Genomic DNA, 72,089 nt, shown 5'->3' with positions numbered 1-72,089 from the left:
AGCAAGAACAAATGGGCTTTTAAGTGACAGATCTTGAAACTGAAGTAACAAAAGTGTGTGAGAAGGTGACAGTGAACACATCAAAAGCAAAACAATGAACAAAAGCAAACAGAACACAAGTATTATGAGAAGTGACAGAACAATGAAACTAAACAGAGAACAAAAGCAAAACAAAATGGAACAAAGTGAAAGTGAGAAGGTGACAGTGAAAGTGATAAAATGTGAAACAATGAACAAGTAAACTAAAACAGCAAAGAAACTACTAGGTGATGACAGTGGCTGGAAAAGTGACAGTGACACAAAGAATGACAAAGAGATAAACCAAGGCCTAAGCCAAGGGCAATGGCAGGGGAGCAAAACTACATATACAAACAGAGAAACAACACAACTAGGTTATGAATCCACCTTGTGACCTAGCCAGATAGTGTAATTCTATGTTAAATCCCTGTCCCTAATGGAGCTAGGTGAAGGTTCAAGCCTGCCTATGTTCCAGGGCATACATAAATGGAATGGAAGGAGAAGAAGCTTGCTCAACTGTTTACCTAGCATTGACTGTCTTTTGACAGCACAATCACACACCCACAGTTGAGCACTAAATTCCTCCATTTCTCAATCAGCTCAATTTACAAGAATTATAACCTAACATTCCACCACTAACAGTGACTTAAGGCATCATCTCAGCCTAGCTATACACATACACATGTGAGCTCACATAACAGCAACAAAACAAAACAATTACTAAACAGAGCATTGAACTGAACATAAACAAACACAGAAACATAAAACAAAAACATGAACTGAATTGAAACTGAATAAGAGCAACTGAATTGAAACTGAATAAGAGTAAGAATATGAAGTAGTAAAGATAGTTGAAAATTAAACACTAACCCTTGAGACACTGGCTATTCCAGTGCTCTTGGGTGACACACTGGCTAATCCAGGCATAAGCCTTTACATCACACCCACAGTCCCCTTTTTATACCCAATTACATAATTAGGGTTTACACCCTTTTCACCCAAAAATTCCCAAAACAGTAGACATTAGGGTTCTACCTAATGTGACAGAAAATCACAGTTAGGTTCAATTACCTACCCTATATCACCCACTTTATCTTCTCCATGCTCTATCTCAACCTAATTAGGATTTATGTAAAAACCCCCAAATTGACAGAACTAGGGTTTGGTAAATTCTTACCCAAATTGATGCGATTACACGCTACTGACTTCGACCCATTCTTCTCCTTAGTCTCCTGCTCCTTTCCATGCCTCTGATTTCTTCTCTAGCCCTAGCTATTGTACCAATTTCTTTCCTAGGGTTTTCTGAGAAAGAAAAGAAAAGAAATTGGTAGGATAGATGGCTAGAAGATGGGGGGAATGATTATAGTGGAGTTGGTGGTGGTGTACGGTGTGAAGGAGTGGCGTTTGGTGGTATGGCAATGGTGGTGGCGGACATGGTGTGTGTACAAAGAGGAGGTGGAGAGAAAGAGAAGAAGAAGGAGGAAATGAAAGAGAAGTCGATAGATTTTAGGGTATAGGGTTAGGTCTTTTCGGTGTGAGGCGGAACAGAAGAATCTGATGATCAGCGTGTGAAAGACGTTGGATACGAAGATGGTTGGTAGATCTAACGGTGGTATGAGAGATGAATCACTTCGACCGTTGGATTGTGAAATACAACAAAGTCAACGGTGCTAGATGATGTTAGGTACTGTAGTGTAAAGCGGGAGTATCTAATTTTGATGCACAGGCATAGGAGCGACCGTTGGATTCAAATACAATCTAATCTGAAGGCTTGGAATTTAAGCGCTATGGTGTTTGGCAGAGACTTCAGATTTTGATGCTCTATGAATGAGCGACCGTAGGATGATGAGTTGGATCCAATCTGACGGCTGAGAATGGAGGCGGTTTTGGTTATAGAAAATGGGTTTGGGTAAGGGTTTTGGGCCTTGGGTATGCCAATCCCATATCTTCTTTAAGAGCAATTCTTCCTTCTTGAGCCCATTTCTAGTCTTTTGGGCTTATGCGCACCATTCTTCGCGGCTTCCTTGCGTAATTTCTTCCGGATTTTCACTACTTTTCTGCTCTTTTCCGCTCCGCAAGTCATCCAAACTTTATTTGGTACCTAAAAATGCAAAATTAGTTAATAAAAATATTTATTCTTGAAAATAAGGAAAATACAGAATATGGGATAAAATGTAGAATTAATGCACAAAAGATGAGTTAAATGCCAAGAAAAATATATAGAAATATGCACATTTAGCATTCATCAAATACCCCCAAACCTGAATTTTACTTGTCCTCAAGTAAAACAAAACTAAGGAAATCCTACCTATACCACTGTCGCTGGTCTCTCGAATGCATTTAGCGTATGCACTAAGCCTTTTAAACCACTAAGTGTCCCTAGTGGACGAGTGAAGTCTCGTGAAGGTTTGCTTAGAACGTACCTACAAAGTTCTAGGTCAAAATATAAGCTCAGATTCCATCAAATGTGACATGTGCAAGACAGTTTAAGCTCACAGCAAAATGGAGATGTCAATCTAGCTATCAAAGGCACAATCCTAGCACTGATAACAAAAAAAGACATGTGATAAGAGTGTAAAGTGTATCTACACATTTTTCTAAAATGACCTGAAGTTATGACTACTAATCACCAAGAGATAATTTCTCAGGCTAAGAACCAAGGTCGAAATCTAGCTAGCTGTCCGGACTTTACGAGAATTGTGAATGAGTTGGAGGTATTTCACAATTACTCGCGTTGTACATCAATGGCATACACCCTTCCTTGCTTATTACAATAAAACACAAAAGATGACGCTTTACATGACTCTTATTTACATTGACTACTCTCTTTTATTTTTGGAACAAGAGAGAATGGAATTGATAAATACTTGATTTTTTTGTATTTTTCTGATATATATATTTTTTTATTTTTATTTTTTTAAGAAGAACAAGCAAACACTTTTGATACATATACAAAAGGAAACAAAAGATTACATGACACTTTGCAAGAGGTAGCCCTTTTTGATGCACCCAGTTAAATTCGATGGTTGTCTTTCTTAATGTAACCTCCACCTTCTATCCCAACCAACCAAAGAACAAGCTAGTCAAGTTTCGTTCAGTATTCTAAAGTTATTGGCAATCTAACTTCCTATCAAACACCTTGAAGATCGAGGCTATACATGTATTGGTAGATCGTGCGCGTGCAAGTTTCTTATCACTATGTGAATTGTGCTAGAATCAGGGTGCCTAAATATCTAGACTAAGACTCCTAATAATTACATATTTGCACAAGAGTCAACATTTCAAGGTAAATGAGCTCCATTTTTATGTTTTTATCATTTTTCTAATTTTTTTGGAATTTTTCAATTTTTTCAAAAAGATGGAGTTTTGTTTTCAATTATGGCATATTATCGTGGTATCTACTCTATACCCCCAAACCTAAACTAAACATTGTCCTCAATGTTTAAAAATATGGAAAGAATTAAAATGCAACATATGGAAAGGGACATGTTGAGTAGAGTAAAAGGAGAGAGAATACCCGATTTCGGCGAAAGCAGAATTAAAACTCCGTTATCCAAGGCAAAACTCCAACATATTCGGAGTCCAATGGATGAGCACAAAATATATACAAAAGGAAATTTAACTAACACATTATCTACAAGAAAATTTGGTTTTTAATGGGATTGGACTTTTTGGGAAAAATTTGGTTTTGTCGGGGGACATTTGGAAACTTTTTTTTTTTTTTTTTTTTTTAAAAGAAAATAAAATTTGGTTTTTGAATGGGAGCAAGCCCACTGTTGGTTTTGTGTTTGCTTTGGCTCAGCTGGTTTGAAAACATTTGGTGAAACTGAGTCCAAAATCTCGGCCTAGAATTTGGGTACTCGGCCCACTAACGAGTTAACCTAGCGTGATCGGTTACAAGCTCAGCTGGGTTTAAAAACCCAGAATACAAAATACAGTCCAAATTAAACAAGCTCACAAAATTAAAAACAAGCCCACAAATTAAACAAACAAGCCCACAAAAATTAATTACAACCCAACAGAAAATAAAAAGCCCAAAATTGGCTTTAATATTACAAGCCACAATTAAAATTGGAAGCCCACAATTCGGGTTCTCTTAAATGGGTTACCTTTTAAGCACAGCCCAGCTGCTCTGATATTGTTGCAAAAACCCAGTTGGGCTTTGGTTCTTTTCCTTGGTGGCGTCCCAGCAGAGGAAAAACTAGTTCAGAACAGCAGGTCCAACAGCAAATGAAGTGAAGCAGATGCAGATGCAAATGCTATACAGTGAAATGCAAAAATAGCTAATAAAACTACTAGAGAAACAAACCCGAGTCCCCGGCAACGGCGCCAAAAACTTGGTGTGCCCGGGAAAGCGTATAAAATTGAAGCGAAATGAAACGGGCCTACAGTAATACGCAAGTGCACGGTCGTCAGTTGTAGCTCGTGCAAGTACGGGTCGATCCACAGAGACTGGGTGTGTTTGGAGTTTCTAGCTATTTTGGGCTCTAAAATTGCTATTGTTGGGCTTTGGGTACCAATGGATTTTGGTAACCAATGGGTTATGATTGTGCTTTGGGCCTTTGAATACTCTTGGAATGAATTGGGGTGTTGTCTTAATGAAATGAACTGAGCTTGGGCTCAGTTGGTTTTGTAGTGCACTAGGCTTTGGTTTTGAATTTGGGCTTGGGCTTAGTGTAGTGAACTGAGCCCTGGATCTCTAAACTTGATTCTGGACCTTTGCAAGTGCTCTGGGCTTTGAGTGTCAATGGGCTTTGAGTACCCTTGACAGTGAACTGGGACTTTGGTGGACTGAATTGGACTGGGCTTGTGATGTGATTTGAGCCTTGGGTTGAGCTGGGCTTTCACAGTGAACTTTCACAGTAAAAGTGAACTGGTCCTTAGCTTGAGCTAGGCTTCTGAGCTATGAACTAGGCTTTAGCCAAGCAAGTGAAAAAATGGGCTTTTAAGTGACAGATCTTGAAACTGAAGTAACAAAAGTGTGTGAGAAGGTGACAGTGAACACATCAAAAGCAAAACAATGAACAAAAGCAAACAGAACACAAGTATTATGAGAATGTGACAGAACAATGAAACTAAACAGAGAACAAAAGCAAAACAAAATGGAACAAAGTGAAAGTGAGAAGGTGACAGTGAAAGTGATAAAATGTGAAACAATGAACAAGTAAACTAAAACAGCAAAGAAACTACTAGGTGATGACAGTGGCTGGAAAAGTGACAGTGACACAAAGAATGACAAAGAGATAAACCAAGGCCTAAGCCAAGGGCAATGGCAGGGGAGCAAAACTACATATACAAAACAGAGAAACAACACAACTAGGTTATGAATCCACCTTGTGACCTAGCCAGATATTGTAATTCTATGTTAAATCCCTGTCCCTAATGGAGCTAGGTGAAGGTTCAAGCCTGCCTATGTTCCAGGGCATACATAAATGGAATGGAATGGAAGCTTGCTCAACTGTTTACTCCTAGCATTGACTGTCTTTTGACAGCACAATCAATCACAAGCACAGTTGAGCACTAAATTCCTCCATTTCTCAATCAGCTCAATTTACAAGAATTATAACCTAACATTCCACCACTAACAGTGACTTAAGGCATCATCTCAGCCTAGCTATACACATACACATGTGAGCTCACATAACAGCAACAAAACAAAACAATTACTAAACAGAGCATTGAACTGAACATAAACAAACACAGAAGACATAAAACAAAAACATGAACTGAATTGAAACTGAATAAGAGCAACTGAATTGAAACTGAATAAGAGTAATGGAATAAACATAAAGATAGTTGAAAATTAAACACTAACCCTTGAGACACTGGCTATTCCAGTGCTCTTGGGTGACACACTGGCTAATCCAGGCATAAGCCTTTACATCACACCCACAGTCCCCTTTTTATACCCAATTACATAATTAGGGTTTACACCCTTTTCACCCAAAAATTCCCAAAACAGTAGACATTAGGGTTCTACCTAATGTGACAGAAAATCACAGTTAGGTTCAATTACCTACCCTATATCACCCACTTTATCTTCTCCATGCTCTATCTCAACCTAATTAGGATTTATGTAAAAACCCCCAAATTGACAGAACTAGGGTTTGGTAAATTCTTACCCAAATTGATGCGATTACACGCTACTGACTTCGACCCATTCTTCTCCTTAGTCTCCTGCTCCTCTCCATGCCTCTGATTTCTTCTCTAGCCCTAGCTATTGTACCAATTTCTTTCCTAGGGTTTTCTGAGAAAGAAAAGAAAAGAAATTGGTAGGATAGATGGCTAGAAGATGGGGGGAATGATTATAGTGGAGTTGGTGGTGGTGTACGGTGTGAAGGAGTGGCGTTTGGTGGTACGGCAATGGTGGTGGCGGACATGGTGTCTGTACAAAGAGGAGGTGGAGAGAAAGAGAAGAAGAAGGAGGAAATGAAAGAGAAGTCGATAGATTTTAGGGTATAGGGTTAGGTCTTTTCGGTGTGAGGCGGAACAGAAGAATCTGATGATCAGCGTGTGAAAGACGTTGGATACGAAGATGGTTGGTAGATCTAACGGTGGTATGAGATATGAATCACTTCGACCGTTGGATTGTGAAATACAACAAAGTCAACTGTGCTAGATGATGTTAGGTACTGTAGTGTAAAGCGGGAGTATCTAATTTTGATGCACAGGCATAGGAGCGACCGTTGGATTCAAATACAATCTAATCTGAAGGCTTGAAATTTAAGCGCTGTGGTGTTTGGCAGAGACTTCAGATTTTGATGCTCTATGAATGAGCGACCGTAGGATGATGAGTTGGATCCAATCTGACGGTTGAGAATGGAGGCGGTTTTGGTTATAGAAAATGGGTTTGGGTAAGGGTTTTGGGCCTTGGGTATGCCAAGCCCATATGTTATTTAAGAGCAATTCTTCCTTCTTGAGCCCATTTCTAGTCTTTTGGGCTTATGCGCACCATTCTTCGCGGCTTCCTTGCGTAATTTCTTCCGGATTTTCACTACTTTTCTGCTCTTTTCCGCTCCGCAAGTCATCCAAACTTTATTTGGTACCTAAAAATGCAAAATTAGTTAATAAAAATATTTATTCTTGAAAATAAGGAAAATACAGAATATGGGATAAAATGTAGAATTAATGCACAAAAGATGAGTTAAATGCCAAGAAAAATATATAGAAATATGCACTTTTTAGCACTCATCAGGGAATTTCACCACCAACACCCTGATCACCAAGGGCAATGTTATCATCACCGGCATCACTGCAACCCGCGGGATTATCTTCGGCACCAGCATCATGGCAACCTGCGTGATTAATTTCACCACCAATACCGCTGCCACCAGCGGTAGTATTCCCTTCAACAAATTCTTCATCATCATGACCTGGAGGGGATGTATCAGTACGCTCTTCCCTGTCATACATATCTTCATCCCCTCCAAGCTCAGTCACAGGACTGTTAACTTCTTCATGAACCTCCGCTTCCTCGATTGTTGCGGTGGTGGAATGCTTGGGATTTATCCTCCTCTTCTTCGTTGCCTAAAAAGACATGGCATGTAAGAATAAAAATCCCTGGCTTTGAAAAGAATTAAAACTGCCTCAACTAAAGAAGGACAAGGCATATGGAAATCTTACCTTGACAACCGCAGCATTCTTCGTCTGAAGATCAACAACGGAACTCTCTTCGTCATCTCCATCAACAACATCGAGGGCATATTGGAAATTCATGCCCTCAAAATTCAAATGGCAAGGACGGAAATTCCCATAACGAGCAGGAGGAGCCTCACGTGTCTGGCTATCTGTGGTAGGACACCATCCTTGCGGTCCTGGAACCCGCCCCCAAGCCCAGGGACCAACAACCTCAATAACAGTCGCGTGCCATTCATAGTCATGATCACGCTTGATCCGCTCACGAGTGGGAAACACCAGTTTGTTAGTAGAATTCTCTGTACCCGGGACGTACTTCACCTTAGCACCACTTACTTCACTCAGAAGGCGTATCTCACCACGAGGAGCGGCAATATTACGAAGACTCACACTCCACGGTTTACGATTCCTACTGTTAACATAGTCACCAAAAGACTTGTTAAAATTCTCAGGCGTATACCACTCCCTTTCCTCAGGATTGGGAACATAAAGGGTCATCATTGTCTCTCCTTTGCTCCGAAGATAAGACTCCCGCAGTGCACGAACATAATTACCATGAAGTTGGGAAATAGAGCGACAGTGAGTGTTCTTCGAAGTGCCCTCTCGACCAGCCAGCACATCATAATAAAAAGAATCCCCAGACTTGTACAAAGGCAACATAAGACCCGCTTCAAAGGCCCCCACCGTGGTCAGCAGATGAAATTCATCAAACTTATACGTCGATATCATCTCATAAGTAATATCATCATCAGCAGCGTAAAAACGAACATCGAATAGCCGAAGACCATGCTTTTCCTTAAAAACCTCCAGATCAATATGTTTGAAGGTCACTTTCTTCTCCCCAACAGCGACGCTGCGTATCTCCTGAGAAATATCTTCCTCCTCCACGGGATCAGGCGCAGAATCCTTCGAAGGGTTTCTATCGGAAGCTTTTCTCTTAGGATGAACTTTAGACGCATCAGTCTTCGAAACCACTTCTTTCGAAGACCTCCCCTTGGGTTGAGACACTGGAGGGGGAGGTAGAGGATGTTGCTGAGACGCAGAAGGAGGCGTCACTGACCGAAGAGGCGGGATATCCCACGTTCTCTTGGGATCATCACGCGGATTAACAAAGGGACGAGAAATAGTATACCGGGAACCAGGAGCCTCTTTTGGCCGGTCCCCTTTCTGCGTATGCCCTCTCTGCGAGTCACCCTTCTTAGAAGATGAGTACCTCTGACCAGAAGAAGACGAAACCCTATGAACCCGGGCATCACCTTGGGAAGACTTAGACAAACCTCCACCAGGCGGAGAAACATCAGGATCTCTACGCGGACTCGTCTGTGGAGTTTGATAAGAAACCCGCGGACGGTCATCCATGTATGCGTAGTACACAAACAAGTTTCAGATTTCCGCGGAGACAAAACGAAAATCAAAAAACCCAATTTCATCCAGTTCTTCATAATCATGAACCAGATGGAGAATAAGAACAAACCCTAAATAAAAGGGGAATAACAACTAGGGGCAAGCATACACGAAGGAAGAAATCATTACTGTTTGTAATAACGAACAGGGGCAATCATACACACATCTATATATATGTTCTTCATCACAAACACATATAGCAACAGCAGAAAATGAATATATTTTTCATCAAAAGATAATCAAACATAGTAAAACCACTTACCTATAAACAAAAAATCAAGCAGAAAGCCTCGACGAACAACAGTAGCAGTAGAAATCTTCGAGGAACAACAACAGCAGCATCAGAAAGCTTTGTGGAACAACAAACAGTAGCAGCGGAAAGCTTTGAGGAACAACAGTAGCAGCAGCAACAATTAATAACAAGGATACAAAAGCAGAGAACAAAAAATAAAAGCTCTGAGGAAAGAGAAGGAATGAAATTTATGATTAGAGAATTTTCACATTCCTTCTCATATATATATGCAAAGAGAAATAAAACCGCCCCACTACCCAAAAAGAAGTTATTGCAAATAGTGGGGAATGTGCCCAAAAATCTAGGAAAATAATAAAGAGAAGATGAAGAGAGTAACACGTTTTTCCACTACCCAAGAAGAAGTTATTACAAATAGTGGGGAATGTGCCCTAAAATCTAGGAAAATAATAAAGAGAAGATGAAGAGATTAACACGTTTTTCCACTAACCAAGAAGAAGTTATTATAAATAGTGGGGAATGTGCCCTAAAATCTAGGAAAATAATTAAGAGAAGATGAAGAGAGTAACACGTTTTTTCTTCCCACTTCGACTAACCGCCCAGTAGGAGGAAAAGGGGAAAATTGTAGGTACACATTTCATCTTCCGCCACGTGTCCACAAAGACATACGTGGAGGACATGCGTCTAAGAGCATCAAGATATGATATCACACGTGGACAACCAACAGTCACTTTATCATATCCCCAGAAAAATCTAAGATCTACGGCTGGGGATAGTCCGACTGACGCAGACAAGACAGGGGCAGAGGACAGCTGTCTACCGCGGACAGACATCTCAACTACCCGCATTAAATACCCTCAAACAGCATACGTGTCAGTCAGCCTGTGTAGGAAGCGCAGATAGCACTGCGTATTCAAACAGAACACGCAGATAAAGCCGAGAACACGAAGACTTCTGCGTAAGCGGCACAAGACACAAGAGGATAAGGTTATAATGGGCTTCAGAAGTGGACCCCACGTAACCTCCCTATAAATACCCCTCTCTCCCAAGTGAAGAGGGGGAGCCGAAAACATTGAGAGGAGAATAGGAGAGAGACAGAGAGATAGAGAAAGTGTAAGTGAAGTTCCTCCTGCTACGCAGGCTTATGTTGATCTCAAAGTCATTCGACTATTTCTGTAACCATCATACATATAATGAAAAAACCAAACCCGCAGACAGAGATCTGAGTGATGAATCATATAAGTTAATCGTTTCATCTATATTCATGCATTTATACTTTACATGTTCGATTCGATATTTATGGTACATCATGTTCGTACATTTTATACTTCATCCATTATTTATCTTATTATGCGAACTAAGAACAATGATTGTAGTTGATGAGACGAGGAAGAGTACTAGGACTCTGAGTCAAGAATTCGACATAACCAATTCATCCCCCTCAGGCGCAGCTTATTTACTATATTGTCATGAGTCTGCGCGCATTATTTGTGAACACTCAGATGACAATGATCTTTGTGTTCACACTTCGAAAACAAGTTGTGGCCATGTGGTTTTTTACGTTATGGCCGACTTCATTTGAGAATTGAAAAAAAATTTCAATCGGTTGGATAAAGAGTCAGCCACTCGATCTGGTATAGGGTAGGAAGTTGGCTATGTTTTGAACGACCAAATATGATACCTGGAAAATAACTTGCAATGAGTTGGAAGATCGCTAAACAAATTAACTTATATTGGTAGTTACTAAGTAATGGGGTCAATTTAAGCCTAGTGAATATGGTTGTTGGTAGAATATGTTTAACTAGTCGGAATGTCTGATTTTCCGTAGAAATCTGTAGTTAATAAGGGGTGGGATTACATTTGGATCGAATCCGCTTGGTTGTTGATAGAGTTTATTTAATGAATCAGGATGTATAATTGGCTTCTAGGCGTAGTTCCTTCGTAGATGGGCATTAACAAAACCACCAATAGGTTGCACTTACTATATTATCGTTTTACACTTGAGCCGACCATATTTGAGAGTTGGTGTGCAATAGCCTTATTTTATGAACAAATTAAATGAGCAACCGTAACACCGTCGTCCAATGCATAGAACCATTGAAGTTGGTAGTTCGCAAGTAGTTAGTTCATTGTGAAGCCGACTGTATATGGCTATTGGTTGAGTATTTTAAACAATTAGGATATCTAATTGGCCATTGAAATTAGTATTTTGTGCATGGTCGGGTTTAAATAAAAAAGTATTAGGGTTCGCTTGCTTGGTTATCGGCTTACATTTACAGCGACCACATTTGGTAGTTTGTATAGCAATCAGAAAATTAAATGACCGACCAAAGTTGGTAGTATTTTGAGTAGACGGGAAATTCAAACAACATCCATAATTTTGACTACCCATTAAATTATATAGTTTATAAGTTAGTCTTAATGAGCACCAAACCAAAACAAGATACTAAAATAAGTTCCAAAATGTTAATAACTTACATAAAAGGTCACCGAGACCATAACTAAACTTGTTTATAGAAACCGCATTGTTGATTAAACATATCTTAATTCCCACAAAAAAAGGTATTCCGCAGAGCATATCCATTGCTCACCTAAAAATCAATCTTCTTCTTATTCGTGTCTAGCATCACTATCTTCATCCTCATTCTTTGTTTCAACGTGAACATCATCCCAGTTATTCGTAGTAACATTCTATGTATGACCCCGATAATCATGACAAATATCACCATCTCCATCATAGTTATCACTGTGAACATCAGTATGGTTTACATCCCATTCTTTCAGAGCACCATCGGCACGTTCAGAGCAATACCATCACTTTGATCATCAGGGTTACCTCTTCCTGCAATTGGCTTACCCATAATACCAGCATCAGAATCACCTGCATCCTCATCGACCGACTCATCATCACTTTCCTCGTCGCTATACTTTGTATCATGCCCCATCTTCTCAAGAGAAGCATTGATAAATGTTCTCAGCTTTGGCTCTCTCTTCACCAGCCTTTTGTTATGCTTTAAAAGAACATACCGCATCCAAATATTTTTAATTCACGGTTCAAATGGACGAGTAAAAAATAGTTTGTGTGAAATGGCCAAAAAAAAATAGTAAGGATGAAACTGGTTTCATCCTTAGCTTAAATTTAAAAAATAGCAAGGATGAAACTGGATACATCCTGTGTAGATTAAAAATAAGAAAAAATATTTGAAAATGGGCACGATGAAACTGGTTACATCCTGCCTAATTTTACATTTTTGTCCATTTAAACAGTATCAAAATCTAACTGTTCATTTCACCCAGGAATTGTTGATTTTGGTCTTTATAACCAATTTTGTGGAAAAAAAGTTGTCCACCAAAGCAGTATCTCTGAATGCATTATTTGGACTCCTCCAATTCTAGGTCATGTGAGAAGTGTTAGAGCATTGCTCGGTCGAACTCATAAGTGTTGTTATCTCAAGCTTGTTGTCAAATTTAGTTATCAAAAGTATATCTTGATTTTTAGTCTACAATTAGTTAAGTCTCGGACTAGGATAGAAAAGTAGTTGAGAAATAGTGGATCACGACAGTCATCATTGCGTTCTACCATTTGAAGGCGAAGATCAACCGAAGCTTTTGGAGAATTTCATCAACAAAAGATAAGTGAAGAATGAATCACCTATATCTCAAGTTATATTTACTTTTCTATGACTGAGACGATGTCGGATAACTAATTAGACTATTATCCATAGACAAGAATTTCGAGTCAAGTTTATCTTGATGATTTCTCGAAATATAATGACTAAGCTTAATGCACATATGTTCATACTTGATGAATTTCAGTTAAGGAAAATTTATTGTTCGGAATCAGAATCATGATTTAAGTTTTATCGTTTGAAAATAGGCTGGAACAGTGATATGTGGCATTGATGTTATTCAGGGATGTTTCAAATCGATTTATAGAGAAATATAGAACTGTTATTTGGACACAAGACAGTGTTATCAGTCTTACAAACTGGAAAAACTGTTATATGTCTAAACCCGTATTACGTGTACTTATACACGTTGCAGAGTAGCTATATATCGACTTACAGATTTGTGGTACGCATATTCTTATGCACATCATATGAACATCTATTTAACTCGTAAACCGGATCGGTATGCATACTCATATGCAAACCATTTTTGAACTGTGGTTACAGAACCGGGATTAGTTTCCAAACCGGTACGCAAACTAAAACATCTTTGTGTTCCCGAACTCGGCAGTGTATCCAAACTGATACGCAAACCAATTTAGTTCTGTGAACTCCGGAACCAGTGACAGTCTTAAGGTTTCCAAACTGGTAACCAAACCTAAAAAGTTCTGTTAACTCCAGAACTTGGTTTGGTTAAATGTTTCCAAACCGGTACACGTACTGTGACTGAACCGACTCACGAACAACAATGGTTTTTGTACCTTGTACACCTACTAACCATGTCGATTATATTTTCAAGTGTGTTTAAATTATTTATATGAGATAATTAGCATTTAATTAATTCTCTAAAATAGTAGACTTATTTGATCACATGTTTGTGACTCAGAGTAAATGGCTTATATGTTCATAAAGATGAAGATTAAGCTTTTAAGTTCAAACCGGCTAGTTTCGGCTAACCATATTGAACATAGTCTTTGTACACGGTTCGGTTACGGTTTCACCTAACAAGAGTGTATAGCTTGTTTATGTAAATCAGATTCAAAGATTCATCTAACGGTAGATATTGTTTGTTTGGTTCCAAAACTATCTTAGCTTAAACCTAACGCAACATATGCTTTGAATGTCTATAAAAAGGGCACTTCAAGCAGCTGGGATCTTTGAATCCCGACACTACTTTTTGGTGTTTCCTAGTTGTATCTAGAGTTTTCCTCTTCCTAACTCTTTTAGGGTTTAACAACTACAAAGTCTTAATAGGGATTCGTGAAGTCAGGTCCAGTTTTCTTTCCTTGATAACTCGTGTATCCTGATCTTGATTGTTTGTTGAGCTTGATCCATCGATCAAGATAGATATAAATCACAAAGTTCTCTTGGTCTCAAACTTTGTTGATTCCACATGTTTTATACTTGTGAGGTGAATAATAATCTAGGCTGCACTTCGGGTTGCATAAGTCCGGATTTTGGGGTTAGCTAGATTTTGTCTATTGCTATCGATTTCCACATCTTTGATAAAGTTATTTGATTATAAAAGGAAATCATATATAGGATTAATCTATGGGAGGAAGATTTGGTTTAAAGTCTTCAATTGAGTTGAAGCAACTCTTAGTTGGTGTGACGTCATCTAAGGGAATCAATTGCGCGGAGTCCTGTTGGGATTCAAGAGGCGTAAGGAGCACGACTGTACCTTAATCGGTGGGATAACTTTTAGGGCTCAACTACATTCCAGTCCGAAGTTAATTGGTAGTAGGATAGTGTCTGTAGCGGCTCAATACATTTTGGTGTTCAATCTGGACTAGGTCCCGGGGTTTTTCTGCATTTTCGATTTCCTCGTTGAAAAAATTTCTGGTGTCTGTGTGATTTCGTTTTCCGCATTATATTGTTTATCTTTATATTTGAAATATCACAGGTTGTGCGTTGATCAATCATAGTAGATACATCCGACCTAGTTTATTGGATACGACTTGATTGATTCTTAGACAATTGGTCTTTGGTACCGTCCAACTAATCTCTTTGTGATTAGGTTCACGAACTTGTTTCTGTAAACGTTCTAATTTCAATAAGGAGAGATATATATAACTCTAGATACTATTCCTTGATTGAGTTTAATCTCGGAATTGTATTGAGTTTGTACATACATATTTCCTAAGAAAAAACGGTGGTGTATTTTGGTACCCCCCACATTTTCAAATGCTATCAGAGCAGGCAAACACGTTAAGACCTAATTAGTCCATGTTTGAAGCAGTCTAACTATATGGACATGAGTAAAATCTCAATAAACGTACACCAGAGTTTTCTAAAGATTCTTCAAAGATTGTTTTCCACAAGACTGTTTGTCTCATTGTATGCTTTCCTTTCATTCAAGAATCCCAATATCTTTGAGAGTAGTAAAGAATCAATAAAAAAAAATGAAGGGTCCTTCACCAAGGTTAGAAACAAGGATCATGCAGTTAAAAGTAATAATCTAAGCTATCTTAAAAGATTGTTGATCAGTATTTTTAAGGAATGCGACAAGGAGGGATTTATAGACGAGGATCTCTATATGGCCTTTGAAGAAACTTTTAAGTAGGTATGAACATGGTTTCGGTTTTCCGCCGGAACTGGATCGAACCAAACCGATTATGAAGAAACTGAACCAAAACATTTACTAATGGATTGGTTATGGTAAAAAAAAATTGGAAACCGACATTACAGGTTCGGTTTTGGTTTGACCTGAAAACCGAACCAAAAACCAATGGAAAACCGATAAGTATAGGCCGTTGATTAAAATCAGATAGATTTAATCTACCCCGTCCAACTCACTCTTTGTAAACCTAAGTTCTACCCTTTCCCCGGACGAGTTCATTTTTTCTCTTCTTCTTTTCTTCGTCTCTAGTCGGCATTCGCCAGATTCTTCAACTGAATTATGAATTTGGAGCATGTAGAACTTGGAGTTTATGTATTTTAAATCTGTAATGTTTATGTTTTGAACTATGCTTATAAACTTGAGTTATGAACTACGCTTATGTGTTAATTACATTCTGCAGGTAGGTTAAAAAAATTCAACTATTATTTTTTTAAAAGAATTGAACAGTCAGTTTCAAAAAACTGACATACAGTCGGTTTTCCATTAACCTAATGGAACAAACCGAAACCGGCTAAAACCATTTAGAAACCGAACAAATGGTTAATGGATTGGTTTGGTTTAGATTTTTAGAAACTAATAGTATTGGTTTTGGTTTTGGTTTGGCTGGAAACCGAGCCAAAACCAACCATGAATAACCCTACTTTTAAGACATTGGAAAACTTTGGATTGATTTTGAGAAAGGTTAAATCCGTACGATATTCTGACACTAGTAAAGTTTTCTTACAGTATGGGGTGTTTGAACAAGTCAAAAAATCTTGCATCTTTACTACAATAATATTGATTGCTCATGTTGATTGCGGAAGACCATCTCATGATCACAACAAGAAGGAAGAAACAGAAACCGAAAGACTGTCATGCCAGAAAGGTTTGTCAGCATTCTGCTCATCCAACCTCTTGTTAACAAGATTTTGGCATCACCCTATCATGTAATTATCTTGAGATGGGGCAAGCAGTTGTAAAGGGTCGTTTCTGTTTGTACTATTCTTATATTCCGTTTGAATTCTATCAAGTTTCTGATTTTCTGATTATGATAATTGATCATGGATGAAGGAAGGTTCCCTTAATCAATCATGATCAAAACATCACATATTGTTGAGTTGGATCCAATATTAAGATGTTGGAAGGTCAAAATAAATTACAGTACTTCTAAAACCTGTGAATATCAATTTATCTTGTGTCCTGAAAAAAATCATTGAGATAAGAATTAGATTTATCTTATTAAATTGATATTCTTTTCCGGTCCACAAATCAAAACTTAATATGATTATGTACTCCAAACGGAATTTTTAAAACTCTCTAAAATGCATGGTTTCCGCACCCGAACCCGTCCAAGCCTATTAAGGGTTTATTAAAAGGGTACCCGTACTCCCCTACTCCTACTCCTCCTTCTTCTTCGTGTTCACGAACAAGAATTGAGGTTGAGTTAGGGTTTTCGAACCGGGGCTTTGCCATATTGGTTTGGAGAGTGTCTTTTCATAATAGTTTTTGTCTTGTTTTTCTTAATTGCAGGTAGGATTGAGGGCAAATCAAGCAATCATTTTCAAAAGGATCCATTCAAGTAAGATTAAATCTCTTCTCTTTGTGCTTATAATAAACAATTATGGGAAGAACTAAAGGAGTTAGTAAGAAACCCAAGCCTAATGAATTCATTGAACCCTATATTTAAGATGAACCTAGGGTGAGATTTGTTAATAAGGATTGTCTTGAAACCTATGAGAGAATTTTTACTAGAGAAATTATTATAGAAAGGAAATTAGAAGAAGGGTATGTTAAAAGTGAAGATCTAGTTTGTTTTGATAAATATGAACTAGGAAACATCTTTTGTGGTTTTGGAAAAGGATTTGGTTTACTTACAAAAGTATTTTATGCAAACATTTATGATGCTGATCTTAAGAAGTTATGTTTCAAAACTATGATTGGAAGAGAAAGGATCGTTGTTACTCGAGAATTAATTTCGGAACTCAATAATATTTCAATTGGTAATTTTCATCTACCAAGACCAGAGGAAGAAAAACCATCATGTGAAACCATTTCTCTCAAGATTTATGGAAAGAGTGTTGGTCGGAAAGACGGGAAGCTTCCTACCGAAGAGCTTAGCATGGCTTTTAAGGTCTTTGGAAAGTTTGGAATTCCAAACATTTGTACCTCCACGATAGAAGATGCTCGTTGGAGTCGTGGTAACTTTGTGGAGTTGGTTTATTTTCTTGAAATGGGTACTCAAGGTCTTGACATTTGTGGATGGTTATTTATCAAATGGTAATAATGACCTTATCCAACAAGAAGAAATTGGGGTTTCCATGTCTTATTGAATGCATTTGTGGAGAATTAGACATTAATCCAATTGGAAAATCTAATGGAGCTTCCATTTTAGTTCGTGAAAGTACATTCAAACGTATGAGAACAAAAGAAAAAGGGCATTTATTTCACCTCTTAACGGTTCTTGTGATGCAACAACCTTGAACCTTCTTTATCGAATGCACAAGGATGTTTGCAAGATCAACCACAAGGTAAAAGGTATGCAAAAAAGATTTATGTGTGATTGCTACAAAATTTCCCGACATCAAGGATGAAATAAATAAGATTCAAGCTTCTATGGGTGATTCCGATGATGAAGAACATGAATAAACCTTTTGTTATTATTTTAAATACTAGGAAATTTCTTATAAGAATTTATTCTTATTATTGAAGGATAACTAGGGTTTGGTATAGCAAAAATTGTGATTGACAACCTATTTCTAACGCTTTTCATCTTGCATGTTTTTAGATTTATTTATTTAAATTCTAGAGTTGTTGGAAGATGAACTTGCAGTATGTAATCATTATTGGTTTAATTATTGCAAAAGTATTATGAAATATATGTGCCTTTACATTTTCGTGAATCGAGATGATATTTCATATATGCTCAGAAGTTAAATATATTATGTTTTTTATAAACAGAGAATAGAACAAACTCTTTGAGAAATTTTCTCCCAGTATTGATCTACTTGTGATCACACTTTTGTGTTTTTACTGTTTGACACACTCCATAAGATTCTCTTATGCTGAGTCATATCGTTCAAAATTATATTTGTGTCCGTAACTGCCGTTGATATTATTTTAATACAATTTGCGGATACAAATCCATGTGATTTGTTAATGTCCAACAAAATCCTTTTTTTTCTTAACGCAAGGTCACTCATGTTGTTCTCTTGGGAATGGCATCTAATGGGGAAGAGTTCTTAAATGAACTTGTGCTTAATTGTTATATCTTTGTGGGGACTGTGGCTGTGGAATTTGAAAGGGGATACTTGTATCTTAAATCTCCTAGATGAGCGCTAAGTAATTCTTACTATGTGATATCATCTAAAAAAGTTGATATGAGGAGTTGCATTTTAACTATGTTATAATGTGGAATCTCAAGACTTCCTTAAAACTTGACATATCTTTTGGTTGTATTCATTACGATCCCGCGATTTTCGTACCCTTGTTAATTTTATTGAAAAAAAGGGGGAGAATTATTTAATAGTTTCATACTACATACATATGGTTTACGGATCATTATATAAGGGGAAGTGAATCAATAATCTATAGGTTTTACCTATTATGCAAAAGATGTAAGTATTGATTAAGGGGGAGAAACATATCAACGTAGTATTACTTCAGAGTTGGGATACAATTGAACTGGAGAAGGAATAATACTATGTTTCTGAATAATGACGATTGCGAGTATTTGTTTTCAAAAGTTGTTATCGCTATGGAATCGGTTCTTCAACAACAACGATGCTGAGTTGAACACGTTCAGAATCATTGCATCTTAAAATTAAGAAGAGTTCAATGAGTTGAAGATGCCAAGGAAATCAAGACATGTTGGATTCAAGAAGTTGTCGAAGCTTTATTTTTTTATCCATATGCATTGATAGTTTTGTCACTAAAATTGACAAAGAGGGAGATTGTTATAGCAGTGCTCGGTCGAACTCACAAGTGTTGCTATCTCAAGCTTGTTGTCAAATTTAGTTGTCAAAACTATATCTTGATTTCTAGTCTATAATTAGTTAAGCCTCGGACTAGGATAAAAAAAGTAGTTGAGAAATAGTAGATCACGACAGTCATCATTGCGTTCTACCCATTGAAAATGAAGATCAACCAAAGATTTTGGAGAACTTCATCAACAAAAGGTAAGTGAAGACTGAACCACCTATATCTCAAGTTATATTCACTATTCTATCACTGAGACAATGTCGCATAACTAATTAGACTATTATGCATAGACAAGAATTTCAAGTCAAGTTTATCTTGATAATTTCTCGAAATATAATGACTAAGCTTAATGAACATTTGCCCATACTTGATGAATTTCGGTTAAGGACAATTTATTGTTTGGAATCAAAATCATGATTCAAGTTTTATCGTTTGAAAATAGCCTGTAATAGTGATATGTGGAATTTGTGTTATTCAGGAATGTTTCAACTCGATTTAGAGAGAAATATAACTGAAAAGACGAGGGTACCCAAATATACCTCAATCTAAAACTTTTCCACCTATAAGTCCTTTCTCCGAAAGTGATTTTCTATGGACTGAGTCGAGACAATACAACTAATCGGTTCACACTTCGTGTGATCGTCTATGGATAGAGATCGAAACAATACGACAACAAGATAACTTGCGTGATTGACTATGGATACAAGGTCGAGACAATACAAAAACGAAGTATGTTTACTTGATAAAAGGTTCAGACTTAACCAAACACAATAAGATTACTATCAAGTAAATAGGAATTAACGTTTGTGTATTTTACTTCTAATTATAATAAAACAGTTATAATTGGGGAAATAGAAAAGTAAAAGACACAACAATATTTTGTTAACGAGGAAACCGCAAATGCAGAAAAATCCTGGGACCTTGTCCAGAATTAAATACTCTCAGGTTTAAGCCGCTATACAAAATCTAAACCAACTTCGTATAGTTGAAACCAAGCAACTAAACCTATAGTTCACCTAGTTCTGTCTGTATCCATGCGCCTCCAACTTGCAATAAGTCACGCACTTGGAACAATTCCTTTGTTCCGCATTCCAAACAGTAAAGGAACAACAAATCTGTTCGGTAACAACTCTTTTTAACCAAGTGATATGAGTTCGAAAAAAGGATCTTCCGTTTATCCCAATAAACTCCTTTGTCAGGTCCTTAGATCTATCTAATAACAACTACTAAAGTAATTGTCAATATTTTGCAATCAATACTTTGAATCACAAAGAATTGTATTGATGCCGATCTACTCAACTAATCAATCAAATCTATCACAAAGATAAACCGATTATAGTTGGATCCTTTTCTAGCCGAAACAAGTATTGTGCACACCAAAGATTATGAACCCAAATATCTTCTTTGTCTTCAAATCTTCTTTGATCTTCAATAAACACCTGCACACAATCAACTTGAATCTATTTTGATCAATCACACACAGAACAGAGTCTGTTAATAATGGATTATCACAAGACGTCTTTAGATCTACAAACAGTATAAAGATCCCCGTCGAAACTTCGATCTAGTTTGAGTGAATCTTATATCAGAAGAAAAGATTCTTAAGCATAAACAAACTAGGTACAATCAAAGTTCAACAACCGTTAGTCAATCAAATCAATCGAAAACTAATAATAAACCGCAATTATCTAGTTTCCCACCAACGGTACTAATAGAGCTTCTCAATCCCAAAGAAGTCTTTAAACCGAGTGGTCGTAAGAGTTTCGCCTAATTAGGTTACTTTCCTCTCCGAATAGGCGGATCCACCAGTAACAACACAACTAGGTAGTTTTGCTGGCTCTGAGCATTAGTTTGCTCGAAATGCAAACTTCAATATTTATAGACTAAGGAAGTTTGGACACCAAGGAATTCCAAAACCGAAAATATTCTCAAGATATGCAATATATTTCCAAATTCGGTTTCCATAATTCTTGGAGATGCTTTGTCCAAATATTGACCGAAAATCTCTTAGAAAATCTCCAACTAGTAAATGTACATTACCAATTTTTATTTTCTAAAGATATGCAAAACTAAAAACCTTAATTAAAAGATTCTTAATTTATTTCGATCCGGGATTCCCCTTTAGCTATTAAGGAATATCTTTGAATAATAAAAGATAAGTGTTACTGCACATGTTCAAAGTATGTCGACATCTTTACTTTGTACGTCCTTTTTCATACTTACAATCTTGGAACCGATTTGCCACACTTCCAAACAAGTTTAGAATTGGTTCATCTGACTTCCAAGAAATATGTGATTGATTATCCTATCAAATCACCAAACCTGGGTTTCACGGTTCTACTAAAACAATTTTCGGTTCTACCTCCATGTGGGTACTAGAATTAGTCACGCTAGTTACCAAAACTTGGTTGAGTAGGTACTAGTATCGGTTCCCACATATATAAGGTATCTAACTTGTATTTGGTGCACATGTCCATAGGATCGGTTCCCAATAACTAAAAACGTGTTGCACATGTTCATAGGATCGGTTCCCAGTAACTAGAAACTTGTTGAACCTCTTACAAGGATCGATTCCCCTTTTGTGATCGATTGAACCTCTTACTAGGATCGGTTCCCTAATGACTAGAGTTGGGCATACCAATTACAACAAATCGATCATACCATCTCAGGTGATTACTTAAGATCGGTTTCACTAATAAAAGTCATACCAATACAAAAGTCAGGCCTTGTGAATAGTTTTACCAAGAACAAAAGTAAGTCATGAGCGGTTATACTAAACACACATATTGGTAATTCAAAAGATTTGCAATGAATAACTATACCAATAAGCCTAGAAATTTTCCTTTCGATTCATAAAACAAGTTTATGAATTGTACTTCCTTTAAACGAATGTAAAACATTGTTTCCTAGGACGAAATCTTCACCTTATACCCATACATAATCACAATAGCATTCAAACGATTATGTCGATGTTTTGTATACGAAGTTTAAAAGATAAGCGTTATATTTTATTCCTTAATACTACGTCTAACTAGAGTATAATCATTCATAGCTTCGCAGTTATGTTTTCAATATGCACGACTTGAAAGATACGTTAGGGAATGAAATAGTTCAAGTCAAATATTACTAACCTCAAGAGGAAGGATGATGTTGTCGTTGTAGCTCCTTACTTCTTCACATTCTTCAAGTCTTCACGTAATACTTGTAATGTCTCATATCCTAATACTTTCAAGCTAACCTATACGAAGTTGACTCTAGCATATAATCAAGCGACTCTTTAAATGAGTTTTGATTCACTAAAATATGACAACCAAACTTGACATACCAACGCTTGGTGGGTTCAACCGAGCTATGCTCTAACAATCTCCCCCTTTGTCAATTTTAGTGACAAAATTCTTACAGCATATGGATAGACAAATTACAAGAATTCATTAAACATACGCTTGATTTCCAAATTCAACAACACAATAACCTGTATACATTCAATCCATAAATGCCTTTGTTGACATTATAATAAAAAAGATAATACTCCCCCTAAAGGTAAGATAGGTAGATTTTCAATCCGCACGTCTTTGTTATTCCCTTATCAATATGATATGCTACTCCCCCTTAGTCTATGCTTTACTCTTTCATTAGATAAAACGTTTAAGAACCATTGTCCTTTCCTTTAGTGATACCAAATCAATATCAAACCGAAAGGATCTTACAAACCGAAAGGATCTTACAAATCTCCCAAGACTTGCAACCTATAAGAGTTAAGCACGAGGGTTACACACACCATTTTTGATAACCAATATCAAAACCGAAACTACAAAGTAATTTTGGTTTGATATGTTACCAAGGAAACAATTGCCCGTAGCAATTTTCCCTAATAGTTTAGCAAACAAAAAATCGACTAAGCACCTTAGTTCCTTTGCTAAACCGATTGCACAAATACAATCGCTTGTTCGATAAGACCAATATAAAGATCAGAATTAACTCTATTTTTCTCATCAGGCTCTAATTATCCATATAACTTATGAAAAAGCGGGGGTTTAACAACACCACCCAATATTTCGATTAGCAATCTGTATGGACTAACTCTGAAACACTTACTAGAGAATCAACTAGACAGTCAGACTCAATCTAGATAAAAGTATCTCAAGGAGTTAATATCTCTCTCTTGTTTTGATTCACTCAGCTAATAGAAATCAGCGAGTCTATAATCAAACACAAGGAATAACTTGGACGGTACCAAAGAACAATGTCCAAGGAATTAACTCTATTTTTCTCATCAGGCTCTAATTATCCATATAACTTATGAAAAAGCGGGGGTCTAACAACACCACCCAATATTTCGATTAGCAATCTGTATGGACTAACTCCGAAACACATACTAGAGAATCAACTAGACAGTGAGACTCAATCTAGATAAAAGTATCTCAAGGAGTTAGTATCTCTCTCTTGTTTTGATTCACTCAAGCTAATAGAAATCAACGAGTCTATAATCAAACACAAGGAATAACTTGGACGGTACCAAACACCAATGTCCAAGGATCAATCAATATCAATCAACAACCAAAGGTCGGATTTCCAATTGATTGATTCAAACGCACAACCTATATTATTTCAATTATATAAACAAATATAATGCGGAAATAGAAATAACACAGACACCAGAATTTTGTTAACGAAGAAACCGCAAATGCAGAAAAACCCCGGGACCTAGTCCAGATTTAATACACACAGTATTAAGCCGCTACAGACACTAGCCTACTCCAAGCTAACTTCGCACTGGACTATAGTTGAACCTCAATCAGTCTCCCACTGATCCAAGGTACGGTTGTACTCCCTACGCCTTTGATCCCAGCAGGATACTGCGCACTTGATTCCCTTAGCTGATCTCACCCACAACTAAGAGTTGCTACGACCCAAAATCGCAGGCTTTAACAATAAACAAATCTGTCTCACACAGACAAGTCTATCAAAGGATCAATCTGTCTCCCACAGAAAAACCCTAAAAGTTTTTGTTCCGTCTTTTGATAATAATCAAGGTGAATAGGAACCAATTGATAATACGGTCTTATATTCCCGAAGAACATCCTAGATTAATCAATCACCTCACAACAATCTTAATTGTATGGTAGCGAAACAAGATGTCGTGGAATCACAAACGATGAGACGAAGGTGTTTGTGATTACTTTTTATATCTTGACTATCGGAGAACTCTCACGATCTCAAGCCAATCAATATGATTGTACTGTTACGATAGAATATGCAATATCAGATCACACAACTACGATAAAAGTAGTATCGGTCTGGCTTCACAATCCCAATGAAGTCTTTAAGTCGTTAACCTGGTTTTAGAAGAAGAAAATCCAAGGTTAAAGGAGAAACGACTCTAGCACGCAAACTAGTATCACACGTAAGGTGTGGGGATTAGTTTTTCACAATACTAGATGTCTCATTTATATATCCTTTCAAATCAGGGTTTTGCCTTAGTTACAAAGCAATCTATATTCACCGTTAGATGAAAACCTGATTTAGATTCAAGCTAATATTTCTCAACTGTTAGATCGAAAACTTAGCTTGTCATACACAAATGACTGTACGCTTCTAGGTTTGTTAACCGCACCCAAACGTGTACATTGTTGGTTTAACAATAGTCTACCTAAAGAGGTTAACCATATGAGCGTTTCATACCAACCGTTCTTCTTCACCATAACTAGTTCAATTGACTCAAATGAACTAGTTAAGAGAGTTGTTCAATTGCAAGGAAATTTTATGTAACTACACAAGACACAATTGAAGAAAAGATGATTTGATTCACTCGAATCGGTTCATGAACTTTAATAGCCACGGTTTCCAAATGCATTCCTTAGTCTTTTAAGATTAAGTTCAGAGATCATCTTTTGATATATAACCTTCTCAAGTTCGCAGACTAGGTTCGCGGACTTAAGACACCGGATAGAGTTTACAAACTCCAGCATAAATCTCGAGTTCGAGAACTACGCCAGTTTGTGGACTGGGTTCGCGGACTTGGCTCACGCAAGTAGTTTGTCAACTCCAGCATAAATTCTCGGGTTTGAGAACTTCGGCAGTTCGTGGACTGAGTTCGCGGACTTGGCACTTGCCATACTTCCGGTTCTCTTGATCGACAAAGTTCGAAAACTTCGGTTCAAGGAATCCATTGATTATGTAATCTAAACTCTCATTCCAATCATTGAAACATTCTTAGAGGACGTTATATAGTTGTCTTCTCGTCAAAGCAATTTTCAAAGTGATTGAAACATTCATGACTTTCGTCACTAGGTAAAGATAAACTTGGTCGAAGCGAAAAGCATACGAACACATATTTCGAGATATAGATAGGCGAGGTATACTCGGATCGAAATACAAAATGTATATGATCTAGTCTATATATATAGCATACGACTTTTGTCTCAAAGAGTAGGAGATAAAATAGATAGACTTTTGAGTGACAGATAAGTTCAAGTCTCCACATACCTTTTTGTCGAGAAGTTCTACCGGTTCCTTGAGTAGATATTCTACTTGCATGATGAATCGCCATGAAGTCATTGAGCTCAACTACACTTACTATCCTAGTCCGAGACTTAGCTATAAGAGACTAGAAATCAAGACTTATAATTTTGATCACTAACATTGACAAACATGCTTGAGATAGAAACGCATGCGAGTTTGACCGAGCAGTGCTCTAACAATCTCCCCCTTTGTCAATTTTAGTGACAAAACTATCAATACATATGGAATACAAAAAAGATAATGAAACTTTAGTAGCTCCTATTCCACATGTCTAATCTTCAACATTCCTCGAAATCTTCGTCACTTCCAAGTACTCCCATGATCCCAAAGGTTGTAAGTTTAGCATCACCGTTGTTGAAGATCTGTAGCTATAACAATGAGAAAGCATCGGTCTCGATCATTGTTATATAGTGTCATAGTATTATTATACAGTGTCAAAGTCCAATTGTATCACAACTTCAACAATAATACTATGGTGATATGTATCACTCCCCCTTAGTCAATACTCCATCTCACATGAAAACCACTCCCCCTTACACAATGATCCGAAAACCATATGTATTTGTAGTGTGAACTACATATTAATTCTCCCCCCTTTTGTCAATAAAATTGGCAAAGGTACAAGAACGGGATCATAATAAAATTTCCGTAAGAGACATTTCATGACTTAGAGAAAGAAACACACATCATCTTATTTAGATGCAATCATATAGCCGAAGCTAATAGCATTCATCAAGGAGTTTAAAGATACAAGATAACCCCTCTAAAATTCCACAACCGCACACCCCTCAAGATATGACCATTAAGCACAAGTTCAAAAGAACTCTCCCCCATTTGATGTCATTCCCAAGGGAACAACAACGAGCGACCTTAATTTCAAGAGAAACGAAGGATTTTATTGGACACCAAAACCATGAGAATGATTTTTATATCCAACACTCAATCAAATTATTCATAAGTAAACCCATGAATAATCTAATCGGAATACATATTCAAATTAACCACAAAAGTGATCAATTTAATTCATTGTGCTCAACATAAGTAAACTTACGGAGCAACGACTAAGTTAATCATACAAGAGAGTGATTGGCTTAATCGTTCATGTACTCAACACAAGAGAACTTGTGGAATAATAACTAAATAACCAAGAAGATGATTAATTTAGTTCTAAATGCTCAACATAACGTACCTTACGGAACAACCAACAAAGTTAATCAAGAATAATCAACTTAGTTGTATCGTGCTCAACATAAGACACGTCACGGAGCCTTACGGTAATACAAAAAGATGGATCAATGAAGATCTATACCGTGGAATACACAAGGATTCATTCTTTTGCACAAGCATATACAATAGCAATAATCCTTGGATACAAAAGATTTTAACCTATCTTCCGTGAAGGATTGACAATATAGGCTTAACTTTTGTATATGTCAAAAGTCTATTCATTCTTAAACCAATACGTGAATACCGATTGTGAACGACTTTACTTTTGACAAAAATATGGGACAACAAAGTTCACGGACGTAAACACAAATATCCCATAACAAGTTGCAATATAACAAAATCAAAAAATATTGCAAAACATCATCCTCCAAATAGTTTTAGAATTTTAAACCAAAAAAACTAAAAACAAGAAGATGAAAATAATAGTTAAATGTAGTCACAATCATCGTTATTCAAAGCACTAGTTATTCTTCCAAACAAAATCAGAAAAATAGAATATTTACTAGATATACTCCTGAAAACATTTCACTTACTTTCAGTGCTCTTCTCAAATTCTTTGTATTCATCAAGCTCATCTTCAATTAAATCAATCCTCGATTCCAGATGATCCATCTTTTCTTCAAGTTTCTTGGAGGAAGTTTCAAGTTCACTTTTTAGGGCACGAACTTGTTCTAGGACCAGATTCATTGTTAAAGAGAGATTATCAAACTGAGAGACAGATATGTTTCCGTCCAGAGAGGAGCTGTGAATATCATGGCTCATCACATTATCAGAAGAATCGAATCGTATCTTCTTAGATGGAAAGAGAACAGTCCAAACATCACCTTCTTTACTGGAAAGACTTGAAGAAGACATTATGGAGAAGATAAATGAAATGATCAAGGAGAAACTTCATTTTTAAAGGAATGAAGATGGAGAAATTCCAAAAAGGACCTTTTACCAAACCCTAACAGAATTCAGTTATCTCCGGAAAAGATCTTTTAAGGAGCCAGAAACTGTACACGAGCAATTAACAGTATCAGAGGAGAATACTACAAGGTAATTAACAAACATGTTCCAACACATCCCTCTTGAAAATCATGATTCTTGCCTAAGAGGGATAGGCGAAAGAATCATGAACAACAAGATTACTGATCATAACCATTCTAATCCAGTATAGGACTGGGATTTTTCTTGTGAGGGGAAGAATTGTTTGTTAATTCTAGTTTCTGCTTATTCTTTAAGAAAGATGAGTTATGCACATCCTTCTTTGCCCTTTTAATCAAAGTGTTGAACTTGATTTTAGATTTTTGCAATTCTTGCACCATTCTAGAAAACACTTTTTGAGGGAAGGAGGGTTTCATAGAGAATTTCTTCTTCTTCTTCTGCACACAACGTTTAGCAGAAAAGGACTGCTTTTGATTACTCGTGCTATGATGATCCTGATTTTTACACAAGAAACTCGAGAGTTTTGGTAGCATCTTGTGTTTTTCTATATCACCCTTATTGTCAAGATGATTTGAGAGTGATACATAGTTAGGTGACATTTGCTGACACAGCTTATGAGACATAGTCGTAGTAATTCGGCATGTCGTATAAGAATAACGATTGTGATTTTCAGCAAAGAGATTAAGATAACAATCACAGATTTCATCCTCAGGACAAAAATCAAGAGTATTCATCCATGATTTAGTTATCTTATTCACCTCAATATCTGGACCATTGAAAGTATGAACACTCATGAGACCAGTTTCGCTAGTACAGTTTTTCTGAACTCTCTTATCCCTCTTTTTGATTGATTGAACTTCTTTTTGAGACTTTCTTTTACTTCGTCTAAGAATTTTCTTAAGTTGTTGCATAAGCAGAGACAACGTAGAAATAAAGCAATTCTCATTTTTCTTGTCAATCGATTGAGGGCGGTGAGATTTTCCATCAGGAGTAGTAACATGACTACTAGACAAGTGATGTTTATCTTTTGATTTAAGTTTGCGATCGAAAATTTTAAGCTTCCCAACAAGCTTATTTCGCGAAAGAGTATCAAGGTTATTTCCCTCAACGATGGCATGTTTTTTAGATTCGTATTTAGATGGCAGCGATCTGAGAATCTTCATCACAATTTCCCTTTTAGGAATAGTCCTACCCAATGCACAGGATGCATTAATAATTTCAGACATTTTGTGATAAAATTCATCAAATGAATCTTCTTCTGACATATGAAGGTTTTCCCATTCGGAGTTAAGGTTTTGAAGCCTAACTTCCTTTTTGCTGGTATTACCTTCAAATACAGTTTCTAAAGTATCCCAAGCATCTTTAGACGTGGATAAAGAAGCCACATGGTGTCGAAGATCTGGGGTAATGGCATGCATGATGGCATTCAAATCGTCGGAGTTTTGCTTTGCAGCAAGAGACTCAGCAGCAGTATATGTACCAATGTTTTTAGGCATGATAGCATCTTCAACTATAACGACGGGAACCTCATAGCCATTGACAACATAAACCTATGATTGGAAATCACGCGACTGAAGAAAAGTACGCATAGCAATTTTCCACCATAGGTAGTTTGAGCCATCGAAGATTGGTGGTACGTTAACTGAGATATCACAGCTGTCCATAGAGTCAGGTCGCTACAAACACAGACTTATAAGGTCTTGAACGTGTTTGCCTGCTCTGATACCAATTGAAGAAGCGGGGGTCTAACAACACCACCCAATATTTCGATTAACAATCTGTATGGACTTACTCCGAAACACTTACTAGAGAATCAAGTAGACAGTCAGACTCAATCTAGATAAAAGTATCTCAAGGAGTTAATATCTCTATCTTGTTTTGATTCACTCAAGATAATAGAAATCAACGAGTTTATAATCTGCACATATTTTCCACCTATTTAATGTATTTTCCTCGCCATACCAAATCAAAAATACATCTACACGGGGAGGGGCGAAGCCCCGCGTTCACCAAATCAAAAATACATTGCCGCGGAGCGGGGTGAAGCACCACACACACCATACCGAAGATACATCTCGGGGCTGGGCGAAACCCCTATCAAATAAAAAATACATCACTACGGGGCGTGGCGAAGCCCCGCGCTCACCAAGTTACAAGGAAAAATATGCCCGGTGCGTAGCACGGGCACAAATATAGTATAACTTAATCCTTAAAAGTGCTCTCATTATTCACCGAGGGTTCATAAGTGATCTTATATTTTAGCCTTCTCTTTTCTTTCAGATGATTGAGTCTCTTTTTCAAGAGATTTACTTCCACGATCAACTTTAAGAGTTTTGACTCAAGCAGCTTTTCATTAACTGCAGTTTCCATAAGTTCACGAGCAACTTCAAAATCTCCCATTAACATAAGCATAACTTCAAAAGAAATGTGATTATTTTTATGTTCTTTTGAGAAATAGCATTTGAGCTCAACTTGAAAGGTTTCAAGTTATCGAAGTTGAGATTCAACATCAATAGTATTTTCACCCATCTTTGACCATAGACAACATAGAGGGAAGAATCAGTCATATAGATGGTTTATATAACAAATCAAACTTGGTTTCCAAGATTGAGATACCTAATCAAGGTATATTATTTGTGAAAATATACACTTTCGGAAACAGCATAAGAGTTTTTCCGAACCAATATGATTGAGATGATCTGAAAAATATTTTTCCAAAATTTTCTCAAGGACTTTCCAAATATCGAAAGTATTTTTCTAAAAATAGAAAAGGTATTCGAAGCATAGAAAAACACTTTATATATTTGTGAGTATAATATTATACTTCCTTCATATTCTCGTGTTCCTTTTAAGAACTTCCCTTTTTATTTGAATTGAGCACATCTAGGTAAATTCCGAATGCCAACATCAGTTGTTGGAGTGAACTTGTGATAGCTCAGAATTTGTGGAACATGATCCATCATGATATTTTCGGATATATTTCCTTTTGGGATTCTTCCAAGAATAAACTTCTTTTACTGTGCCACAGCTGGAATGATCTGATTTAACAGAATGATCAGTTCGATAAACAGGATCATAAGCGTGACTTGAAGGTTTTTGAGTTGTGAAATAACCCGAACTCTTATATCAACCCAGGAATTCATTGGAATAAGACAACATCATTTGATGAGATTGTTTCCTGGATTCTATTTTAGACAGTTGATCAACAACAAAACAGCATGATCTGAAATCATTTGTTTTTGTGTACTTGGGTTGATCTTTCTCTCTGTTTAGGAGATAATCATTGTCAGATGATCTTGACTGGATACTAGTCAAAGGATTACCCCTTAAATCACATCTATTTTGATTCTTGTAGGTGGTTAAGCTATTAGAATCATGATGTTTTATATTAGTTAAGAGATTCTGGAGATTAGAATCACATATCCTTGTTTTAACTAATATACCTTGTTTGGCTTGAACAAATTCAAGTCCTTTAGATTCAGCATCTTCATGAATCAAAGATTCTTCGACAATCTTCTCGGCAGATGGATAATACATATTATCCTTTAGATTATATTTTTCAGCAAGTTTTTTGAAAAATTTAATCTCATTACTGTCATCTGAATCTAACTTGTTCGTCACAAGTATTTGTGTTCGTATTAACTCATCATGGTTAATATTTCCTGAGTTGTGTTCCACTGGTGATCTAACAGAGCTGAGCTGTTTATCAGGTTTCGAAAACAAACATCCTTTCTGAAGTATATCATCTTCTTGTTCTACGTTAACTGAATCACTCGTTAGATTCATTTTCTTATAGGTTGGATCGCACCAAAAACATATTGTTAGATCTTTTCGTGTTTGCCTACTCTTATACCAATTGAAAATACGAGGGTACCCAAATATACCTCAATCTAAAACTTTTCCACCTATAAGTCCTTTATCCGAAAGTGATAGTCTATGGACTGAGTCGAGACAATACAACACACTTCGTGTGATCGTCTATGGATACGAGATCGAGACAATACGACAACAAGATAACTAACGTGATTGACTATGGATACAAAATCGAGACAATACAACAACGAAGTATGTTTACTTGATAAAAGGTTCAGACTTAACCAAACACAATAGGATTACTATCAAGTAAATAGGAATTAACGTTTGTGTATTTTACTTCTAATTATAATAAAACAGTTATAATTGGGGAAATAGAAAAGTAAAAGACACAACAAGATTTTGTTAACGAGGAAACCGCAAATGTAGAAAAACCCCGGACCTTGTCCAGAATTAAATACTCTCAGGTTTAAGCCGCTATACAAAATCTAAACCAACTTCGTATAGTTGAAACCAAGCAACTAAGCCTATAGTTCACCTAGTTCCGTCTGTATCCATGCGCCTCCAACTTACAATAAGTCACCCACTTGGAACAATTCCTTTGGTCTGTATTACAAACAGTAAAGGAATAACAAATCTGTTCGGTAACAACTCTTTTTAACCAAGTGATATGAGTTCTACAAAAGGATCTTCCGTTTATCCCAATAAACTCCTTTGTCAGGTCCTTAGATCTATCTAATAACAACTACTAAAGTAATTGTCAAGATTTTGCAATCAATACTTTGAATCACAAAGAATTTTATTGATGCCGATCTACTCAACTAATCAATCAAATCTATCACAAAGATAAACCGATTATAGTTGGATCCTTTTCTAGACGAAAAAAGTATTGTGCACACCAAAGATTATGAACCCAAATATCTTCTTTGTCTTCAAATCTTCTTTGATCTTCAATAAACACCCGCACACAATCAAATTTAATCTCTTTTGATCAATCACACACAGAACAGAGTCTGTTAATAATGGATTATCACAAGACGTCTTTAGACCTACAAACAGTATAAAGATCCCCGTCGAAACTTCGATCTAGTTTGAGTGAATCTTATATCAGAAGAAAAGATTCTTAAGCATAAACAAACTAGGTACAATCAAAGTTCAACAACCGTTAGTCAATCAAATCAATCGAAAACTAATAATAAACCGCAATTATCTAGTTTCCCACCAACGGTACTAATAGAGCTTCTCAATCCCAAAGAAGTCTTTAAATCGAGCGGCCGTAAGAGATTTCGCCTAATTAGGTTACTTTCCTCCCCGAATAGGCGGCTCCACCAGTAACAACACAACTAGGTAGTTTTGTTGGCTCTGAGCATTAGTTTGCTCGAAATGCAAACTTCAATATTTATAGACCAAGGAAGTTTGGACACCAAGGAATTTCCAAAACCGAAAATATTCTCAAGATATGCAATATATTTCCAAATTCGGTTTCCATAATTCCTGGAAATGCTTTGTCCAAATATTGACCGAAAATCTCTTAGAAAATCTCCAACTAGTAAATGCACATTACTAATTTTTATTTTCTAAAGATATGCAAAACTAAAAACCTTAATTAAAAAATTCTTAATTTATTTCGATCCGGGATTCTCCTTTAGCTATTAAGAATATCTTTGAACAATAAAGGATAAGCGTTACTGCACATATTCAAAGCATGTAGACATCTTTACTTTGTAAGTCCTTTTTCATACTTACAATCTTGGAACCGATTTGCTACACTTCCAAACAAGTTTAGAATTGGTTCACCTGACTTCCAAGAACTATGTGATTGATTATCCTATCAAATCATCAAACATGGGTTTCACGGTTCTACCAAAACAAGTTTCGGTTCTACCTCCATGTGGGTACTAGAATTAGTCACGCTTGTTAGCAAAACTTGGTTGAGTAGGTACTAGGATTGGTTCCCACATATATATGGTATCTAACTTTTATTTGGTGCACAAGTCGATAGGATCGGTTCCCAATAACTAAAAACGTGTTGCACATGTTCATAGGATCGGTTCCCAATGACTAGAAACTTGTTGCACCTCTTACAAGGATCGATTCCCCTTTTGTGATCGGTTGCACCTCTTACTAGGATCGGTTCCCCAATTACTAGAGTTGGTCATACCAATTACAACGAATCGATCATACCATCTCAGGTGGTTACTTAAGATCAGTTTCACTAATAAAAGTCATACCAATACAAAAGTCAGGCCTTGTGAATAGTTTTACCAAGAACATAAGAAAGTCATGAGCGGTTATACTAAAGACACATATTGGTAACGATTCATAAAACAAGTTTATGAATTGTACTTCCTTTAAACGAATGTAAATCATTGTTTCCTAGGAAGAAATCTTCACCTCATACCCATACATAATCACAATAGCATTCAAACGATTATGTCGATGTCTTATATACGAAGTTCAAAAGATAAGCGTTATACTTCGTATTGAATTCCTTAATACTACGTCTAACTAGAGTATAATCATTCATATCTTCGCAGTTATTTTTTCAATATGCACGACTTGAAAGATACGTTAGGGAATAAAACAGTTCAAGTCAAATATTACTAACCTCAAGAGGAAGGATGATGTTGTCGTTGTAGCTCCTTACTTCTTCACATTCTTCAAGTCTTCACGTAATACTTTTAATGTCTCATATCTTAATACTTTCAAGCTAACCTATACGAAGTTGACTCTAGCATATAATCAAGCAACTCTTTAAATGAGTTTTGATTCACTAAAATATGACAACCAAACTTGACATACCAACGCTTGGAGGGTTCAACCGAGCTATGCTCTAACAATAACTGCTATAAATTTGGATACAACACAGTGTTATGAGTCTTACAAACTGGGAAAACTGTTATATGTATGAACCCGTATTACATGTACTCGTACACGTAGCGAAGTAGCTATATATCGACTTACAGATTTGTGGTACGCATATTCTTATGCACATCGTATGAAAATTTGTTTAACTCGTGAATCAGATCAGTATGCAAACCATTTTCGAACTGTAGTTACGGAACCGAGAATAGTTTCCAAACCGGTACGCAAACTAAAACAGTTATGTGTTCCCGAACTCGACAGTGTATCCAAACCAGTACGCAAACTGATTTAGTTCTGTGAACTCCAGAACCAGTGAAAGTTTTAAGGTTTCCAAACCGGTACGCAAACCCATAAAGTTATGTTAACTCCGGAACTTGGTTTGGTTAAATGTTTACAAATCGGTTCAGGTGTTGTGACTAAACCCTCACGAACGGCAATGGTATTTATACCTTGTACACCTACTAACCATGTCGATTATATTTTCAAGTGCGTTTAAATTATTTATACGAGATAATTAGTGTTTAATTAATTCTCTAAAAAAATTAGACTTATTTGCTCACATGTTTTTGACTCAGCGTAAATGTCTTATGTGTTCATGAAGATGAAGATTAATCTTTTAATTTCAAACCGGCTAGTTTCGGCTAACGATGTTGAACATAGTCTTTGTACACGGTTTCACCTAACCAGAGTGTATATATTGTTTATGTAAATCAGATTCAAAGATTCATATAACGGTGGATATTGTTTGCTTGGTTCCAAAGCTATCTTAGCTTAAACCTAAAGCAACCTATACTTTGAATGTCTATAAAAGGAGAATTTCAAGCAACTGGGATCTTTGAATCCCACACTACTTTTTGGTGTGTCCTAGTTGTATATAGAATCATCCTCTTTATAACCCTTTTAGGATTTAGCGACTACAAAGTCTTCATAGGAATTCGTGAAGCCAGGTCTCGTTATCTTTCCTTGATAACTCGTGCATCCTTATCTTGATTGTTTGTTGAGCTTGCTTCATCGATCAAGATAGATAGAAATCACAAAGTTCTCTTCGTCTCAAACTTTGTTGATTCCACAGGTTTATACTTTTGAGGTGAATAATAATCTAGGATGCACTTCGGGTTGCATAAGTCCGGATTTTTAGGTTAGTTAGATTTTGTCTATTGCTATCGATTTGCACACCTTTGATCAAGTTATTTGATTGTAAAAGGAAATCATATATAGGCTTAATCTTTGGGAGGCATATTTGGTTTAAAGTCTTCAATTGAGTTGAAGAAGCTCTTAGTTGGTGTGACGTCATCTAGGGGAATCAATTGCGCGGAGTCCTTCTGGGACTCAAGATGCGTAAGGAGCGCGACTGTACTTTAATTGGTGGGATACCTTTTAGGGCTCAACTACATTCCAATCCGAAGTTAATTGGTAGTAGGCTAGTGTCTGTAACGGCTTAATACAGATCCGTATTCAATCTGGACTAGGTCCCAGGGTTTTTCTGCATTTGTGGTTTCATCGTTAACAAAACTTCTGGTGTTTGTGTTATTTGCTTTTCCGCATTATATTGTTTATCTTTATAATTAAAATATCACAGATTGTGCGTTGATGAATCATAGTAGATTCATCCGACCTAGTTTGTTGGATACGACTTGATCGATTCTTGGACAATTGGTCTTCGGTACCGTCCAAGTAATCTCTTTGTGATTAGGTTCGCGGACTTGTTTCTGTAAACGTTCTAATCGCGAGAGAGGGAGAGAGATATAAATCTAGGTATTATTCCTTGATTGAGTTTAACTCTCGGAATTGTATTGAGTTTTTCCATACAGATTGCCTAAGAAAAAAGTGGTGGTGTATTTTGGTGCCCCGCATTTTCAAGAAGATCCTGCATTCTTTTTTCAAGAGAACACTTTGAGGGAGTTTGAGCTGGTTCAAATTTTCAAGATGGCATTAAGGTATGAAATTAAATTTTATGGAGATTTCTTTTCAGTGCCAGGTCTATTGATCCGACTTCCCCTTAAATGAGTCCATCTGGGATTGAAGGTGTTCTTTCAATCTCATCACATCTCAAGTATTATCCAATACATCATTTAATCTTTTAAGCACAAATGCTTAAAACCAAAAAAGTTTACTCAGATTCCTGCAGATCACAAACCACAGAAAGTACACGTGACAGTCAAAGCATGTTTCTTCAACACATGTGAGACCCAACTTGTAGATCGGGTCCTGCTGACCACCTAATATCTCATTTAAACATAATGACGTTGATGTTGCCAATATTTTTTTCTAATCCCAATCTTTCATCTTCTGTTATTCCTCCTTATTTTATGGGAAAAATACAGTTTAGTCAAAAACCCCATCCAAATATACTAGTTAGTCCACACCCATTCAACTAGGTACAATTTAGTCCAAAAATTATTTAAAATATGAAAAATACACATATAACCTTAGTCCAAAATATTTACAACTTAGTCCAAAATAACTTATGATGATGTCATCCATTTTAAATAATATAAAAATAATTAAAAGTTAATTTATCTTTTGAATCATTTGTCCAAAATTCACAAACTTTATATATTCGGAAAGCTCTTTCCGAGAGCTATAAAAAGAGTACCCTTGTGACCATATAATTTTCATTTTTTTTAAATCTTAGTGTACGCTGGTGTACAAACATGTACACATCTATAAAAATTCAAAAAATCCAAAGACAAGGACCACAAGGTGCGCTAGTTTGTACATCACATACAACTAGAATCGTCCACCAAAGCACCACTGATGCTAAAGCTCTTTCTGAGACCTGCGAAAAGAGTACCCATATGACTACAATTTTCATTTATAACAAAAATAATTTTCTTTATGCTATATAATGTGTACAAAAAAGTAAACATACACAAGATTTACATAAGCTTATGGAGTCATTTTTTCACATGCACTACTTTTTACATACCTACAAAAAAAATATGCATGAAATTGATCATTCATAAACCACGCAAACCTATTTTTCATGAGAATTACATTAGTGCACCAATATGTTCACCCATGCGAAACATGCCTAAAATCGATCCTCCATAACCATACAAAAACCTACTTGTACATGGAAAATACATTGGTGCACCAATGTGTACACCCCCTGCAAAACATGCATAAAGCTGGCCATTCATAACTTCACACAAACCTACTTTTTCATAAGAATTCCATTGGTGCACCAATATGTACACCCTTGTAAAACATGCGGCAAAATGATCATTCTAGACTTAGTCTAGGTGATTAAAACTAAACATATCCATTCGGTTATACAAATAAGTAAAACAGTGTTTACCCGTAAAGATGTGGTGGCATCTCCATTTATTTTCATGCAAAACTTTATCTTTCCATTCTTGAGTAGGAGGTTGTCAACACATATCATGTACACATACAAAAAAACTACATTAAATGCATATCTTGGGTTAGAGGTTGCATTTTCCCATACCACCTAATGAATTATCTTAAACTTTGATGACATGCTAAGCACGACTACCTGATTCATCAAGGATGTGACAAAATCGCTTGAAGAGTATATAAACTACGGGCTCGTATACCTTAACAAAAAGTGTGAAATCATTTTTCATTTCCATTTATGTGTATTAGAAGTTGTACGAGAAATGTATGAAGACAGTGGTCTACAATACAAAAAGAGTACAAGAAAAGAAGTACGAAAGTGGTTCACATCATATTCTTAACTTTTATGGAAGCCCACTTGAGTGGCAAACAAAGAAGTAAAACTGACTCGACTTGACAAAACTAGCAGTTTCTAATATCGAATGCGGTTAGATCAGTCTATATGAGATCATTCAATTATGTACACATCAATTATCGACGTATACAGTTACGTACACATTAAAAAAACGAGGTGTACAATTATGTACATATTAAGAATCAACATGTGCACAACTAAGCCATCGGAAAAAAATGATAAAAATAAGGATAATTATTATTAGGTAGGTAAGAAGTTAAATTGAACTAAATGCATCGTCTTACCTGAGCTAATCTCTCCTCCCTTCTGGCATGTTTTTTGTCTCTGCTAGCGTTGTTCTTAAATAATACCTGATGCTCGGTGGTTTGAATGGGTACTCCGGAGGAAACTTAATCTTCTTATGGTAGAATCCACCTTTGATAAATAAAAAAGAAAACTCAAGAACGCAGATGTGGGTAAAGCTCAAGAGTCATCCATATCAGATGAGCTAGTGACCAACAAGGATCCTTAAGTAGAGTTGAAAATTGATGTATCTTCTTATTAGACAGTAGGAAACATTTAATATACCTGTAATGGTGTGCCTTCACTTCCTTCCAGAGCATAATCTGAAGTGAAGAAAAAAGTCAAAAGTAGAAGTAATAAGCATAAAACAACAAGAACATGAAGAAAAAAAAGGGAAGAAAAAAAAGAAGAAGAAAAGCAAATCCATATGGTCGGAAACTAGGAGTATATACACGTGAAAAATGACAGTCAACTTCATACAAGGTGTAGTGCTGCCAAATAGGGTACACATGACATTTCTCAGATTTTCCTAGACTAACTAATTAACTCAACTCCATATCCAAAATGGTGTACAACTATGTACACATGAGAACGGTGTACAACTATGTACATATCTACAAAAATATAACATCCACCCCACAAAACATGGCATATATTGTTGAGATATCACAATGGTGTGCAACTATGTACACACCTATAAACCTAGGGATCCATTCATCACCGAGCATACTAGTGTACAAAAATGTACACATCTATAAAAACCTAACAAAATCTAGCATTCATAATCCAAAATGAAGATTATAATTTGCTTTCTCCATTCATCACCAAGTGAAATTGCGGTGTACAATAATGTGCACATCATATATGAATGAACAAGTCATTTCCTCTCTTAAGTCATCACCATGAACAAGTGTACAATCAAGTACACCTTGTTGTGTCCTAACAACTTATTAGTCTTATACCTCCTAAATTAACATCTAACATTCAAATTTTCAAATACTATATTAATTACGTCCCATATCTTTTCAGACTATTTCTAATTTAATTAAAACAAAATGAGAAGCTACATACATTTATGCTTTTCAGGTAATTCAAATTTTCAAACTTACTTTTCCATCTTGCATCCCTTTATCGATAGCAACAGTGATGAAGCACCCCTATCTTTCATATTTGACATCTGGACATTGCTCACAAACCTGAAAAGTGCATATTAGCAAAAATATATTAAGAGGTGTATCAGTATTTTACTCTCAGTAACCTCCACAGAACAGTGTCTAATCACTAAGAAAGCCAATGTTTTGGTGCTTGCATACTAGCGCTCTCAAAACGGAAAGTAGTGATCTTATTTTGTGCAGCGCGACTCTAATTAAGTTTCATAATTTATTTTTCTAATAATTTCTGATAATGCATATCTGCCCAGTCATCTATTGGAACACTCCAGGGCATATTTCAATGTGATAGACTTCATTTCTACAATTACAACGTCTCTTACCAAGTCTCAGCTTTAAGAAAGTTTTTCTCCCTCCAAGCCTGATTAGATTCATTATAATACACATCAGTTATTGAAACATCTCTGACCACAACCCAGATCCAAGAATAAGAATAGTTGTACCTTCAAAGTGCCTCCCATGTACAAGTCTTCTAGCGAAGCATCCAAATCAACAATCACATCATCACCTTTTACAACCTTGTCTTCCTCTTCTAGTTCACCTCCACCAAATACACTAAACACAAATATTCATTTCGTTGACAATAAAAAAAGAGAGCATCAATCCATATTTCAATAAAAGTGTATCCAGTTAAACATATGATGTTAAGGATCATACAAATACATAAGACCTAATAGAAAACAAACAAAAAACATATTTATACACAACAACTGGTTTTACAACTCACTAGTACAAATAATGAACAGATGTACAATTAAGTACACATCAACAATCAACTTTGAAGACACCTACAACTTCATAGCTACAGAAACCAACAAGGTTTATTATGAGTTGAACAGACAGAACAAGGAGCATGATATAACATTACGATTTTCGACCTTTATTTCTTTTCAGTTACAGGGCATGTGACAGGCACTGATAAGTTGTCATTAGTTTTCGCCTAGCCTCCATATAATGACATTCGAGCATTATAATCCTATAATTTAGGTATCATCCATTGATTCAATTCAAAGATTGATGTCAAAGGTGCATCAGGGTGTAACACAGTCTTGTACAATTAATAATCAGCATGTGTACGACTATGTACACATTAACAATCTACGGGTGTACAACTATGTACACGTTATTAGGTACAACTATGTATACATTAACAAGATATTCACTACCAAGATTAGCAATTACAGGAAAGAAAACCACACTAGAACATAAATTACATCTAAAGTGAAAACCAACCCTATCGGAACAGAAAAATTATAAGTATATAGTACCGTAAAATGTGCATAAAAACAAACAAAAAAGAAAAAAAATAATAATTACACTACCAAGATGATGCCTCGTACAAGATGTACTAAAAATCTATTTATGGTAATGAAAAAAATGTTTGATATCAAACAACAATTAAACCCAACAATATTAGTATTATTCCCAGATAAAGAAAGGCGAATTTCTAATCACCTGTAGAGGCTCTACGGAAACGTATTTCCTAATGATCCACGGATGCATCATTTACCCATTTTTTCCTTCTTTGCTTCTCGGAATTTATGTTGTAAAAGCGTTACCACAACAACCTATTTAACCACTATTTTTCCGGTGCACTTCTATGCTAAAGCATCATTTCTTATCCTTGTTTTGGGATGCATCCGCGCCCCCAATCCAATGTGGCCAGTATCCTACTGTAAACAGAGGAAAATAATCTTTAAATCTCTTCTATTTAATTAACTACGGTAACTCCTAAGTTAATTATGATTTCAATTTTGGTAGTCTTGCTCATGATATATAGTAAATTTAGAATACGGAATACATGTTTATCTCTACATTTGCTCTTCTCTTTTAAAAACTATCACCATGTCTTAAACAAGAGATAATTTCCAATACATATATAATCTAGATGTGCAGGTGAGTTTCAGATTGATGGGAACAACATAGTAAATGTACTGTTCAGTTAAAACTGTTACACAAAGTGCTAACTACAAGGCCTCACTATCCGAACACCACAGACACATAATGTTCCCACATATATACTCAGCTGCTTCTTCCTTTTTTTATCAAATATTTTGAGTGTTTCATAAGAATCATTGATCTCATTAATGAAGTTTGCTGGTTCCCGCAGCAAGCGAGGTCGAGGGACACTAAATTAAGATGTGATCTTAGTAATCAAACTCTACCAATTTAAACCGATAAACTGCGAAATATTCATCACACTTGTAATCATAGGGGCAAAAAAAAATTCATGTCCTACATTCATATAATCATTTTAATAATTAAAGCATGAACCCCACACATCAGTAAGAAAATCAAAAGACAAAATCACTTTCTTCTTATGAGATTTATCAATAGTCACTATCACCTCTACATAGACATTGCTTCAAAAATAAAGAAAAAAAAAAAAAGCACCTCTACATAGACACTACAGATAAATTTCCAACTCCATCTATTAATTAACTTCTCAATCTAAATCACAATATCACATACGTTTCAGATCTAGGATTAATTATACAACAAGATCACAAAAAATTCAAAAAAATTACCTCTGAATGATATGCTCAATTATATCAAATCCCTTCGGTGATTGATTCTTTCTCGGTTGCAACTCCTTTCGTTGAGTTTAACACTACAGATATATCACATCTCTTCAACAACAAATGACATAAAAAATGTTGATTTATGACACCGAGTACAAATCAAATATTCTTTCTCGGTGATGACACCGAGTACAAATCTCTGTTGAAGAACAACGATGTTAAATCGTCTCTGGCTCTGTCTCTGTCCAAAAGAAAAATCTAAGATCTAGAAATTGAACACACAAACATAAAAAGGATAATTAGGGTAATAAGAAAAAATCGCATTTTCTGAATCTGTTGAATTTTCGACTAACTCGTACAGGTTTGGTCTAAACTGTTGGACGCGGGATATTTTTGGACTAGAAAGTACTAGGTCTCAGATGGGTGGACTAAAGCGTCCTAAACCCAGTAACTTTGGCACTAACCGTCAATTTCTACTTATTTTATTCACAATTACACCCGTGGGAATGAAGTTGGTTCGTCTATATATACTTCTCTATTGGAGGAACCTCCTATAAATATTCCGCTCTTGGGGGAACCTCCTAAAAATATTTCTCTCTAAGCGGAACCCCTTTCATCTTCTGAAAATGTGGTTCTTGCACCTCCTCGTTATCTCCAACGTGAATGTAAGCGTCCTTCTTACCTTGACCCATACCATCTCTCTAACTTTATTTATACCTCTTCATTTGTGACCATTTTAGCCTCTATTCATTCTCTTTATGAGCCAACTTCCAATAAGGAAGTTATTCTTTATCTTATTTGGCAGCAGCTTATGTACGGAGAGTTGTCGGCTCATGATCAATCAGGCACATGGATATGATAACCCTTCCACTTGGAAAGCGCGCAATTAGTAGTCTTCGGGTTTACGAGATTAAAACTAAGTCATATGGTTCAATAGAGCGATATAAATCTCGTCTTTTTGCTATTGGTTTCACCAGTGAATGATATTGACTATAAAGAGACTTCTGATCCCGTGGAAAAGATGACTTCGGTACATACTCTAATTATTTTTACTTATGTTAATAAATGACACCTTTCAAGGTTAGATGTTAAGAATGCTTTCTTGAATGGGTGATCTTGACGAAGAAGTTTACATGGAACCTTTTTCCGGTATTTCTCATGACTCGAAACAAGTTTGTAAACTTTGAAAAGTATTGTATGGTGTTAAGTAGTCCCCTCGAGTGTGGTTTGCGAAGATCTCTATTTAATATATTGATTCGGCAAGTAGGGTTCGACTGAATGAAACATAGGTAATGGTTTGTCAATTCCTAACACCGAGGCATTTTTATCATAATTGCCTCTAGAGTTTCCAGGAAGCTCTACAGTTAATCATGCTCGGGTAGCATTAGATGGATGACCACAGTGGTGCCCATAGAAAATCCCACACTATTTGATGACCGCAGTGTCTAAGTGGGGACAATATAGATGGAGGGTCGGGTTATTTCAAATGTTATCAGAGCTGACGATGGGTCACCAATCGAGGGTAAGAGAGCAAGCTGGACGGTTTGGGTGAAGTACTGGTCTTATGAGTGGCATGGAATGTCAGAGATTTGGTCTTGAATATATTCTGGAGCCGATGAATGCTCCAACTTAAGGTGGTGGTCTTATAGTAACCCGATTTGGCAGGTACAGTTGTCGAATGCAATATAGGTAATGGTTTGACATTTCCTAATATCGACGACTTTTCAGTACAATTAGCTCTAGAGTTGGAAGAAAGATCTGCAGCTAAGCATGCTCGGGTGGGAGGTAATCCAAGAATGGGTGACCTCCTAAGAAGCTGTTGTTGGATGACCACAACGGTATCCGTAAAAAAAACCATATTGTTGGATGACCGCAATGGCTGATTGGGGACAGTATCGGTGAAAGTTCGGGTCATTACACTTCGATAATTGGTTCATTGGATTTTCATTCTAGAGATTATGATTCTGCATTATTTATTTGATCCACTTCCGCAGGTCATATTCGTCTTTTTTTGTATGTAGCCGATATGATTCTAACCTATGACGATATTCACAGTATTGCTTAGTTGAAGATATAATTGTAAGATGAATTCGAATGAAAGACTTAGGTATGTTGTGTTACTTTAATGGTTTTGAAATTGCTAGTTCTTCTAAAGGTTATATTCTTTCTCAGTCCGAATATGCATATGATGTTATCCAGAAAGCTTGTCTCACGGATTCCAAGACTCGGGGATGGAGAAAACCTAAGGAAAGGGTACGACATTTCCTACCCTGGGATGCCATATTTCTCCACTATCATATATATACTTGCCAGTCCAAATCTGAAAAAGGAGAGTTTTGTCTACCCTTGAAAAGCCAAGTCATTTTTCTCATTCAAATATGGACAGACACAAGTAAAGAAAGTTTATTTGTCTTCTCCCTCCGACGATGTTCCTTTTGCAGATCCCACCTTGTATTGCACGCTTGTTAGAAGTTTTGTATATTTGGCCATTACTCGACCGGATATTGCTTGTGCAATACACATTGTTAGTCAGATTTTTTCTCATGCTACATCAATCCATTTAGATGTTGTTCTTCGTATCATTTGTTACTTACATGATGCCCTATATGATAGTTTATTGTTACTTTCCACATCTAAACTTAAATTTCGTGTTGTCTCTAATGCTGATTGGGCTGGTAATCATTATGATCAGAAATATACTACTGGTTACTGAATTTCTTAGAAACCTCTCTTATTTCGTGGAGAAGCAAAAAGAAATATGTTGGTTAAGAGTAGACATAAGTTTGTCAAACAAAGAGGAAAAAAAAACAATATATATATATTTCTTCTTTCTCTCCATATTTAATTGCATTCCACAATACATTAGAGGTTTTGACATGCATCAAACTAACCAGTAAACTCACAAGATCAACCACATAATGAACACAAAGATATAATGCGACATACCATTTTATTGCATCAAAGGAAAATAAACAAAACTCGTCCTCGCAAGACTACATTCGCCTCTTGATAGACACATTTTTATGTCTGAGTTATCTCGATTCTATATATTGATAGTGCTCATTTTTGTACTTATTATGGTGTTTTATATGTGTGTACGTAGGTATTTTTGGGAAATAAATATTTTAGGAAAAATTGGCTCGTAAAATGTTAAAGGTACCCTTTTAGATAAGGGCACCATATGACATATGCTAAATACACCCCATCAGCGGATGGGGGGGGGGGGTCATCTTCTTCTCCAAATTTGGCGGGAAAAAATTTCGACGAGTTTTAGAGAGACTAAATCGCTGATTTCTTTGGGCTTGACTTCTTAGGCCTTGACAGACCTGGTATGGGTGTTGAATTGGATTAAATTGGCAGGATCACGAGATTAGAGAAACATAGGAGGATACTTTCCACGGGTTCTGTTTGGCTTGATTATTGGTGATTTAGTGAGGAAAAAGGCCAAATAAGATTTCCTAAGATTCGTATCAATCTAATAGAGAGTTTGAATGGATTGGGACAGCACAGAATCGCGTGAATCATATAAGGAAAGAGATTATTGTCGTGACTTGCACGAAATGAATAACAGAGAATTAATCATATTTTTTAGAGTTCTTTGGGGTATAAAAGGCGTAGTAGAGTCCCAGAGAAAGCCTAGGAAAGTTTAGAAGAAATTTTGTGAGAGTTCAGAAGAGCACAGAGGGAGAAATCACGAGTTGCAGGATATCTTTTCTGTTGTTGCTGCTAAAGAAACACCACGAACATTTAACGCCTCCATTTATTGAACCGTTATCTTCTCTTTCAAATATTGTTGCATCTGCGATACATAGCTTATATCGTTTTCTTCTATAACAATGAGTTTGCAACACTTATATATGTTGCAAATTCTCTGTGTTAGCACTTTTACCTCTTTTTAAACACTTTTGAGTCGTGAACCATTATTTTGAGCAAGTGATTAATATGAGGAGCTAAACCCCTTAACTGAGACGGCGAAAGAAGCCATTGTTCTAGAAAAGTGGTACATTTCTATTTTAATTGATTTTTGCAATTTCTTTTATAATTATTTGCTTTGAATAAAAATCGACTTAGAATTATTATTGAGCAGTTGTGATTTCTTTTGATGGAGCATGCTTAACCTAGGGTTTTGATGTTCTATGATTTCGATTTACAATTGTTACTTTAAAAATATATATTTGCAACATATTAGAATCACATTAAACGTAAAGAGTTGCATGATTATTAATTAGATTGAATTACCTTAATTGGTTAATGGTGGAATTTTGAGTTTCAATGCTTTGTATAATATTGATACCAGCTTTGTTTTGAATTTTTTAGTTTAATAATTAGATTTTAAGTCTAAAATCATTCTTTACAAGTCCGAGAACATCGTATTTACCATTTCTACAACACATCACCTCTCAAATGAGGACTTGTACTTGGTATAACTTGAGACTATATTTCTGAATTCAAGCCTACTCTCTCCTACTGATTCACAATGCATCTTACACTACTTATACAATAGAAACAATGGCCAAAAATGTGCATACACATGCACAAATCTTGGACCTCTAAGTGTCCAAGGAGTAGTTTGTATAACTAGGGGTGCACATACCCTACCCATACCCGCCAACTCTACCCGCCAGTTTTTTAACCGTATCTTATCCTATCCACTATTTGGCGGGTAGGGTGGCGGGTAAAGATTTTCTTAACCGCCAGTAAACGGGTAGGGTGGCGGGTATAGGTCATATCCTACCCACCCTAACCGTTGTGCAGCCCTATGTATAACCGCCTAAAGGTGTTTGTAACCGACTTCTTTTATCGAACTCGAGATAATGATACCCCACCTATACTAAGTGGTTAATTAGAAAACTTTTTTTATAGTTCTAAATCACTTTAGAATTGCCCTAACTCGTCCCCTTATTTATTAATGCTTGTAAAGCCTTCAAATGTGCATAATCGCTTCGTAGCCGTCATTTTGGAGCCATTCTTGCACCATTTTATGCTAGTTTTGTCTTGGTCATGCCATTTACTCAATTTAATTACAATGAGTAAACTCATGCCAATAATCTCTCCTAACTGTTACATCTCAAGGCTCCATGAGCCATTCATTTTACTTAGCCAAATAACAAACTATAGTGACGCATTTGACATGCACCATTACTCTTGTTGTACTGTCTACGCCTTGGTCATGCCTTGGACTAGCACATAGGCTAATTCCTGACCAATTTCATGTTTGTGTATCATCCTTGAGTTGGGCATACCCAAGTACATGGACATGCATCAACGGATCACCCTTAGATGCATTTGTCATTGGCATTACCTTGTTTTGCTGTGGAGCTTCATTTTGTCGGCCAATGACGCTTCATTGTGATGCTGCTGACTAAACAGTGTCGCACCGTCATTGTGCTTCACTAACCAGGCCTGTAATAGTAAGAGACATTAAAGAATTATTCAAACACTTAGCACAAGTACAAGCTATATACTTAATTTTGACAATGTTAATCAACTGAACCATGGTATGAGTTTTGATACTGAACAATTTGGCATTACGCTCTTCTACAAACACCAAATAATTGCAGAAGGCAATAGGTTCCACAATTTTTTACCACGAGAAGTGCCATCCAATCTCTGCCAGGATAGAACATCTGAATCAACGAAACTTTGCATTGCAAAGAAACAATTCAGTTCTTTATGAAGCAAGACCGTAATTCAATTATTGTAGGGTAGTGGAGAGAAAATGAGTACTTTTGTGAAATAGGACCATACTTCAATTGTTGTGGGGTAGTGGAGAGAAAAATGTGAAACACCTCATTTGCATTGCGGATTAGATAAGACGAAAGAATGAGAAGCCTTTTTAGAGTCAAGATATATTTATCGTGGAGAGCTTATGATGGCAAATGCACCACATGTTGAAGGTTACTTTGGGAGAAATTTTTAGTCACCAGATAAAAGAAAACTTGTCTAAAGAGATGTCACTAACACCTGTGAATAGAAGAACTATAAGGACGTATACTCCTCTCATTGCTATTTATTGGGCATTATGGGGAGAAACAAATAAAAGAACTATGGCCAAGAGAAAAAGTAGAGGAAAAGACATGGTAATTATCAAAATCAATGGATTAACTTTTCAATAGGGAATTCTTTGTTCAAATTTATGCACTTCAGGGATCCAATTTTAAGCTGGAAAGTCTCCTTGGATAACGACTAAATTTTAGTATCTGGCTCGTGACTTTAATCGGGTTTAATGTTTAGGATTATACTTTATGTAATAGGCCGAAGCTAGTTTGTTTCCATCTAAAAATAAAAACAACAACCTGGGAATATCTATTATTCAAAACAAGTTTTTGGCGAGATTGCTAATAAGAGGTACCGAATCCTTGGTGGGTGTACCAAAATACATGTAGGATAAAATAGCCATTGCCATTGGGTTGGTACACCCCCAATAGCAGCCTTCAGTGGCAGAACTAGACATCTGGTATAACCCTGGCTTGAGCATTTTATTAACCCTGGCTTAAGCCAAAAATGTACACACACTTTACGGCACAATAGAAAATAGGCTTAGGAAATATGGACTTGGGCTTCTTTGGGGATGGCTTAAGCCAGGAGAAGCCTGGTTGTAGTTCCGCCCCCGGCAGCCTTGGTTTTTAGAGAAAGGTAGGGGACCCATTTGAACACATCATTCTCCACATTAGTTAAGTGTAACATTTACCGGATGTCTTTAAATATTATATTAATATTATAAGGATCTGATAACATGGTAAGAATGACATTATCATGACATGGTGATACTTTGTTTTTCCAGAAAAATCTAAACAACGACGAATTTGAAGCTAAGATTTTAGTGACATGTTCCTCATATAAAACTATACATTCCTACCAAAAATGAGAGTATTCTGAAATATGAAACTTCATCGTCCACAATTTTTAATCTCAACCGTTAATCTTCAACGTCAACGGTTGATATTCAAAATGGTAGATGGTGGCCTAATACATTTCGAAATGCTCTCATTTTTTGTTGAAATGTAGAGATTTATAAAAAAAAATGTCACAAAAAAATTAACCTGTGATTCATTACCGGTTGGATTCGGTAGAAAAACGGACACTAAAATGTCAATGGATTCTCCCCATTATTTATTTATTTGTAAACATTCGGGGGTGTGAAATTAAGTTGAGTAGTTGGCCTAGCCTTGTTGGAAGCAAGGCGCTATTAACCTAGTTGACTATGACCCAAAGGTTAAAGACCGATTCTGCTACATGAACCGCTGTTTGTAACAGCTAGTTGACAGCAAGAGCTACGTGGAGGCTAGGTGTTTAAGGGATACAGTTTTATCTTCCACCTCATGGAAAAAATTAGTTCGAGAAAAAAGATTGAAAGAGCCAACTCGTTTAAGCCATTAGATCTGGAAATCAACTAAATATACACAAAAATGATAATCAGAATTCTTCCTTTCCCTCTTCTCTTAGCGAAATCCATATCTCTGAGTATCAGACTTACTCTTAAATATCTTTACATTTAATTCTCTCCATAACTCTTTTTCCTGTCTAATATACAGGCATCTAAACTTATTCTTTCTCCACCCGATCTTGATCACATAAATATTCTAGAAAAAATAAAAAAAAATAAAAAATTCACATAAATACCTTTTAATCTCATAAGGTAATTGTACGCGTTATATATCACCTAGCTCATAGAGGAGTGATTGAGAATTCGATTCGTAAGATTGAAAGTTAAGCAACATAAAGGTTTTGATCGAGTGATAACTGTTAGGGATAGAGACGAGACAACCATGATTTTGCAAGTTAATTTCATCGATTGAATCTCGGGAAGTTTCACCGCAAACGCGGATAACATACAAGAAAACAGTCATCACCATGTGGTGTGCCACATCGGATTCAGCTGTCAATCGGCTGTTCAAATAGCATTTTCAATTTTAATACAACAAACCCCAGGTAAAGGCAAAAAAGACGAGTCACTGGGAGACAAGGACAGATGAATTAAATGGTGAAGTAAGAAGAGGATATGTCCAATTTTAATACAACAAACCCCAGGTAACCTTTAAGAAACCACCAAAATCACTTTCTGAGAGACCTATGATATCATGCATGCAATGCATGCCACAACAGTGTCCTAAATATAACCTCATCTCTCTCTCCCTATGCCTGATCGAGTAAGGTACATTTACGTCGATGGAAGCATAACAATATGTCTACGTATGGATCATAAATACAATAATCAATTATTGCTTCCCCCTCTTGCTTGTACTATAGTACTGTTTCTAATTTCTCTATATCTCTATATATAGATATGGTTGGTCATGAGATTGCAAAAGAAGAATATTTTGATGAGATGGATGATATTTATAACACTAATGGCGATTCATCGGTAGGATGTAGTAGGTTATTGTTAAGGATCGAGCAAGAGAGAGGAGAGCATAAACGCAAAAGCAATAGACTACATTGATAATAATTCTTGGTGTGTCTTTCTCATTAATTCTCTAGCTATTTATACAATCACAAGACTTGGCTCTCAAGGCACAAGATTTGGTTCTCAAGATATTCTATTCCTAATATAACTCACACAACTCTCCTAAATATAGTCTTTCCTATATTATTTCCTAATACCCTCCCTCAAGATGGAGCATGTAGATCACGAATGCCCATCTTGGATCAAAGAAATTTAACTTCGGTTTTTTTTTTTTTTTTTTTTCTTCCAACGCTTTTGCGGAAAAAAAAATCTTCAGATCATAGTTTAAGGACATTTCGGTCCCCTTCGTAGTTTAAGGACATTACGGTCCTCTTCGTAGTTTAAGGACATTACGGTCCTCTTCGTAGTTTAAGGACATTACGGTCCCATCTTCGTAGTTTTAGAACATTTCGGTTCCATCTTCGTAGTTTAAGGACGTTTCGGTCCTCTCTTCGTAGTTTAAGGACATTGCGGTCCCCTTCGTTTCTTCGGTAGAATACTTCTTGTACTCTTGGTTTCTTGGTTTTTTCGATAGAATACTTTGTGTACTCTCTCGACAACTCATAGGATTTTAACCTACTATTGTTGTTCTTTTTCTCATCACCTCTTGGTGATTGTTTTTTTTTTCTTCACAACATGAATGTTGTTTCTTCTTCTCTTGTTCCAGTCACGCTATTGTTGCGAAACATTCACACTTCTTTGTTCTTAAAGATTCTCTCACAATCTTTCTCTTGTTACGCTTCTGCCACAAGCAATAACTAACACAAAGTCTGTCACACTTTGTAAGTTTTCCAAGTTTCTCTCACAAACTCTTCAACCACACTTCACTTCTTCCAACATGTTTAACAGCTTTCTGCAATACCTCTGCCACAAAATTGTCACAATTTTCTGCACCGTCACAATTCTTTTGTCACACCTACTGTCACAACTGTGACCTTTTCTTCTCTCACACTTCTGTTATTGTTCAACTGTAACAGTTCTTTAGTTACGCTTCTGTAACTGTTCATTACTGTGATTGTTTTTTTTTTTTTTTTTTTTTTTTTTTCCAGCAAGCAATAATATCTCTCGTCTTGCCTCTTACTACTCGGCCTCTGTAACAAACCATCAAGTCTCGTGTTGTTCGGATCTTCTAAACAAGCCAATCTTCTCAACCAATCAATCAAACCACGTGATTAACAATCTTCTTCTCTAAACACAATGACAACACTCAACTTCTTCCTTCTCGAACTCACGTACTCCTTGGAATCATGATCAATATCATCGTCTTACTCGTCTTCAGCCCTAGACCTTCTGATATCAGCATCCATCCGTAGGTGATCAATACCTAATTTTCCTCATCACTGTTGGTTTCTTAACTCAAAGTTCGAATACGCCAGCTAAACCCAACACACAAACCACAGACCCTAATCCATTAAATCCAGGAAACTGATACAACTTCCTTATTTATTTTGACTTCCAAAAGAAGACCATAAACATTCGCAAATGCTGACATCAATCATCGCAGCAACCACTCTCTCTATTCATCTTTGCCACAGGCTTTCAAGCACAATGATCAACCCATTGATAATCAGTTTGGGCTCTTTCTTTGCAATCACCACCATGATCAACCATGGTTAGCACCAACCTCGTCTGCCATCACCATCTCGTCATCAACAGCAACGAGAATCACCTATATTAGCTCAACTCAATTCTCAGTATTCTTCCCAGCCATCAACCACAGTGGTTATATTCACCATCAGAACAGTAAACATCATCACTGGAAATCAATCTAGGGCAGCAACATCTTTTCCTTCTTTATAAAATTCTCCATCTTGCTCCAAGTTCTTTTCGTCAATAGCACATGAACATGACTTGACAGGTAACAAGTCATCTTCACTTTTATAACAGCAACACGACTGATCTCACGCCTTCTTCTCAGCAGGAACCAAACTTTTTTTTTTCTTCAAGTCAGTGTCCTCTTTCTTTAAAACAACAACTTTTTTTTTTTTTTTTTTTTTTTTAACGACTCTCATAAACCTTAAAACGAAAACGATGAAAAACTTCTCTAACTCTCTTCCTCTCCTCTCTCCCTCTCACCTCGCTCTGATACCATGTTAAGGATCGAGCAAGAGAGAGGAGAGCATAAACACAAAAGCAATAGACTACATTGATAATAATTCTTGGTGTGTCTTTCTCATTAATTCTCTAGCTATTTATACAATCACAAGACTTGGCTCTCAAGGCACAGGACTTGGTTCTCAAGATATTCTATTCCTAATATAACTCACACAACTCTCCTAAATATAGTCTTTCCTATATTATTTCCTAATAGTTATTCTTGGAATCATTCAAAGGATTTGCTAGTAACAAATGGGGAAATAGTACTAGTAGTTCTCTAATTTTCGGCACAAATACTTCCGAAGAATGCTATGAAGGGTTTGTTATAAACCCTGACGGGAGGTATCCACTATCTTCAACTTTTCATACGTGTTTGAGTATTTCATTTCATTTTTTATTTTATTTTGGGTAGATTCACAACTATTTCATAGTTAACTGTTTACTCATATGCTACGTTGGTTGATAGAGAGTCCGGCCTAAGAAAATTGGAAAACTGAAAAACTTATGCATCATAAAACCAATAAGGTGAAGTATCTATAGTTAATTGATTGCTAATTCATAACAATCATATTGCTTATGCAGATTCTATAGGTGTTGGGTGAACATCATATTCATATGGTCGATATATTCGTCCTTCTTCACACCATTAGAGTTTGGTTTCTTCAGAGGATTGCCAGACAATTTGAGGAATCTTGACACTGTTCAGATGGTCTTTTTGGCTGATGTCATTTTGCGGTTCTTTGTTGCTTACCGAGATGTCCATACATACAAAATGGTCTATCACCGGAAAAAGATTGCCTTGCAGTGAGTGACTGATTTTCATTTGAAGTTATTTCACTCTATACAAGGACATGCATGTGTAACTGCGCCTATATATATTGCTTAATCTCCTGTTTTTTTTTTTTTTTTTTTTTTTTTTTTTTTGTAAATCATTTGCAGCTATGCAAAGGGCACTTTTGCACTAGATCTTCTTGGGTGTTTTCCTTGGGATACCATCTACAAGGTAACAGGAAGAAGAGAAGAAGTCAGGTGTCTTATGTGGATACGATTATATAGAGCAAGAAAAGTGACTGAATTCTTTCAAAAATTGGAGAAAGATATTCGAATAAATTACATGTTCACTAGAATTTTGAAATTTATTACGGTTGAATTATACTGCACACATACAGCAGCTTGTATTTTGTACTACTTAGCAACAACATTGCCTCTCATACTTGGATCGGAAGTTTAACTTTAGGCGACTACAAGTATATCAACTTCAGGGAAATCGAGTTTTGGAGGCGATACATAACTTCGCTGTACTTTGCCGTTGTTACCATGGAAACTGTTGGTATGTATACATTAGAAATTTCAAATGATCACAATCTCATTGTGAACCATAGCAAACTTTGGACATGGAAAAAATATAATTCCAATAGGCCGGTGTAAGCAAAGTGTAAGTAAAAGTTAGCGTGCATTTAGAAGGCTGAAGCTTAACTTAGTTCCGTTCCGTGATTCTAAACCCCAATATATCACATTTCTCTGAAATTTTTCTCTCTAGTTAATTTCATGGAGTTCTCATCAGAACAGATGTGTTTTCTGATAACCCTAGATCACTTCTTTTCTTCTAATTCATACTTTCCGTTTGATGGTGGAAGGTAAAATGCCCTAATTTTTCTCTAGTAATATCAGTTTTCTGGTCTTGTTCTATGTAATTCTGACTCTATTTTTCTCTGTCTGGAATTTGATGCAGGTTATGGTGATATTCATGCAGTGAATACTAGAGAGATGATATTCATTATGATTTTTATCTCATTTGATATGATACTTGGAGCTTACTTGATTGGTAATATGACAGCATTGATCGTCAAAGGCTCTAATACTGAAAGATTTAGGGATAAAATGACAGATGTTATAAAATATACGAACCGGAATAAGTTGGATAAAGATATCAGATCACAAATTAAAAGTCATTTGAGGTTAAAGTATGAGAGTAGCTACTGTAATGCTAGCATTCTTGAAGATATCCCGGTTTCTGTTCGAGCCAAGGTATTTATTAGCTTCATTTTTTATTTGATCAATTCAGATATATTTTGGCTATAGTTGTAAACTTGTAATTGACTGGTTAAATAAATTATGTGCTACCTTAGTTATATCTACAATCACTATTCAGAGGTCTTGCTTGCAGCCTGAAAAATGATTTATGTTTTGCAATTTAGCTTGTATTTGAACTACTGCACGATGTTTGATTGGTCAATGCTTTGGAGAAAATCTTGTAGGAATCATGTGTAATTAGCCATGACCACCTTTCTTGCTGCTGTAACCTAAATTGATTGAAACGGAGCTGACTTCCGATGTGCAAATATTGCACAAAGCTTTATATTTATGATATAAGTTTGAGAGCTGCAAAGGGTGCTGTGGTCTCGGATCCATGTTTGCAGCTCAATTTGGAAGCAGCAACATCATTGCTTTCAAATATTATTGGTTGATTAGTCATTTGGGAATTTAGATGTGGCGTTTATTTTTCATTTTACTTTCAGCATATATCTGCCATGACAAATAGATCTCGTTATTCTTACAGATTTCTCAGACTCTCTATATAGAGACAGTTCAGAAGGTCCCGCTTTTCAAAGGATGCTCCAACGAATTCCTGAGCCAAATGGTATGACCATCTACTCTTTGGAAGTTCCATTATATACTTAATTAATCCTTTGTCATTCTAAACATCTTCTTGGGAAATGCAATGCAGGTTATGAAGCTGAATGAAGAGTTTTTTCTCCCTGGTGAAGTTATTCTTGAACAAGGGAGTCTTGATCGTATGTCATATCTCATGGACGTCTGGTAATTTGGCTTATGAAAAAATATCTATGCTTACCTAGCTAATAGGCGGTTTTTGTATATTAAGTGTAGAAATATTAACATCGATAATTCAACTGACTCCCTCGCATAAATAAAAAGATGGGTTCTAAATTTTGTGGATTTTCAATACATGGTCCAATAATGGATAGACTTGATTTTCTTACATGTTCTATTAAGAGATGCAAAAAAAATTTAGTTAAAGACTGCTTTGAAATAGACTTTCCAGTTAAATTTGGCCCGGGTTTCCAAAGAAGTTGATTGAAACACAACCCCAAATTCTGTAATTAAAACATATATGAGCTTCTTCACTTCCTTTAATACATAGGAGTAGATGTGATTGCTCATGTAGTGGAGTTTGACTATTTTTTATTTGTTGTGGTGTGATTTATTAATCAGTGAGGTTAATTGGTACTGTACTCTTCTCTACACTGGTTTACTGGTATCTCATCTTGTGATTCTCCTGCACTTTGTTCCAACATTAGCGCTGTCAGCAAGCTCCAAACTACAGAACCGTCAAATCCTGAATTATACATACTAGTATTGTTTTCTTAAAAGGCGTCATACTAGTATTCAACCAACAAGCTGCAGCTCTTCAAGCCTCTGCATGACTGATTGTTCCTTTAAAAGCTTCATGTTTGTTTTGATATTTCTGCATGTCAAGATGGCGTAGAGGTCCTGAACAATGCAGGATATGGTTAAGTTAGGGTCAGGAAACTATGTAGTCTGTCTTCTAAAATTTAGATGTTTGGATATAATAAAGTCCTTGTTTATTTATAGGAAGAGGTAGCTATTGGAGAAGAAGGGTCAGAGGAATCTATTGCAGAGCTTGAACCCCATTTTGTATTCGGTGAAGTTGCAGTTTTATGCAGTATTCCTCAGCCATATACAGTTCGTGTCTCTGAACTATGTAGACTTTTACGCATAGAAAAACAGGCCTTTACTGGTATCTTGAAGCTTTATTGCACAGATAACCGTCAGATACTCAATAATCTTCTCAAGGTATCAGCTCATCCTTTTCATGTAGCCGTGTTTCTTCAGGTCTTGTAGTTTACTTGTATCCTTCTTTTTTACTACGAATTTGTTCTGCAGGGAAAGGATACTGATCTTAGGATCAAACAGATGGAATCAGATATTACTTATCTAATAGCAAAACAGGATTCTGAATTGGCATTAGGAGTCAACAGTGCTGCCTATCATGGTGACTTGTATCATTTGAAGGGATTAATCAATGCTGGAGCCAATCCTAGCAAAATCGATTATGATGGAAGAACTGCACTTGTATGTCTCTTTCCGACTACTTTAGGTTTTCCTATAGAAGTTCAATTTGTGCCAACCAAGCTCTCTGCATTTGTATGTTAATGCTCAGTAATTATCATAAACATTCAACACTAAGGACCAACACAAAGAATCAGAGAACATATTTATGGTGGTTTAGGATATTAGTTCATCTTAGTCATAACCATGCATGGAGATACGGTACTATGTTAAGTCCTTCTTAAGTGCATCATGTGCTGTCTTTGTACTTAATATAATGTAAAAGGTATTATGTATGTGTTCAGCATTTGGCTTCCTCTAGAGGTTTTGAAGATATTGTGAGATTTCTAATACAAAGAGGAGGTGACGTCAACTATGTAGGTGAGAATGGTCAAATGAGCATCCCATGTCTCTTTCAGTTTTCGACCATTATTTCGTTCCTCTTTATATTTCATGGTAGATAGCACATTTCTCCTCTTAATGTTTTCTTATTCTTTTGTAATTCAGATAAGTTTGGGAACTCACCTTTGTTAGAGGCCATCCAGGCTGGACATGATAGAGTTGCAGCACTTCTCATATATAATGGTGCAAAATTGAATTTAGAAGATTCTGGAAGTTTTCTATGCAAAGTTGTTGTGGACAACAATATTGATTCTTAAGACGCTTGTTGGAATATGGAGTTCATCCTAACTCAAAGAACTATGATCAACGCACACCTTTACATGTTGCAGCTTCAGAAGGTTTGCACATTGTTGCAAAAATCTTGATCCAGTTTGGAGCTGATGTTCTTTCAGAAGACAGGTACCTACGAATGTTTTCCATTCGGAAATTCTCACTTTTCAGTATTTGTTAAGACAAATCAGATAAGTCTTATCTTCTCCCTGCTCAACATTTGAGTACAGTTTTTGACTAGTTTTGAGATTGGTTCTCATTTTAGCCAGTCAGAAACTTAGGTCCCTAGAGCAGTAAAGTTCATCTGGATTAGTCATACCAAGCGGTAGCTCTGCTAAAATTAAGGAAACAGAAAATCGAAGTATGGACCAAACTTAAATCATTCCTCTAATTGCTATATGGTTCTGTTCAATGATTTTCTCCGGAAAGAATCTCATTATTAGTTTTTACTGTAGATGGGGAAACACTCCACTTGATGAAGGACGGAGATGTGGCAGCAGACCTTTACTCAACATATTGGAGGAAGCTAAAGTAGGTTTTGCAATTGAACACAATGGAACCTTTCAAAGGTAAGATAGCTTTATGTATTGGACAACTAGTTTTCCTCACTTGCAAAGGTGTGGTTATATGAATTTAAGTCGGCTAATATAGTACGATACTCATGTAAACATGGTGAGTCATTGTTATGTACTACTACCAGCATTTTTATGAAAACATGTGATTGAAAAGTTGTGGAGGTACTTGTACATGTCTACGGAAAGTTGGTCACTACAACCTTGTGACTTGTGAGGTTACATGGTATAATGGAGTAAAGAATATAAAGAACCTAATAAAAGTTAGGTTGTCAGAGAAAATCGTGTATAGTAGAAATGAGGGAACACGCCCATGCTAGGTTAAATTATGTTTGATTTGATTGAGCTACCTTAACATCATGGGAACAGTTAAGATGAGGAAGACTGGTGTGATATGATTTCCAGATCACTTCATTTATATATTATTATGTATTCCTTAAAAATGTAGTTATCAATGTCTTTTATATTCAGAAGTGCAGCCTCTAGCTAAAAGCCAAAATAATTGGTTACAAAGTGTTCCATGGCTTTTTTTTTTTTTTTTTTTTTTTTGCTTAAAGGGAAAAACGTTTTTAATCTTTACTAATATACTTTTGGTTGTTAAATCTGTTACATAAAATTCAATATCTCACGTGTAAAACCCTGTGATAGTACAAACAGAAACTAACTGATACAATCTGCCAAGTGCCAGAGCATGTGATAGACATTGGAAATTATGGCTGTTATTAGAATTTGTATTTCTTGCAAATTGTTTTTGTAAATATGGGTATTAATACTGGTTGGTTATTGCAGGACTGATTAATTGAGCATCAAGACAATGGGATTAATTACCGAGACGGTGCAGATAAAGAGCTAGAAAAGTACTAGTATTTACTTGTCATTCGGAAATGCTTACATTGTGAGATAAATTAGGATTACAGTAAGATAAAACCGTAAGAGCTATTAACACTTGGTAATATGATGGAACTGGTAAACTGGATGCCTGTACGAGTTTTGGACTTCTGCTCGTATTTGATCGGCATGAAGTGATAAAACAGACATCATGTGATTGCCTTCGATTTCTTTGGTACAATAGTACCTGGTGCCCCGAATGTTGTACATACTATATACCCCATTACAACCAATCAGAAGGGAATATATCTGTATAATTTGTTAAACACTGGGGACCATATTGGATTATTTTTTGTGGCAATGGAGGGACATGCAACAGTGTTATCAGCCGAGTGTCTGTCTGTTTACTACTTTACTTTGGTGGTGTTGAGATTTAATGATAGATTGAGAGAAAACTCTACAAAATACAGCTCTGCAACTACTAGAACTACTACCCAAAATTGTACTCCAAAAACTCCCAACCACCTCTTTTTTCCTTTACTAAAATTTTAAAACCTCATCTTCTTATTTTGTATTCAATATTTCAATTAAACTGTTTCCTCATTTCCTGTTTTTGTTCTTCCTCTTTACTTGGCTGAATTGGCCTACCAGTCCCCTATACTAACAGCTCATACCATTAAGAAAACCTACTTATTCCTGTTATTTCGGATACGCTTCTCGAGTTTATTACATTTCTACCACTCACATTGTCATCGTCATTTCTGTTGACAGCCATACTCCCCTCTTCTTGCTCTTGTTCCCGACGAGCAACAGTCATTTCTTTCTTAATCATCTTTGCCTTCAATAACAACATATCCGACGGTCTCAGATCGCTCCATCGATGTTTAAACAGGTCTCCTCTTTGTCTTGAGGGTAATGCAATGATTCGATGCTCAAATCTTCGTACAAAACTTTCTCTATCCGTGTTGTCAGCAACGGTGGTGGTTGGCTTTAATTCCTCTTGTTCCTCTTCTTGTTGTTCATTCTTTGATGGCATCACCATTAAGAGTCCGTCTTTGCGATACCCTCCTCTGTCAAAACAACCCATGCTTACAGAAGTTGAAGACGTCGTTTCCTTTTTCCTTCTGAGAGAGCCGGCACTATCTAGTGATCGTCTAGAAGCCGCAATGTCTTGAAAATTGGCAACCGAAGAAGAGCCTCCTACACCACCTGAGGGTCTCACAACTGCTACCTCATTAAGAAAATGTCGACTCCTCCTTTCCCCTGCCGATGAATGACGGCCCAACACTATCCTCCCGGTCTTTCCTATTACTGTTTCCTCAGCGCCTGAATTTCGATTTTTGGAGTCCGTTACAGGGTGGTTTCTGTTTTTCTTCTTGTCGGCTTCTTCTTCCGAAGGACTACTAAGCAGTTCTCTCTGTTGTTCTTGTACAATCAAGAGAACATCTTCTGGGTCGACTCGGAATCGACAAAGAGGACAAGTAGAATGCGCATCTAACCAAGTATCAACACAATCTACATGAAAAGCATGTTTACATTTCGGCAATAATCTTAACACTTCCTTTTCATCTTCGTACTTGCTCAAACACACAGCACATTCCATTCCTTCTTTCTCACCCCTCAACGCTCCGAATCTGAAAATTGGCAACGACTCTATCACCGCTCTATCGATCCCAGAATTTCTTCTCCCTCCTCCACCACCACCACCTCTGGAGTGGTGGTGGTGGTGGTGTTCCCCTGTTGTGGCAGAAGAAGACTCGTGATTTCTTCTACAATGCTTTGCATATAGAAGAAGTAGAAATGTAACGGAAAACATGGTAGTTAAAACACCAATAACTACTGCCATGCTGGGCTTAAACGAAGCATCCACGGGTGGTGGTGGAGAAGGAGGAGGAGAGGAAGAAGAAAGCATTGGTTCATCATGTGTACCTTGCAAAACAACTAAAACAACTGTTTTCATAGGAGAGACTAGGATTTTTCTATTCCCTGCTTCCACCACCATGAAGGCTCTGCAACAAGTGGTGATGATAATAATGATGATAGTTGGGAATGGTAAGAAACAAACACTCCAAATTCCCATTAAATGTAGTTTTCTTTCTTGAAATCGGAACCCCAAATTTCTGACGACTTTTAAGACACAAAAATTGAAAGAGGGACTTGGGAGGAGACACGGAGAGAGGGGGATTCGATAGAGAGAGATAAAAACAAGGAGGACAAAGACATATATATCACTATCTAGAACTGATCAATTAGTGCTTAATAATTGCATTTTTCTTTTTCTCGTGTACATTCACATTATTTATTCATTTTTCTGTAAAAGAGACAAATTAGAGAAAGCGAGAGGGGATATGGACCATATGGTTTAGTGGGTTTTGTGAAATGTGATCATGTTTCTTGTTTCTTTTACTCTCTTTGATTTAACTTGACAGTCTCTCGTTGGTGGTTATTGTTGCGGGGGTTGTGGCTTTAATTTACTGTCAACACAACCACATGTGTGTGTTATTTTAATGGTGCTAGTTAAGGAGTGGTTTTGACTTACTTATGATGATTGTTACGATTAGATTTACATGTCAGACATCTTATTTTTTCAATCTATGGAACTTTTTGTTGAGGGTCAAATTCTTGAGTCATTGAGGCAGGATAAAAATATTACCAATCCTTAATTTTACGTACAGTGCCCATTCTTAAAGAACATCTTAGCTGGGAGGCCCGTAATCCTGCCCATCCTTGATTTTATCTAGGAGTTGGCAAACTGCAAATGTACACCCTTACAACATTATGGACCTTATTGCACTAACATTTTGGTTTAAGAAAAAAAAAAAAAAGAAAGAAAGAAGAAGATAGTGTATTTCTATAATTGATCTAATGTGTTGTTAAAAATGAAGATTTCATAAACACGAGAAGTGCTCACAAGTACCCCACTTCCATGTAAGGCTCATGTGAAAAATAATCAGGGATGCATTTGGTCAAGCAATGACCCCATTGGTCATTGGCTACATCAATGTGTTCCAAATTCAATCAGTGAGTGGTCTTCTTAGGAAAAAGGTTCAACTCTATTTGATAGTAATTTACTAGAAAGGCAGTGAAATTGTTTTAAATGTTACGAACTAAATTAGCGTACAAACAATTAATAATAATAATAATATGATTTTAGGTGATTTTTCTTTGTTATGGTTAAAAGCTGAATCAAACTCTTTTCTTAGAACTTCTGGCCCCACCAAAATTATATTGATCAATAGAAATTTAAGGATTTTTCCCACCACCAATTTTTGATATTTTTCAATCCTAAACCTTCTTTCCAAACCCTAAACCATTCAATGCCTCTTTTACTCTCCTCTTTCTCCCTGTTCTTTTTTTTTCTTTCTCTAGCTGGTTCGTGGAATGAGAATTAATACGTATATACCTTGATAACATGTTAATAAAATCTCCTTGCATTTGATTCACATACTACATTAATACGTATGTAGTTAAAAAAAAATTCTTGCATATTTTTGTATAGAAATTCAGGATAGGCACGATATCTCAGGGGTAGTTTTCTCTTGAATGATTCTTTTACTTTTTCTTACACGAGGCTCTGTAGAGTAATTTTACAAACTCCACCAGTATTTTGATTTGGTTGAGTTCTTTAACTAAGACCTTCCTATAAGTTTGATTGTTTTGGAAGCTGGAACGACTGAGTAAAAAAACTATTTTTTATGAATACATCGGTTTTCAGTTTCGAGACTTACTTACTTACGTAGCTACCCATACTATTATTTATTTCATGGGATTATTTGCACAACATCCAATCCCAGTGAATAAAAGGGTCGCTTGGATCTACGTTGTCGGATTATTTTTGCTGCGCTGATTACCTAAGCTCTATATTTTAGCTGCTTCAAAAGCAAAATAACTTGGTAAAGTCAACTTGTAGTTGCAGGAAATCCTACACTACACCCCTCATATGATTTCATTGTTGATCAGCCCATTTTTAGGTTTACACTCTTAATTTTATTGATTAATTTTTGAATGTTCTTACAAGAAATATAAAGAAGTCAAGAATGATCTATGCTCTGAACTTTCTCTCTCCTATTTACTTGTTTCTTACTCAAAAAAAGATCTCTCTTTCTTAACAACTCGAATAACTATTTATAAGGAAATACATAATGGATGACAGCTAATCTGTTCTTTATTTTCGGATATGGTTTGCGACATTCTCGCAACCTTACAAATGTTAACTTCGCAAGCTCTCTAATTTTCGCAAGACTATCACATCTTTCTCATGTTCCTTGATGACGTCGTTTCTGAAATTATTCTGCGACGCTATTGTGTTGTACCATTGATAATTTCGTTGAGACATAATTGTTGCGAGATTCTGATCCTACATCTTGCTTCTTCTCATATCTTCTCTGCAAAGTAGAGAATGATGTGAGAAATGCCGCAACTGCTTATCTTCTCATATTCTGCATCTATCACACGTATTCTTTCTTCCATTTATTTCTCGACACGTCTTTTGTAACCGTTACTTTTTAACCGCTTAAATCTTTCCGTATTAACCGTGTTTATTTTCTCGAGGAAAAAATCCCTCTATATATATTTCTTTTCACTCTCTTCTTCTTTCCTTTTATTCTCTCTGCAACTTCATCGTTCTTCTGCAAATTCCATTATTGCAACTTTTCTTCTTTCCTCTTCAATCTTTTTAAGTTCTTCTTCATCTTCAAACTAGATCTTCATAGTTCGTGATCTTCTTCGAGACAATCTCCCTGCTATCATTTTTCATGGATTCATCAAGGTTAGTCTTCTCTTTTCTTCCTTATGAGTTTTGCTGAAATTGATATATTTGAAATTAATCTTGTTTATTGCCTTATTTGATGTTGTTTATGTGATTCTCATACTCTTGTTATTTCAGCAAAAGCGGTTCCAACACTAACTTTACAGTTCAGAACCCTAACAATCCCAAATCACAGCATAAGGTTGTCGCACATAAAAGAAAGTCTGTGAATGAGAAGGTAGTAAGAAACACTATCTTTTTCTAATAACAATATTGTTGCCTCTGTTTCTTATCTAGATTGTAATTCGCATGGTGATAAAGATCTTCATAAACCTCACAAGAAATCTCGCCACCTCAAGACTGTTCCAACTTCTGTTCCCTTCCACCTACTCATTTCTTCCAAATCTCCTGAGACATCTTCGCAACATAAACCTTTATCTCCAATTCATGAAAATGCTGCCTCTGATTTCATTTCTTCCAAATCTCCTGCGACATCTTCGCAAGATAAACCTTTATCTCCAACTCGCGAAAATGCTGCCTCTGATTTCATTTCTCCAGTTGATCTTTTTATGATTGAAATTCCCCTTGTGGATCCTTCTGCGAATGAAACCTCTTCTCTTCCCATTGATAATGTTTATCAACCTTCTATCTCTACTAGTTCTCTACCCAAGTCTCTTCCTCTGTCGAAAGAAATCGTGGAAGGGATAGATATTGCTTTCAAGGTTTTATCTGAGATTTTGGATGATGGAAAGAAGTCTTCTACTGATCCCATCAAGTCTAATGGTTGCGAAATTCTGAGCAAGCATTTGGGTTCTAACAAAGCTGCTTCGCAAACAGCTTTAGAAAAAGAATGTAATGCTCTTCGTCTTGAAAATCAGAAAGTTCAGAATGTTTTGCTGGATCGTGACAATCTTCGCAAGAAGAATGATGAATTAAGAGGTATGATTTCCTTATCTATGTCTTTAATTTGCCTTTTCGATGGTTTTATCCTTCCCATGTTTAATTATCCTTTAAATCCCTCTTTCGCATGTTAAGCATTAAATCAGAAACAAATAATGAAGAGATATCAATTTGAATCTGTTGTTGAAGAAGCCCGTGTTGATAAAGAAATCTTGATGGATCAATATAACCAATTAGATAACCTTTATTCATATTCTCTTGATCAAATAAATAATCTTACCAATGAAAATACCCAATTAGTTCAAAGGCAAGATCTATTAAGTAATGAAGTATCTCGTCTTTCTTATTCTTTAACCAAAGCTAATTTAGGGATGGAAACTTTATCAGATGAGAATAAAACCTTATCTCAAGAGAAGCGAACTTATTTAAACAAGATGGCGATATCTTCGCAACAACTTAGTATTCTCCAAAAAGTATGTGCTGACCAAGAGAAATCTCTTCGCTCTTTGAGAAATGAACTTAAAGAAGTAACAAAATCATCTATCGCTGAAAGAGATACACTCATTCAAGGTAGAATAGCTTTAAGTGTGAAGGCAAATCAGTTTAAAGAACAATCTTCCAAATTAGAAGAATCTTATTCTTCTCTTGCGAAGAAAAATGCCTTCCTTGTTTCTAAAGAGAAAAATCTTCAGTCTCGACTTAAAGGTTTAGTTGGAGATAAATTTGATGACGCAATGGACCATTGGGAGAATAGTTGTCTATCCTTGATTCAACACCTTATTTCGCAAAAGGAAGGTAGTCATAATAGTTTGACTGCCTTAATTATCTTTTCTTTTTCATATCTCTCTGAATTCCTTATTTTAACAAAATTTTGTATTCTATTTTTCGCAGAGTCTGAGAAGAATCTTCATTCTTATATTTCTGATTTGGAGGCTAAATATGCTAAAATTCGCAAAGAGAATGCCTTGCTCGTCTCTACTCTTACTGGTTCTCGCGATCGAGCAGAAAGAAGACTTGATTATCTTGCTTATTTTAAAGATATTCAAGATAGGAATCATCAAAGAGCACTTCTTCGCCAAGTTCATCTCCGGGATGAAGTCCTTGTCAATGACATCTTACTGTCCAACTCTCTTCCTCCTACATCAATTGATCCTCTAGAAGTAGATGATGATGAAGTTCCTCGTCCTGCTGATAGTGATTATGATTACGAAAGTGGTGCGGAGGATAATTTCCTGGAAGATGAAGAAGAGGTTCCTTCTAAATAAGTATCTCCTGGTGTTAATCAAAATGAGAAAGAAATTTCTCCTGAAGAAGTAATTGCTGGCGATAATCAAAATGCTAGTCATGGCGAAGATCAAAGTCGAAATGAAGGAGAAGCTTGCGAGAATGTTGGCGAAGAATTTCTGTCATCTCCTGCTACTAATATTAATATTGAAGCTTGATCTTCTTATCTAGCTTTGTTTTCTTGAATTGTCTTATTTTTATCACTTTTGAGAGTTACATTTTTCAATAACTTTGAAGTCAACTTTTCCTTTTAATATTTTGTTGATAAGAAAGATAATGCTTCTTGTGTATCGATTCCCATACTTGCCTCTCATTATCTTTCTTATAAAAAATAATCTGTTATGAATGCTTATCATTAATTTGTTTTATCATGTGGTCTTATTTTGCCTTCCTAATTAAAGGTCTTATTATGCCATCTCTTGTCATTGCGACAAAATCGCAGGACGTCCTTGCACTTTCATACAAAAACCCATTGATCTTGTCTTAACCTTTTATTTTGTATTATGGCCTCTTCAGGAATGTCGCGACAATATGACAGGCCTAAATATTCTTGCGAAAATAAAGCCCCATGACATTGCCGTCTTGCGACGAAATCGCAGGACGTCTTCGCACTTTCATGCGAAAACCCATTGATCTCGTCTTATCTTTTTCTTTTGTATTATTGCCTCTTCAGGATTGTTGCACAAATATGACAAGCCTTAATATCCTTGCGAATAAAAAGCCTCATGACATTTGCGTCTTAAGACACTTATCAGCTCCCTAATGGAGGGTGCCGCCCTTATCTCCCCCTGGTTGCCCCTTCAAGGAGGCGTACTTCTACCATACAAGGTTAGCTCCTCCCATCCAGTCTTAACAACAACCAGTTGTTTTCGCAGCCTCTTATCCCTTTTGCCTATAGGGCTTATGGTTACGAGACTGCACCCTAAGTGGGGTTTTCTTCAGGCCGAGTGCAGTATAAGCCAAGACTTGTCAAGAATGGCAAGGACGCTTCAAACGCCCCCGGCACCCTTGACTCAACCGTGTACCTCGCGCCTTGATCAGATTCTGCACTCCTTGGAGAGTCCTATTACCTTAGTCGCCCAACCTAAGTCATATGCTTAAGTTGAGAATCCAAGGTGCCTCCTCCCTGATGGGCTTTATTGACCCCAAATCTCCATGACTCAGGTTCCGGTGGCGGTGTAGCCTTTCCCTGAGCCATGTAACAGGTACCCCCTAATATGACGTACTTTAGGTCTTACATTTGCCTCTTGCGAAATTTTATTCGCGAACTAGGGTGTACGCCATAAAGGTTCGCCCCTTTCTTTTATGTCATTGTTCTGTGGTTATCTCTGCGACAATTTCGCACATCATGATCTTCTTTTGATATGAGTAATTCTGCAATTATTTTTCAGAATTCATAACTTCTCAAAGCTTCTTACTGATAATATCTTTTCAAATACACCTGTTCCATGGTCTGTCTAATCTATGACCAACATCTCCCTTCTGGATCCATTAATCTATAAGCTCCTGTTCCAACTATCTCCTTAATGATGTAAGGTCCATCCCATTTTTTCGCTAATTTTCCACCATTTTCTCGCTGATATATTGGTGTTTCTCGCAGAACTAAATCTCCTGGTTGAAATTCACGTATTTTGACACGTTTATTATATTCTCGAGCTAATCTTCGCTGATAATTCTCCATATGTTGTAAAGCTTTTTCTTTTTTCTTCTAATTCATCAAGTTTGTTTAAAATTAAACCCGCACTAAGATTTTTCTCCCAAGCTTCTCTTTTTGTTGTCGGAATAACAACTTCTGTTGGTAACACCGCTTCAACTCCGTATGTTAAACAAAAAGGTGACATTCCAGTAGCTTCTCTTCTAGTTGTATTATAAGCCCATACTGCATTATGTACTTGTTCGCACCATGATCTGTGATGTCCTTCCAATTTCTTCTTTAATATATCTGCAATTGTTTTATTTGTTGCTTCTACTTGCCCATTAGCTTGTGGATACAAAGGAGTGGACTTTCCACATTTTATCTTGAATGCATTAAGTAACATTTCTATATTCTGCCCCTCAAACTGTTTCCCATTATCAGATACCAACTGTGCAGGAATTCCAAATCTGCAAATGATATTTTCGAATATGAATGTAAAGATATCTTTGTCGCGAATATGTTGTGTGCCTTCACTTCTGTCCATTTTGTGAAATAATCTGTTGCGACTATTAAGTATCTTCTTTGTCCAGTTCCTGGTAAAAATGGCCCCACAATGTCTAAGCCCCATTTTCCAAAGGGCCATACACTGGTTGAAGATGACAATGGTGCTCCTGGTGCATGTATTTTCTTTCCATGTCGCTGACAATCTTCGCAGCGTCTTGATATTTGTTTTGCATCTTCATGCATGTATGGCCAATAAAACCTTGCATTTTTGCTCTATGTGCCAAAGATCTTCCTCCACTATGATTGCCAGCATCTCCACTATGTAACATTTTCAGCACCTTTTCTCCTTCCTCTCGTGTCAAACATCTGAGTGATGGTCCACTAAAGGATTTTCGGTATAGCAACCCATCTCTTAATTCATAATTCGTTGCTCGGCTTTTTAACTTGTGTGTTTCCAATCTATTTCTTGGTGTTTCTCCTTTCGCCAAATATGCGTGAAGTTCCATTCTCCAGTCTGCGACATTGTTCATTTGTTCTTCTTTTTCAATCTATCATCATCACACACATCTTCCTCTTCTTTATTTATTGATGGTGACAGAAGTGTTTGTTTTTATGCATCTCGCAGTTGGATCTGTCATCATGCTTGAGATGAAAGCAAAAGCGTCTGCGAGTCTATTATCCTTTCTTGAAATGTGCCTCCATTTTATCTTTGGGATTTTCGCTGATAATTCTTCAACCAGCTTCTTGTATTTCTTCAAGGATGGTTCATTTGTAGTATACTCTCCTTTTATTTGGCGAATAACTAGCTGCGAATCACTAGTGATCCTGGCATTTTCTAGTTTCATTTCTATTGCGAATTTTAAAGCATGTATCACAGCTTCATATTCTGTTTCATTATTAGTGGATGCAAATTCCAATCTGAATGAAAAAGCCATCTTTATTCCTTCTGGCGAAATTAAAAACATTCCTTCTCCATTTGATGATCCATCTACCAATATTTCCCATCTATTTGGTTCTGTTAATAAATCTTTTGGATCTCCATGTTCTTCTTCTACATCCATCATTTCTTCTACTGCTTCATCTTCTTCTAAAGGAAATTCTGCCAAGAAATCCGCAACAACTTGTGATTTTGGTGAAGACAAAATTTCATATTTAATATCAAAGTGGCCTACTTGTGCATTCCATCTCCTACCCTTCCTGATCTTTTAGAATTCTTCATCACTGATTCAATTGGTACTTTTGTTAATACCTTTATCTTGTGTGCTTGAAAGTATATGCGGAGCTTAAATGATGCATAGACAATGCTAAGATTAACTTTTCAATCTTTGAGTAATTCTTCTCAGCAGTATTAAAAGTTTTGCTAATGTAATAAATGGGTTTCTCCACTCCTGCGTCTACTCGCAATAACACACACTTAATGCATGCGACGTTGTCGCAAGGTAAATCAATAATTCTTCTCCTGGTTCTGCCTTTTGTAAAATAGTTGTATTCATAAGATGTTCTTTGATTCCTTGAAAAGCCTTTTCACATTCATCACTCCATTTAAATTTTGCACCCTTCTTGAGTATATCGAAAAAATATTTGCATTTGTCTGATGATCGCGAAATGAATCTCCCCAGCGAAGCTAGAAGCCCATTCAACTTCTGTACATCTTTTATTGTTGCTGGTGTTGGCATGTCACGAACTGCTTGCACTTTTTCTGGATCAACCTGTATTCCTTCCTTTGATACAATGTAGCCTAAAATTTTCCCGATGCAACTCCAATAGTACACTTCTCAGGATTCAATTTAATGTTATACTGCCGCATTTGTTCAAAAATCTCCCTCAAGTCTTGTACATGGTCTTTAGCTTCTTTACTCTTTACTAACATGTCGTCCACGTATACTTCTAATGTTTTATGTATCCATTTTGCGAACACCTTCTCTACCATTCTTTGATATGTCGCTCCCGCATTTCGCAAACCAAATGGCATTTTCGTGTAACAATATAAACCTCTAGGGGCAAAGAAAGCAGTATGTTCTTGATCTTCTTCAGCGAGAGGAATTTGGTTATACCCTTTGTACCCATCTAAAGATGATACCCTATCATTTCCCGCTGCAGATTCCACCATTTGAGGAATATCGGGTAACGGAAAACTATCTTTGGGGCAAGCTTTGTTCAAATCAGTGAAATCTATGCAAATCCTGATTCCCTTGTTTTTCTTTGGGACAATGACCATATTCGCTATCCATTCTGGGTATTTAGCTTCTCTTATAATTCCTGCCTCAAGCATTTTCTGTAATTCTTCTTCTATTTGGGAATGGTAAGTTGTTGCAATTTTTCTTATTCTCTGTTTAAATGGTCTCACATTTTTGTTAATCTCCAATTTGTGGCAAGCAATTGATGGATCTATTCCTGGTATCTCATCCATGTTTCCTGCGAAAATATCTTTATATTCTCGCAACAAGTTGACAGTTCTTTTTCTTCTTCTATATCCATTTTGGTTCCAATTCTCAACATTAGAGGCTCCTCTACAGTCCCAACATTTATTTCTTTTGTTGGTTCTGCGGCAGTGTAACTGGGTTTAGGTTCTCCCATTGGTGTTGGTTCTTTTATTGCTTTTATGGGTTCTTCCCCTTCTTCCGAAATTTCGCTGGGTATTCCTTTTCCTTTTTTGCCCTTATCATATATACTCTAAATTCTTCTTCCTTCTTTGCTTCCTTTGCCAATTTTCTGCGAAATTGTTTCTTTTTTGCTTGTTCTTCATAATGTTTTACTTCAATTTGATGACATAATTTCGCATTGTCAACATCTCCTCTAATTTCACCTATTCCATTTGGAGTGGGGAATTTAATACATTGATGCAACGTTGATACCAACTTTTATCGCATGTATCCATGATCTTCCTAATAACATATTATATGGCGATTCCATATCCACCACGCACAATGTTACATATGTTTCGATTTCTCCAAGTGGAATTCGCACCACTATTTCTCCTTTAGGTTTTGTTGTGGATTTTCCAAAGCCGTGAACAAAATATGCTGAACTGGACATTTCTTCATCTTTAAATCCCATTCCCCGGAATGCATGATAAAATATTATATCAACTGAACTTCCTGTATCGATTAAAGTTCTGTTCAACATCCATTCTCCTGGATTTTATTGTATCCTTCTCTTTTCGTGTAATAGGCACTGTGATGACCAACGAGATGTATGGTTCAAATTTTCTTTTGGTATTTCTTCCGCCATGAATGCAATTTTTTGCTTTTCCCACTCTTTCAAGGGTGATATTTTTTCTACCGCTATAACTTTCTTTCCTTCAAAATTTCGTTTATGTATTCTTCCTTTGACGTTTTCATGAAATTCATTGATCAAGCTTTTTGTTATCATATTACACTCCAATCTTTTGCCATTTTCATTAATTCTACTCATCTTTCTTTTAACTGATTCACTGATTTATTTAATCACTTTCTTGATTTGAATATTCTCAATCAACAATCTTCAACTTTCGATCTTCAATTCCCTGTTTCTAGCGCCATTATGTAGTTGCAGGAAATCCTACACTACACCCCTCATATGATTTCATTGTTGATCAGCCCATTTTTAGGTTTACACTCTTAATTTTATTGATTAATTTTTGAATGTTCTTACAAGAAATATAAAGAAGTCAAGAATGATCTCTGCTCTGAACTTTCTCTCTCCTATTTACTTGTTTCTTACTCAAAAAAAGATCTC

General features: G+C 36.4%; 1 protein-coding gene and 1 pseudogene across 1 annotated transcript; one reads left to right on the top strand and one right to left on the bottom strand.

Moving 5' to 3' along the window:
- Positions 1 to 44,058: 44,058 nt before the first annotated feature.
- On the top strand, positions 44,059 to 59,688 carry LOC113331929 (annotated as a pseudogene).
- Positions 59,689 to 59,826: 138 nt separating this feature from the next.
- Positions 59,827 to 61,477, bottom strand: LOC113331976 (RING-H2 finger protein ATL43-like). Its single transcript, XM_026578624.1, has one exon. It carries the CDS (start codon positions 61,379 to 61,381, stop codon positions 59,978 to 59,980), a length of 1,404 nt encoding a protein of 467 aa, XP_026434409.1. The 5' UTR covers positions 61,382 to 61,477; the 3' UTR covers positions 59,827 to 59,977.
- Between the last annotated feature and the right edge of the window lie 10,612 nt (positions 61,478 to 72,089).

This window comes from Papaver somniferum, unplaced genomic scaffold, assembly GCF_003573695.1.
Source record: "Papaver somniferum cultivar HN1 unplaced genomic scaffold, ASM357369v1 unplaced-scaffold_128, whole genome shotgun sequence".
Classification (NCBI taxonomy): Eukaryota; Viridiplantae; Streptophyta; class Magnoliopsida; order Ranunculales; family Papaveraceae; genus Papaver; species Papaver somniferum.
Note: the sequence above shows the minus strand (reverse complement) of the source record. Positions and strands in the feature narration are given on the sequence as shown.

Excerpts from the sequence above, each read along its gene's own strand:
- LOC113331976 (XM_026578624.1), bottom strand. The coding sequence starts at position 61,381 with ATGGGAATTTGGAGTGTTTGTTTCTTACCATTCCCAACTATCATCATT.